Source organism: Nelumbo nucifera, chromosome 1 (genome assembly GCF_055504915.1).
Source record: "Nelumbo nucifera cultivar China Antique chromosome 1, China Antique-T2T, whole genome shotgun sequence".
Taxonomy (NCBI): domain Eukaryota; kingdom Viridiplantae; phylum Streptophyta; class Magnoliopsida; order Proteales; family Nelumbonaceae; genus Nelumbo; species Nelumbo nucifera.
The window spans coordinates 140520667-140592755 of record NC_142649.1 but is presented as its reverse complement, the minus strand read 5'-3'; the positions used below and the strand labels follow the sequence as shown (position 1 = coordinate 140592755).

General features: G+C 37.3%; 4 protein-coding genes across 5 annotated transcripts; 3 read left to right on the top strand and 1 right to left on the bottom strand.

Moving 5' to 3' along the window:
* The first annotated feature begins 3199 nt into the window (after positions 1-3199).
* LOC104585752 (putative histone H2A.3) lies at positions 3200-4145 on the top strand. Its single transcript, XM_010242729.3, has 2 exons — positions 3200-3500; positions 3613-4145. Exons 1-2 carry the CDS (start codon positions 3312-3314, stop codon positions 3832-3834), a joined length of 411 nt encoding a protein of 136 aa, XP_010241031.1. The 5' UTR covers positions 3200-3311; the 3' UTR covers positions 3835-4145.
* An 18235-nt stretch (positions 4146-22380) lies between these two features.
* On the top strand, positions 22381-23247 carry LOC104585751 (protein H2A.7). The gene is made up of 2 exons (XM_010242728.3): positions 22381-22675; positions 22804-23247. The coding sequence occupies exons 1-2, from the start codon at positions 22487-22489 to the stop codon at positions 23023-23025; spliced, it is 411 nt and encodes a 136-aa protein (XP_010241030.1). The 5' UTR covers positions 22381-22486; the 3' UTR covers positions 23026-23247.
* A 17056-nt stretch (positions 23248-40303) lies between these two features.
* LOC104585750 (protein DESIGUAL 2) lies at positions 40304-42067 on the bottom strand. The gene is made up of 3 exons (XM_010242727.3): positions 41847-42067; positions 41521-41726; positions 40304-40662 (listed from the first exon to the last, which is right to left on the bottom strand). The coding sequence occupies exons 1-3, from the start codon at positions 41943-41945 to the stop codon at positions 40452-40454; spliced, it is 516 nt and encodes a 171-aa protein (XP_010241029.1). The 5' UTR covers positions 41946-42067; the 3' UTR covers positions 40304-40451.
* Positions 42068-48260: 6193 nt separating this feature from the next.
* HSA32 (Aldolase-type TIM barrel family protein) lies at positions 48261-63650 on the top strand. Of its 2 annotated transcripts, none has more exons than XM_010242726.3 (5): positions 48261-48571; positions 49709-49900; positions 49986-50196; positions 63007-63230; positions 63335-63650. In XM_010242726.3, the coding sequence occupies exons 1-5, from the start codon at positions 48449-48451 to the stop codon at positions 63443-63445; spliced, it is 861 nt and encodes a 286-aa protein (XP_010241028.1). In that variant the 5' UTR covers positions 48261-48448; the 3' UTR covers positions 63446-63650. The 2 variants fall into 2 exon arrangements, with proteins under 2 accessions (XP_010241028.1, XP_088750603.1); XM_088894477.1 differs by having other exon boundaries at positions 48267-48571; positions 63025-63230.
* The last annotated feature ends 8439 nt before the right edge of the window (positions 63651-72089 follow it).

Below are 72089 nucleotides of genomic sequence, written 5' to 3'. Positions count from 1 at the left end.
TGAATAACTGACACCGAACGAGTAGGGCCAATACGTTCAAAGAGAAGATGACTTGCATCAATCGATAGGGTCTCAAAGGGTAGATCATGTATTTGGACCCAAACTTCAATTTCCTGTAGATTTCAAACATATTGGGGTCGACCTAGAACCCAAGGTTGCATTAAAATCCATTGACCATTTAGATTCCAGGGGCCATTAGTCCTAACTCGATCAAAATCTTCTACATATTAAAAGTTAAGGTGAAAATGGCCTCGATGAAATAGAGCTAGGAGAAGGCTGCTAGAATCCATATTCCAGAGTTCGTAAAGACCTTGGACTACATCATCAAATTGATTAATTAGGCGAGGGAAGAGACGACAAATAAGAGACATTTGCTAGTTTTCCTCAACACTAGGAGGGATTAGATGTTGGATATTTACCACATTTGTTCCAACATTACCGTTACCTTGAAGCATTTGCTAAAATGCTTCATTTAGAGCATCTAGATTATCCATTGACAAGAAGGAGAGGAAAAGATTAGGAAGGAACACTGGAAAATAGAAGTAGAGAATAAATGAAGAAGAAGAAGAAGAAGGAGGAGGAGGAGGAGGAGCAGGAAAAGGAGTTAAGATGAAAGATAGGGAAAAAAAGATAGTAAAGAACTGATACAACAACTTAAATTAACTAAGCAGAGGTAATAAATTGAAAAGACATTCGAACAGTATATGTAAAATTAGAGAGTTTTAGTTCGAATCTAACTATCTAGAGCAAACGAAGTTAACCTAAAGATAGTGAGAAACTAAATCTGTTCCTTGTTTAATGAAATCATTTAAGATGACAAGTGTTATATCGTAATAGCAAATTTACGACAGATCAACAAAGTAGAGTTGTAGATAGGTATACTCCCTGTTAATTGATTGAACATCCTTGCATGTAGCAGAAGTGCAACATATTAAACACGGGCAACGAAATTTCACACTGTTGTGCAAAGCAAGCGGTTGTTTACATCCTTTACATCTTTGCTTCAATAATCTATTTAACTTGTATTGTTGAAATATGCCACTATTCAAAGTAGAATTAACACTTACCCAATGCAGATATCTATATTCAAGTTGTTTTGGTTGCTTTGGTTGAATCAATGTATATAGCAGCCTAGAAATCCAATGAATCCAATGAACACTTACCCAATACAAATATCTACATTCAAAGTGTTCATGCAATGAATCAATGTATAATAGTTGTTTATCTTTAACTTACGTTCCAAACAAGATTATACAACAGCCTAGGAATCTAATTACAAATAAAAACATCTCAGCAATTAGTCAGTATGGATCCCTAACTCTCTTTGGAATTGACAGATTGGATTCTTTTAATTGAAGTGTTTTGATTGAATTCGTATAGAAGAAAACAAGTAAATTATTAGGTTTTGGAGGAAGGAAGAGAGAATGAGGAAGAGATAGAGAGTGAAATATGATTGAAAGAAAAAACGTACAATTCTAAAGTTTTGATATGGCTATCAATCATTGGATCTATAACAAAGTCATGAAACGGGATCTGCTCCTCACACTTGGGCACCTCACATTCACATCCACCGTGCATTAGAAACATCTTCCGTGAAAAATAACTTACAAGTACAGGAGATGCTCTCAATGCATAGTAGAATGTGCATCTGAGGCACCCTATGTGAGGAGCAAATCTGGTCTCCAAAGTCATTAGCTATAAACCTACATCAAATCTGGGTTCATACATAAATGGGTTTGACTATGATATGGAAAAGATATGACATCTGAAATATTTTTGACCAACCAACTGGAATATAAATGTAGTAGCCAATCAGGTGTTATTTATCAAAATTCATGATTGGTCAAAACTCTTACCATAGGGGCGGAGCCAGGGGGGACCCAGGGGAGCCATTCTCCCCCCCCCCCCCCTCCCCCCCATGGTCCAGAAATCCTCTGGTATTAATACAAAATTTCATGTAAATTCTCCCTTCCCCCACTCCCCAATCCAATGGTTGCCCCTCTATGGGCCCATTTACACTTATCCCCCTCCCTAATCCACTACTTTAGGTTTTGGCCCCCTTTATAAAAATTTCTTAGCTCCGCCCCTACTTACAATACCATGTCTTTCCGGCATCGTAGATTTTCCCTACATTAATTGGATGACATGGCATTAACCATACATCATCTTGCATTTAAAACAAATGATAAATCATATGAAAACGAATACAGAACATAATAGTCGAAGGAAACACTTTGATGCCAATGTGATACAAATGATAGTGAAGAGGAAAATAACAAAAAGGCGATTGTGTGGGTGTTGCATGGACATGAGTGTTTTTTTCATAAATCAGACCAAAAAAAATGCCCACACTACTAAATATCATGGCTCTGTTCGCTTTTTGGTAAGTTATTTACCTGGGTAAGTTTTTCTCATTTACTCGTGTTCTTTTATTTCTCATGTAAATATGACAATGACCATTTTAGCCATAAAAATCTATTATTAAAAGGGCATTTTGTCCATTCAAGTGTTGGAAACTTCTCCCAAAGTGGGAAAGTTATTTATCCACTTAGGAGATGGGTACCACTTACCCAATTAAGTAATACTAAGAAAATATTTTTTTTCTAATCCCCACATAAATTTGAAAAAAGAACATTAAGTTCTTGGTTCAACCAATTTTTCCCCTAATCAAAATCCAAAAAAAGAATACCCCCATATCTGTCAATTTGACAAATAAGTAGATTTTGTATCAAATTATACCTTAAAAAGTAGCTATGGATTACAAACAGATTGTATCGGGTCAGATCCGATATTGCACATTTACTTATCGTAATCACTAATCAGGACCAGTTCTACCTGAGTACCTGACCCTGAACAGACCCGATCCATTGGCAACACTACTTGGACTTGGACTGCATCAAGGTGCTAACTGTTACTTATGGGCTCTACTCCAGGTTTTTCATGTTATTTGTATAACATGCGAGGGTGTTTTCGTCATTTTGTGTGAATAAATTTGGGAGTATGGATAACTCCAACTGTCTCAACTCCGTCCTCGATCCAATCAGTTAATCCAAGATGTTCAATTCTTACATCTGAAACTTCCATCCAGCCGTTCATGTACATTTTAATGAACGGTCAAAGATCGTGATCCGCGTCATTGCTTTCTATTGGCTGATTTAATCCAGCATCATATATAAATAAGAGATAAGGGAGTCGCCAAGCGTATTATTTGCCGGGTTCCCTCGTCTTTCCCTGTTTCTCTTCTCACTTCAAAATCCCGAGCTGTCGATCCCTCTCGGAGCTTTACTCAGTTACTTGTCAAGAAGTTCGATATGGCCGGAAGGGGAAAATCTCTTGGCGCTGGAGCTTCAAAGAAGGCATCATCCAGGAGCAGCAAGGCCGGGCTTCAGTTTCCCGTCGGAAGGATCGCCAGGTTTCTGAAAGCCGGTAAATACGCTGAGAGAGTTGGTGCCGGTGCTCCAGTATATCTCGCCGCCGTTCTTGAGTATCTTGCAGCCGAGGTTCGTTTTGCCCTGATTGGGGATCTACTTTCCTCTTTCCTCTTTCCTCTTTCCGCTTTGTTTGGATATTGAATATTTGACCGAGTTATTAATGATGGAAACTTGATTGCAGGTGTTGGAATTAGCTGGGAACGCAGCGAGGGATAACAAGAAGACGAGGATCGTGCCAAGGCACATTCAATTAGCGGTGAGGAACGATGAAGAACTCAGTAAATTGCTTGGTACGGTCACGATCGCAAACGGTGGTGTGATGCCTAACATCCACAATTTGTTGTTGCCGAAGAAGACCGGGAGTGGATCTTCCAAAGGTGTCTCTGCTGATGATGAGAGTTAGATTTGTTCTCTGGACATGAGGAAGGAATAGAGAAAGAAAGCAGCAGATGAATAGTTCTTTAATTCTTTGTATTTTAAGGTTTTACGTTTAGAGTTTTGTTTTTTTTTTTGTTTTTGTTTTGTTTTGTTTTTTTTTGTTTTTTTTTTTTTTTTTTCTGGGTGTAGTTAGGAGTTTATTAGTGGAGATTGACCAATGGAAAATGTTGATGCAATCCCTGTGAATTTGGATGAAATTTTGTACTTATCTACAAGTTTCTTGTAACGTGGTTCCTGTCGTGTTGGGTATGTGATTTTTTTTTCCTCTTGGTTCGATCTACTCTACTGTGGCCCCACAACTGATAAGATGGAGGATGATGAAGCTGATACTTGTCAATTTCTGAAGCCCGCTTTATCGTTAATCTGATTTACGTTAGGCACATCGAGTGGTGTATACTGCGTCATGTTCAGGAATACGGTCGCAGAATATGTTTCACAAGAACAATGGATCCAGCTGATTACATGCGTAACAGTCTTCTGAAGTAATTATTGATGAATTCGCAAGAACAATGGTTCATTAAGGGCACTGGGTGCAAATGCAATGCAAGAAATGCGGATAGCAGGATCATTGCCAATTTGCCATTAAGGTCAAACTAATTGGCATTTCTATAAGGAAACTCACATCAGCTTTGAGTAGGCATAAGAGGCTCGGTTTGGAAGGAGTATAAAACCTCCTATTTTATATTATTTTGTAGGAAAAATTCCTATAGGTATCTGTATTTTAGGCTGAGTGATAATTTAGTACTTAAAACTTTAAAATGCGACGATTTATCTGAATTTTCATTTTGTCACAATTTAGTATTCATCGTTAACTAACCAATGCCTTTTAAATATAATCTAATTTTTTTTTATCAACCATCCAATAAAACAAAACGTTATTTTTATTTTTCAAAATATATAACTTATTAATTTTCGGTGTTATTTGATTATTGCTTTTCCGTTTCAATGTGAATTTCGTTTAGGGTTTCGCGTCGTAGATGTTATTGCTACATTAGATCTTAGTGATATGCGACCTTGTACTGATAGATGTGCTGTGTCGTAGTTCTTTTCTTGTTTTTCTGTGGTGTTATTAATTTCGAACATTTTCAGATCTTTAACTTTCGTTTGGTCATGATTTTTTTAGTGTTGAGAAAACTCATATTTGCTTTGGAAGAACCTTTATATATGCATTTTGATTCTAGTTACATAAATTTTATTTTCCTTTTCTTTTTTTTTGAGTTCGTTTCCAGACATCATAAATCTGTGACGGTCTTCCAGTTCTGGTGCCGCATTGACATCTTTGTATTTTGTTTTTTTTTTTTTTATATACATGTAATTTTGTTCTGTATATTTTCCGGAAAAAGGATCTTTTCCTCCCATGATCATTACTGTATCCATTAATATTTGTCTAGCGTGTAACACTTCTATTAGAGTTTGTAATATCGGAAAATTATGTCTCTTGGGGTGCCGTAATGAATTTTACTCTCCTGCTTTGCTTTCTTCATCTTCGATGGCTTCTCCCTTCATTCTGCTGCCTTCCACCCTATTCTTATCGCCTCCCATCTATCGTCTCTCTCCTTATTTGTTAGCAATTCAATTCAAGATTCAATCCTGGGATTGCCTTCTTTTAGAATCGAGGAACAAGTCTTATTCCCAGACCTGAGTTTCTAAGTTTTATTGCATTACTACAACTTCACTTCACTCTCTTGTCCTTGCTACAGTGACTCATCGTGGTCGTCATTTCCCCACTTCTGACTTGAGTTTATGTACATGTCTTCTTCTCTTTCCCTCCTTCCTTTCTCTATCCGTCTATTGTCTTTAGAATCCCCTCTTTCTCTCTCTCTTTGACACTCACATGCACAAAAACACAGACTCCACTGGTGATGTCTGAGTCTGACTGAGGAATCGAACAGAGACAGACAGAAAGAAGAGTAGACAAGGGAAAAACAAATGAAACTCTATAATTAATTCATGGATTGAGGCCACGTATTCCTACTCCTACTCCTCCTATTGCTACAAAAAGAGCACATCGCCCCTCGGGAGAGTGAGAGAGAGAGAGGGGGAGTATCAGAAAAAAAGTTACAAATTCAATGGAGGAGAGAGCAGAGACAAAGTTAATGTCAATATGATGGAGGCCCATCCCAAGGCCCATCTCACTCCTAGGGGCGGCAGCTCCTAGGATAAGGCCAAGAGTCCAAGATAAGCCAAGGAAGGATAATTTAAGATCCATCAAGACTCTTCCAAGACTCCAAGACTTATCAAGAATCCAAGCTTATCAAGATTCTTCCAAGATAATTCAAGAATTCAAGAATTATCAAAACTCAAGAATTCAAGAATTCTAGATAATCCAAAATTCATGCATGGAGAAGATCAAGGGAGATCGGACGGTGGAAGATCAAGCCCAAGAATTCCAAGAGGGTTCGACCTTATCAAGACAGCCCAAGAAGATCAAGATATGTTCTTTCCTAGTTCTTTTACAATTCCCAAATGTATTATAAATACTGCTATTTCCCAAAGTTATTCATCAATTTTCATACTTCAGATTTCAGAATTTCTTCAAGTTCTCTTCTTCCTATTTTCGCCACCTTTTCTTTCTCCTAGAGAGAAATCGTGTTATTCGCTAGGTGCTAGCGAACGCCCGGTGCTTGCATAGCCAGCTCCGGTTCTCATTGCTTCCACGCTGCGTCATGATACCGGCAATGCCTTGTGTATCGACACCGGAGATACTAACTCCATCGGGGCAGAGATCTCCGAGGTCAGTGTCCAAGGAGGGGAAGTCATCGACTGCTTGGATGCCAACATCGCTGATATCGTTGAGGATCCTAAGCCCAATCGGTATGCCGATTAAGAGGGTGCTCATTAACATGAAAGGGTACCTGGAGGAGGTGGGCCACCTCACCAAGATGAATTCGTAGGACGCATGGCTTCCCATCATTGAATCTTGGCCAAACCATGGTTCGGGTACCATCTTTGAAGAAGAATCATCATTGAATCTTGGCCAAACCCGGTGCTTGCGAACGCCCGGTGCTTGCATAGCCAGCTCCGGTTCTCATTGCTTCCACGCTGCGTCACGATACCGGCAATGCCTTGTGTATCGACACCGGAGATACTAACTCCATCGGGGCAGAGATCTCCGAGGTCAGTGTCCAAGGAGGGGAAGTCATCGACTGCTTGGATGCCAACATCGTTGATATCGTTGAGGATCCTAAGCCCAATCGGTATGCCGATTAAGAGGGTGCTCATTAACATGAAAGGGTACCTGGAGGAGGTGGGCCACCTCACCAAGATGAATTCGCAGGACGCATGGCTTCCCATCATTGAATCTTGGCCAAACCATGGTTCGGGTACCATCTTTGAAGAAGAATCATCAGATTCCTTTTGTGAATCTATGGATTGGGATTCTTCAGCATTTTCAATATCTAAGCAGCTTTCAGAGGTGAATTTGTCTTCGAGTCGCTTACCTTCACTCTGTTCCATCCCTCTTTCTTTTTTCATGAAAACCTCAATCCGAGGATTAGGTCTATAACAAAGGAATTGAGGTCTTGGGGAAAGATAGTTGGTTTTGGGATCGTAAAGAGGAAGAAACATATCAACATCAAGAGGAGCTAAATCAGGGGAGGACAAACAAGGCTTTGCAGCAAATTTTTGGGTTTCTAACATCTCTGATTTGCTTTCGCTTTCTAAACATACCTGAGAATGAAAAATTGCGTCCGACTTCATACCAATCTCTTCTGTAGATTCCCATAGATCCATGCAAGTAAGAGGGGATTGGGCGCTTAAGGGCATTTCGGTCAAAACAAATGTTTAACAGGCCGATTAGTCATGAAATATGCATTTAGGTTGACGTGGACAACCTGGGTCATTCAACTTTAAAAGTATTCTAACGGATGCTGATTTTTATAAAATAAAATCTCACTAATATGATGAGTTTTGGACGTTTTGAAAAGTTATGATGAGTTTAAGAGAATTCATAAAATGTGATGATGGATTTTGAACAATTTCCCATTATTAAATTACATAATTCGGAAAAGTAGATCTTATTTGCAACATTCTATGGAGTTTCACTTGATCTTTCTGAAAGAACTTTTTCCGCATCTAAGAGAGATTTGTTAAGCAAATGTAAATACTTCGGTAGTTTTTCTTTTGCATGAATTTAAAAAGGAATTGGTTTCACAACTCACAAGAAATAATTATCATTAATAGGTGAAGAAATCACTGCTTTGTGAACTAATTTAAACAGTCTGGTTTATTCTTGGTTCGAAGAGGCTGATGCATTCTTCATTTAAAAGAAGCAACTAAATGTAGTAGTTTTGGGGTCATTAGGTACATTTGAAGAAACGGTTTTTAGACGTACAAGTGTAAGGGTGCCTGTTATGCAGCTGAGCAAAAATGTAGTGGGTAAAATAAAAATTTACATTAAGTTTAATTTTTATGACATGTACTAAAATCAAAGTAAGTATCCGCTTTATAATGCACTTTAAAAAAAGAAAATAGGAAAAAGGTTATGGTTTGTGTCTACCCGTATTCAATGAAAACGGGATCCACTACAAATAGAATTCTGTGGGAATTAATAGGCTATATAACAATCACAAATGGACCAACAACTAATTCCTACACATATAACCCAGATGCCTAGCGAGGTTTATATTAAGGCTGCAACTCGGGCTGGGTTGGCCTGAACCCAACCCTAACTCAATCCGAAAATGGGTCAGGTTGATTCTTGGATTAGGGTTAGGGTTGAAATTTATGAATTCGACTTTATTTCGAGTTGGGTTAGGGTTAATCTTTCGAGCAACCCGATCCAACCTGAATCTGATTTTATAATATATACATATATAAAAATATTATATAGATGATATATCATATATTGATTTGTTTATATGCATGATAATTGTATAGCCCCCACCACATACTATCTTTTATTTTTTTAAGATAATCACTTCACTTAATCCCAATTAGAAATACTAAAACCTTGATAATATTTTTTTGTTTGGGGTTTTTATAGTTCAGTCCACCCCTAGGGTGGAGCTATGATTTCTAGGAGTGGACTGAATCCTGACCGTGGATTGATGCTAAATCCATGGGCAAGATGCGGTTTATAGGGGGGGCTGCAATTTTAGATTTCTGAGGTGGATTGCAGTTCTCCTCTTTCTTGTTTTACCACTCATAACTTGCTGCCCATAAAAGATCTATTATAAGTCATAATTCATAATAAACTACAGTCATTTCAAACACTTTTTTTTATGAATTTTGTACTTAAAGAACCAATAAAAACATTAACAAAAAATACTAATAAAACATAGGATTAATATATGTAGTGAAAGTTGAGTTAAGATATGAAATTAAGAAGTTCTACAAGATTATAAGGGATAGAAAAAAGGTTGGACTGGGCTCAACCCAACCCGAAATTAACTTTGGGTTGGGTTGAATTGGGTTAGGGTTGAAGGAATTTAATAAGGGTTAGACTTAAGGTTGGGTAGGTCAGATTGAAGGTTGGATTAAGTTAGAATTAAGGTTGGCCTCAACCCGACCTGACTTGTAACCCTAGTTTATATGCCAGTATTTTCAGCATATCTTCTTAGATAAGTCAGTCTTCTTACGAAGGAGAAGAAGGTTATGGATGTTGGGCATGACTACTCCATTGGCAAGGCAATGGTGAATTGGTGAGCTCATCGTCATTCCTCACTTTCAATTGGATGTGCCGTGTAATGATCCGAGTCTTTTGTTGTCCTTTGTCGTGTTTCCCACCTATTATAGTCAAATGTTGTAGGACTCGGATCTGAGACAACCGGACCATCAAACTCATGAATTAGATGACAATTCGATTGTTAAAACGCTGATTTTAGTATTTTTTTTCCCAAAAACCATCTAATCAGTCATTAACCTTGGTCACTCGGGTCACTGCTTTATTATGCATTGGAAATACATAATGAGAGAAATTGAACTCATGACCTTAGGTTCGAATATGATGGAAAAAACTTATAACAAGTGTTCTGAGAAACGGATCGGAGGTAGAACTGGTTTTCTCTCTCTCTAAATCATGGGTTATCAGATCAATCAACTGGGTTAAATCGTCAAACCAATCAATTTGGTGGTACATCATCTTATGAATAGTTACACGTGAATAGGGAAACACCCCACATCCTAAATAATGAATTCTTGTTCCCATGGGAATGATCATGGTTTTTGAACCATGAATTGATCTAGACAGTCGGACGACTGTTTGGTCTCAAAATCATTCAGGCAATCAGTTCCGTTTCACTCTTTAACCTATTTTTTGGTCAAAAACTGTTGATTTGATCAATGACCCATGCTATTGATTTAGACAACATTTTTTGGCCAGTTTTGATTTTTTAAATTGCAATGGGCATCTATTTAAATTTAACGGTCAAATCACTGATAAACATACCAGTGGCCAAAGTGGTTTCAGTTCTGGGTCAATTTTTAAACATCCGGGATGACCACTCCTTGCCTTTCTTTTTATATGCTGATGTCAAATTCACTTTATTTTTATTATACTTTGGTCTATTTTTTGTAAATAAACTAGTTACAATTTACAATCCTATCAAATACATCTCGATAGTTGGCACAAATTCATTAATTAATTTTATATGAAAAACACAAATATTCAGCGTAAATCCCAAGTATCAAACTCAAACCGTCAAACATAATCACCAAGTACTGAGGATCCTCGCAAGGTGAGGAGTGCTCTTCCCGTTCGCACCAACTGTCTCCATGGGGAAATCATCCCCACCCCATCCCTATCCCATTTGGGGCATATCGTCATGGGGACCAAGGAAATGGGAAAATTTTCCATCCATACATTCATACTTGTGTGTATAATATGCATAATTATATATATAATTAATACTATATATTAATTATAAATATATATTGAAAGAGAAAATCTATGATACGGAAAAGATATGGTATGAAAAGAGTTTTGACCAACTAAAACCTGCCCATCGATTTTGATAAATAACACCTGAATCATTATCACGTTTATAATTCTAGTATATTGGCCATTTGTTTTTTCCATATCATAGTCGAACTTTGTATCCAAAATACATAATTATTTTTATATGTAAAATATACTTTTTATTTTAATTTTTTTATATTATAAATTAATATTTGAGGCTAAAAAGACATATTTTTGACAAAAATAGTGGAATAAGGTGCCATGAAAAATTACACACAAAAAAAATCATCCCAATAGATATAGAATTTTCTGAATCCCATCTAATTCTTTGAACACCACTTATAACCAATCAACCGGTATCATAAAAATACTAACCAATTAATTGATATTTATCAAAATTCACCCGCGGTTTGGTCAAAGCTGGAAAGTGTACCATACAATTTCACCACCATAGGTTTACCTCATAACCTTTTATGCACAAAAATTTGCATATTAATTTCCATCAAGCCACAACGTCATTTGCCTTGAGGCTTCCTTTGGAAGGAGTACAAATGCAAATATGTAGAGTGCAAAATCATATATTTTGTATTATTTTCTATGTATTTTCACTGTACATATTTATATTTGTACTCTTTCCAAATTGGCTTAATATTTTGTTTCTTTACTACTTTCATGTTATAGGGGCATAATTCCTTCATGTAATGCCGTAATGGTAAGATTTCATAATACTGGAAAATGTAAAAATACAGCAGAGTGTTCACTTTGTACAGAAAACAATGTCAAAGGGTAGAAACTCCATCCTGTGTTTCCCTTCCAAGACCAAGACCTTAGGTCGTTGGGACTAGGGGTGGATGCGAGCCGAGCCGAGCCGAATAGTGCTAGGCTCAAGCTCGGCTTGAGACTATTCAACAAGGTTCAAGCTCGAGCTTGGCTCGAGTCAAAAGTTCATAAGCTTGAGCTCGGCTCGGCTCGACTCGTTTTATATTTTATAAAAATATTTTATTATATATTTTATAATAAAAATACTTTATAAAAATAAAATTCATATATAATTTTTTATTTTATATTTAAAATATTAAGAATTATAATAATTATAATATTTTCTATAATTATATATATATATATATATATATATATATATATATATATATATATTCGAGCCAACTCGTGAGCCTCAAGAGCCGAGCTCTAATGGGCTCGAGCTCGGCTCGCTTAATAATCGAGCCACTGCATTGGGCCCAAGCTCAGCTGAAACTGAGCCGAGCCGAGATTTTCACCAGCCGAGCTCAAACAGCTTGTGAAAAGCTCGGCTTGTTGCCACTCCTAATTAGGTACATACCTTGACTCAAATATTTATGTTTTTCATAAAAGTTAAAAACTTGATTCCTAAGATTTGAGCTTAGAAAAAATAAAGTAACCATTAAATCACATACAATACAATGTAATATTATCAATCAAAAGTTCACTGGATCACTTCTAAGAGACTAAGACCGTAGGGTCACATACATCAGTTGGCCTATCTCGTACCACTTCCTTTCTTTATTTTCTTAAAGAAGATCGTGTACAACTTTTAATTCTCTCGTCTTATTTTTTATTTTTAATTTTACATTTGTACTATTTATTATTGGGATTCTAACCGATAACGCAATTTTTGGGCCCTAATATAAATAAAAAAATAATATTTTTAACATAATTTATAGAATAGATTAATTTTGTTTAAAAAATATCAAATAATGGTAGAAATACTGTTCATCTCTTTCCTCCTTCGACCATCGAACAAATCTCCCCCACATTCGGTTCTCTCTTTCTTACTCTCCCTCTCTTCTTCCTCTTTTGAGTTGTTCCAAACTCAGAGCAGAGCTGCTATGAGTTCTTATCTTGAAGTAGTTAAAACACATGAAACACCGTACCAGGTACATGGATCGACGGTTTGGTTTCAACTACTAAACTTGTTAGAGGTATCTAAAGCAGTTTTGTATGCTATTAAAGCTTGAAAATCAGGATTGGAAGAAATCTACGAATATGCTAAGTGGAGAAGTGAGATACACAGAACCGAAATGCAAAAACGCAAGAGTAGGCTTTGCCTTTTTTGCTTGTAGCAAGTCAACAAACAACTACTAAGGTGAACAAAGAAGTAGAAATCTGTGGTAAATATTTATTAATCTTGGGGGACATTTATTCGTTGGTTTGAAGAAGGGAGGAGATGAACAATATTTCTGCCCTTATTTGATATTTTAAAGAAAAAATTTAACCTATTCTATAAATTATGTTAAAAATATTATTTTTATTAATATTAGGGTCCAAAAGTTACTCTTATCAACTAGAATCCATTTATTCTTCTCTTTTACTTCTCATCCGTCTGAGTTACGTAGGTGGTCGTTCCAATAAAATATTGATTTTGTCTAACTCCCTCCACTAAATTTCAAAAACGCTTTGTTATCTTAGGTTAACCAATTCAACGTCTGCGTTGTCTAACTCCCTGTCCCTGTCGATTCATCAGGATTGTTTTTCCTATTCAGGCTCCATTTCTGCGAGATCCAACCTGAGATAACAAAGCGTTCTCAGAGGGTCTTTAGAATCATTATCGGAAATCAAACGGTAGAAGATAAAGCGGGATGTCATCGCTTGGAGTGGCAGAAATGGCGCTCCAATATTTAAAGATTATATTGTGTTGGGTCCAAATGAAAATGAAGGCAACCAGCGTATGTTGCTCGCGCTACGTCCTATCCTTGGAGAAAACCTTGGCACTGCAAAGGAATGTTAAATGGATCAGGGATCTTCAAACTGAGCAAAATAAATGGCGCTTTAGGAGGTGGGCGGAGGTAGGTGAAAGCGTTGCGATGGTGGGCGGCCGCTTAAGAAGAAGAAAAAGTAGATAAACAGTGTTTTTGCTCCTATTTGATATTATTTTTTAAAATTTAATTTATTTTTTAAATTTTATTAAAAATATTAGTTTTATTGATATTAAGGCTCAAAAATTGTCATTATTGATATAATCCCTTGATAAAATACGCCAAAAATGCATGTAGTTGAAATTCTTTGATTCAGACAACCCAAAATATAGGCAATAATGTAAAGATGGGTCAACCCAACTTTTCATGGGAATTATTGTCTTTTTGGGTAAAACATGAGAGTTAGTTTATGTTTGTTTTATGGACTCTAGGCTGCGTTTGATTGCAATGAAAATGTAAATATGTATACTGTGGGCCCTATCAATAAATGCTCCAATGTCTTAACTTTATTTAAAAAGTTAAATATTAAAAGAATAGAAAATTGCCGCCTCCCAAAGGTGACGTTGATGCGTTAGTAACACGAACCGAGTGGTTTAGCAGTGAGAAACAACGAAGAAGATATCCTCTTATTGTTCTTGAGGTTTGAAATGAAAAGGGGTTGAGTTGAAGTTGTCATTCAAGTCTCCCACTAGAGAGAGGAAGAGGAAAGGGAAAGGGAAACAAGAACTAATCTCTTTTATTCGTTTATTGCAGAAAGGATTAGGTAGATGGTTATTTAAGAGCAAGAGGTTTGGTTTAGATGGGATATGTGTATCTTTTACGTGTTAAGAAGCTATTAGACAACTGGCCTGAGAAGAATGTACACCAAAGAAAATGGGTATGTACAATGGAATGTGTTTGATATTTCGATGCTTGAAACAAACAAAATGAATTAAAGTACTTATTTTGGGTTGAAATGTTCTCTTCAGATGACTGTGGATGAAGCAAAATAATCCTGCCCGCATGTCTGGATGATTCAAGCTCTGGAGGAATTGCTTCGTCTGCAACAAGAAAGAAAGGAATTAAGTTCTTCCTTATTCTCTAATCTAGGAAATGGCAGCAGTTGATTTGTAAATATTTAAACCGGTGACAAAGAGACAGAAGACAGAGCGTAAAGGCAGAAGAAACAAGAATCCTTGATGGCAACTTGAGAACAAGAGAAGGAAAATTGTACATTCTGAGTGATTTGGAAAACCCCACGAAGATTACTCGGGAAAATAAAACATCAAATTGTACAATTCAATGCAATTTTTTTTATTAAATAAAACATCAGAACCTTAAATTGTCATTAAAAGCATAACAATTTTTCTCTTGTGAAGTGAGTTGTTGGTCAATGAAAGATGCACAGAATTGTAGATGTTGCAGCGGTTCTGACTTATCGGCGTCGATCGGTGGAACTAGAAGGGGCTCCCACTCCTGTGTAAATGAGAAAAAACTTATTTGAGAACCGAGGGAAATTTACTTCCGCTAAATAAATCTGTTGGAACGGTCATCAATGTTGACCGGCGGAACTCAAAGAGGGGCAATCTCAGGCGGGTTTCAGTAAATTCGAGAGAGAGAGAGGAGTGAGAAGGATGACCTTTTGGGCGAGATTAGCTCCGCACAAGTCCCTCTAATCCGTGTGTGGGAAGACATGCGGCGCGCTCACAGCCCGTGGGACATTGTGGGGTGGGGGGGGGGGGGCAAAGCTGTGGGGGGCGGATGCGAACCCCCTTTTACATGTCAAATATGAATCTAAGTACATAAATACCCTGATTCCGTGTTTGTATTGTAAACAAATGGAGCCTATGCTCAGTTTGGAAAGAGGACAAATGCAGATATGTACAATGTAAATACACACAAAATAGTTCAAAATACAAGATTTTGCATTGTACATATTTGTATTTATATTCCTTCCAAACTGAGCTTAGAGGTATAAATCAGGTCATGCCGCCCGCAGCCCAACACAAACTTGGACTAACCCGGCACGACAATTTGCGAGTTGCGCTAGGCCCGACACAATCATGCAGGTTGTGTTGGGCCTGGGGTTTTAGGTCTATGGGCTAGTACGACACGACACTACCGAGCGGGCCATGCTGCCCGTGGCCCGCGACCCGGCATGGCCCAGCCCAACATGGCCTGTATATATTTTATATATTTATATAATATTATATAAATTATAATTATATAATAATATATAATATATTCATAAAATAAATATTTTTTTTAATGTTATTATACTAATTTATTTAATTATTATATATATAAGCGATTGTATACACAAAATTCATATAAAATTAAAATTTGAAGTTTAATTAGCCACCATTAGCCTGCGTTGTCGTCTTCCAAAACAAGCTATGCCCAAGTCGTCCTTGCAACCAACTGGTGCCTCTCTTTCTTTCACTATCTCCTATTTTGCTAGTTTTCTTCTGCAACAATGCTATTTGACAAGTCTCTCTTAGGGCATGTTCGTTTCCTCTTAACTCTTATCTCTTAAGAGGAATCTTTTAACTTTAATAGAAAAATGGTTGTTCATTTCCTCTTATCTCTTAAAATGCAATTATACAATTTTTTTTCCAATGATACCCTCAAAAAGACAAATAAAAACTCTAATATATGGGTCAAAATGGATATTTGATAATTTTTAGAATTCGGAATTCAGAGTTTAGAACAATATTCTCTGCATTCAGAGTTGAAAAGAAAAGTTCACCAATACCAATATACCTCTAAATGTAATTATTGCACTTTCAGATGTTAGACTTCTGAGAAAACGAATAGGCCCTTAGCTTGAGCCACATTAATTGCAACCCAATGTCTTTTCTCTCACTCTTCTATCCAAGTACAACTGCTTTTGATTCTATGTTACGTCTGAAAGTAGATGTTGGATTTTAATCTCATAAGAGATCAAATCCAATGGGTTTGATTAGTCAATTACATGAGAAATTGAACCTACAAACTTGTTTGGAAAATTAGCTTTTTTTCTTACAAAATCCAGTTTTGAACTTGTCCCACATTGGAAAATTATAAGCTTTGTTTTTACTATTTTAATAGGAGCTGATTTACACTCCTTAGAAATAGTAGAGGAGAGTATAGAGGTTTGATATGCGCAATGCGTGTGTGCGGCGCAATGAGGCGCTTCAGAGGTGCACTTTGCTCGCACTTCGCGCGCACCTGCTTGGCTTGCAAAGGGCACCTTCGGTTTTAGTGCGATGCTAACCGTTGATCACTGTTGATGAGATCAACGGTCATGATTCGATCGGGTGTGATCAAGAGGCACGATTCCTTTTAAACAGTCACAATGTTTGAAATTGTGACTGTTCAAGGTGCCTTCTCTGAACCAGCACCTACCTTTTCTTCATACATCTTCATAAACTATTTAAGGAGCATGAATCAAACTTCAAAAACACATCATTTTCGAAAATCACTTTCTCTCTCTCTCTCACTCTGTCCAGTCTGCTATGTTTGTGAAAAGAATGGGCATTATGCCCGAGTCTGCCGACATCGGAAAGGCGGAACCAAGTCTACAAACATGGTAGAAGACAATTTAGTAGCCATGATTACTAAAGTCAATATGGCATAATCGTCTTCTAGATGGTGGTTTGATTCATGCGCCACAGTCCATGTTTGCAAGGACAAGTCCTTGTTCAAGATATATGAAGAAGTGACTGATGGTTAGGAGGTACAAATGGAAAACCAAACATGTGCCAAAGTTGATGGAAGATGTAGCGTAGAGTTGAACTTCACTTCTACAAAGACACTGACTCTCCTAAATGTTCTCCATGTTCCTGACATTAGAAAGAACTTGGTCTCAGTAAATCTTATTTGTAAAAGGGGATTCAAAGTTGTTTTTGAATCTGACAAACTAATCCTATCTAAGAATGGAATGTTTGTTGGAAAGGGATATTGTTGTAATGGTATGTTCAAATTAAGTATTAATGAATGAAAAGTTTTTGTTTATATTGTTGATTCTTTCTCTTTATGGCATGATAGATTAGCACACTTGAATTTTAAATCCATTAGAACATGAGCAAATTTGTTATAATTGCTTACAATAATGAATCAACTAAAACATGTGATATATGTGTAAAATCTAAAATGGCTAAGAAACATTTCACCAGTGTTGAGAGAAATACTCAACTTCTAGAACTAATTCATTCTGACATCTGTGAACTCAATGGTATATTAAGTAGAGGAGGTAAGAGATACTTCATAACATTTATAGATGACTTTTCTAAGTACACCTATGTCTACCTTACGAGAATTAAGGATGAAACTTTTGACATGTTTAAACTGTATAAAACTGAAGTTGAAAATCAACTAGAAAAGAAAATTAAAATCCTTAAAAGTGATAGGAGTGTTGAATACTTTAAAAATGAGTTTAATTCTTTCTGTGAATAATTTGAATAATACATCAGTGTTTTGCTCCCCATACCCCTCAACAGAATGGCCTGCTTGAAAGGAAAAATAGAACATTTACAGAAATGATAAACTGCATGTTGTTAAAAGCTAATGCACTCTTAAACTTGTGGGGGGAAGCACTCCTGATAGCCTGCCATTTACATAATAGAATTGTTTATAGAGTTAATAACAAATGTCCATATGAATTATGGACAAGAAAAAGCCTAATTTACCATCATACATAGCAATGCCTATAGGCTTTTAGACTTAGAGTCCCACATAATAATTGAAACTAGAGTTATTGAATTCTTTGAGAATAAACTATGTTCTGAATCTACAAAAAATTACAGAGAACCTGAAAGAGAAACTCATATCTCAATACTTGTTGATAATAATGAGACTGAAATAAGAAATGACACAACTGTAACACCTACAATAGAATCTAGAAAGTGTCAAATACAAAGAACAGAGAAACACTTGGGTTTAGATTTTATCTCTACTCAATCAATTGTATTTTTGGTTGAGGCTGATAAAGAGAAGATTTTAAATAAAATATCCATTGTCCTAAACATTGAAAATGATCTAAAAACCTACAGTGAGGCCATGATCTCTAGAGATGTTGCCTTTGGAAGGAAGCTATAAATGATGAAATGGATTTGCTAATGTTAAATAATACATGGGTACTAGTAGATCTGCCTCTAGGATCAAAACTAGTCAAATGTAAATGGGTGCTTAGAAAAAAATACAACACTGATAGAACTGTACAAACTTTTAAGGCTAGATTGGCAGCCAAAGGATTTAATTAAAAGGAATGGATTGATTACTTTGACACTTATGCACTAGTGGCTAGAACAACTTCTATTAGAACAATCATAGCATTAGCATCCATTTATCACTTATCTATTCATCAAATGGATGTTAAAACTGTTTTCTTAAATGGTGATTTAAATGAAAAGGTTTATATGGAACAACTAGAAGGATTTGTTTTTCCTGGAAATGAGAAGAAAGTCTATAAATTGGTTAAATCATTATATGAATTAAAATAAACATCTAAACAGTGGCATGAGAAATTTGATTATTGCATTCTAACTTTTGGTTTTAAACATAATAGTGTTGACAGATGCATCTATTCAAAATTCACTGAAAATTATGGAGTAATTGTATGTTTTTATGTTGATGATATACTTTTTGTGGGTACAAATATGGTTGGCATAAATGAAACTAAAAACTACTTATCCTCTGTCTTCAAGATGAAAGATTTACGAGAAGTAGATTCCATCTTGGGAATAAAAATTAAAAAGCATAATAGGAGTTATGCATTAAGCCAATCACATTATATTGAGAAAGTAATTGAGAAATTTAAGCATTTAGGGTTTAAAGAATATAGCACACCATATGATTATAGTATAAAGCTAGTGGAAAATACTAGTAGAGCAATTACACAACTTGAGTATGCTAATGCAGTAGGAAGTTTGATGTATGCTATGCTTTGTAGTTGACATGATTTTGCATTTGTAGTAAGTAAACTCAGTCGGTTTACAAGTAATCCCGGTGCAGAGCACTAGAAGGCAATTGTGAAAGTTTTTTGGTATCTCAAGAGAACTTTGGAACTTGACTTGTTTTACTATGATTATCCAACTGTACTAAAAGGGTACACTGATGCAAGTTGGATTACTGGTATTTAAGATAACAAGTCCACCTTTGGAAAGATTTTCGTCCTTGGTGGGGGTGCGATCTCTTGGGCATCCAAGAGACAAACTTGTATATCTCACTTGACCATGGAATCTGAATTCATAACCTTGGCAGCTACTGGAAAAAAGGCTGAATGGATTAAGAATTTATTATTGGATATAAAACTTTGGCCTAGCCCTATGCCTCCAATTTTATTTACTGTGATAGTGATACAACTCTATCAAGAGCCTACAGTGATACCTACAATGGTAAGTCCAAACATACAAGTCTAAGACATGAATTTGTTAGACAATTGATTCAAAATGGAGTCATCATTATAATCTATGTGAGGTCAAGTAAAAATTTGGCTAATCTTTTACCAAGGGCTTGGCTTGAGAATTGATAAGAATGACCACCAATAACCCAACCTAAATTAAAAACCATCAGTATTGGGTTTAATGGGTAACAAATTACAGCAAGGTGACTGTTAGGATTGACATTTAGAAATTTCCCATCACAACATAAACTGTGTTGTCTGTTATGATGAGATGTTGAGTTAAACTCTTAATGAAGTTTTGAAATGTGTCAAATAATGAAACACATGGTGGAACTTCACCTATGTGAACATAGAAGTAGTGCCGCTTTTCATGAGAGTTTGGGTTTGTTCTCGGGATTGTTCATGAAACTAGGAAAGAAGCACACGGCCATAACAATGCTGAGCAAAACTTGAAACTCTTATAGAGAATGAACATTTTTGTGTGTATGGGTGTCTCTGGTCTGTTATGAGAGTAATTGGTTTAAGGTCTAACCACCAATAACTTTGAAAAGGCTCTGAGATATCTATACTAACAAAAGGTTTAAGTTGATAAGTACCTTCTGTATGCATAACTGTGTTATAGTAGTTTGGATTGAGAGAGAACTATGTAATTGATCAATCAATATGGGGAACTGTTGGATTTTAATCTCATAAGAAATTAAATCCAATGGGGTTGATTGGTTAGTTACATGAGAAATTACACGTGCACACTTGTTTGGAAAATTAATTTTTTTTTTTTTTTTTTTTTTACAAAACCCAGTTTTGAACTTGTCCCACATTGGAAAATTATAAGCTTTATTTTCAGTATTTTAATAGGAGCTGATTTACATTCCTTAGAAATAATAGAGGAGAGTATGAGGGTTTGATACAACGCAACGCGCGTGCACGTGTGTGCGACGCAGTGAGGCGATTTAGAGGCACACTTTGCTCGCACTTTGCACGCACCCGCGTGGCTCGCGAAGGGCGGCTTTCATTTTAGTGCGATGTTGACTGTTGATCACTATTGATGAGACCAACGGTCACGATTCGGTCGGGTGTGATCAAGAGGCACAATTTGAAATTAATAGTCATTAACTGTTAACTACTTTTTAAACAGTTATAATATTTGAAATTTTGACTGTTCAATGTGCCTTCTCTGAACCAGCATTTACATTTTCTTCATAAACTATTTAAGGAACATGAATCAAATTTAAAAAACACAACATTTTTGAAAATCACTTTCTCTCTCTCTCAGTCCAGTCTGCTACAGTCTCACAGAGGTTTTTTCAGAGATTTTTCATTTTGGTGGTTGTAGATTCTCACCCAAGGATCTGTTGTATCCTGGGAATGGATTTGCTTGTAACCCAATAGTAAACTCAGTGAAATTGAGTGGGGACAAATAACGTTCTAAAGACAGTATCTTCAAACCCGCTTCAGAGCTTCTCCTCCAACGCTATAGTGACCCTATTTCCCAATAATAGATATTACAAGGTTTGAAATTTTATTGAAGAAGGGAAATCGACGAGATTAGTTGGACCTAATTCAATTCATTTACACCTCCACACTCCTGTACTCCACCTACAACCTCTTGACGAAGAGGAAAGTTGCTAGGCTTCACCAAAATGTTGATTCAGCAGTGGCATCTCTATCACCTAACAAACGTCGTCTCGTATATAGTTTCTCTTTATGTCGGCCTTGGCTTCATAGTTTCTCTTGGATGTTGGGACACAAAATCAGGAAAGGAATTGAAAGCAAGTTCTTCATCCCTTCCGTTCTCTCTCCCCTGTTTTGTCTATAGTTTCTCTCTGATGTTGGCCTTGGCTTCATATTCTCGTTAAATAAGAAAAAACGTATATATTCAAATTACAAATGTTCTTCCGCTGTTTGAATTGATCGGGTCAATAAATTGAAGCTTCACGATGCAGATCTTCAAGTGCTTCATGCATTCACGAATTCCAGTGTTGAATTCATACACCATCGAAAAGACGATGAACAAATGGGTGAAGAATAAGCAAAGGAAAAAAGAAAAAGAGAATAAGTAGAGGGGATGAAATTTGAAGAATAGTGAAAGATAAATTTGACATTTCGTTTCAAAAAATTAAGGTGCCGCAACACAATAACTAAAACTTAAAAAATAAAAAATCTCAAATCCTTACATCTCCACTGAAAATAATCGCTATTATTTTCTCATGGGCATTGTTGTATAACGCCTATAACCTATGGGGTTTTTTTCGTCATTTGCGCGATTAAGTTTGGGATATCAACGGCAGTTTCGTTATTTTTTGTTCTCTTCATGTTTATTTTGTAGGCTTCCTTTTATGGATCCAACAGTCCAAGTGTCCTGCTCCGTCTTCGATCCAAACAGCAAAATCAAAAACTCCATCTAACCGTTCATATAAACTTTAATGAACGGTCGAAGATCGCGATCCGCGTCATTGCTTATTATTGGCTGATTTCATCCACCATCATATATAAATACGACATAAGAGAACCGCCAAATGTATTTTTCAGACTCCGTCGTCTTCCTATCTCTGTGACTATCCTCCCCGCTTCAAATCTCTCGTCCCTCTCAGAACTCGCTAAATTTCTTTTTCGGAAATTAGATATGGCCGGAAGGGGAAAATCTCTGGGAGCCGGAGCTTCGAAGAAGGCGACATCCAGAAGCAGCAAGGCCGGGCTTCAATTTCCGGTCGGAAGGATCGCTAGGTTTCTGAAAGCCGGTAAATACGCAGAGCGAGTTGGTGCCGGTGCTCCGGTGTATCTCGCCGCCGTTCTCGAGTATCTCGCAGCCGAGGTTTGTTTCGTCCTGACTAGGGTTCCTCCTTCGTCTTTCTTTGTTTAAATTTTAACGGTGCTTTTGTCTATCTTATGTATGGCTTTGAATATTTGACTAATTTGTTAATGATTTAAATTCGATTGCAGGTGTTGGAATTGGCTGGGAACGCAGCGAGGGATAACAAGAAGACGAGAATCGTGCCAAGACACATTCAATTGGCAGTGAGGAATGATGAAGAACTTAGCAGGTTGCTTGGCACGGTTACGATCGCAAGTGGTGGTGTAATGCCCAACATCCACAATTTGTTGTTGCCGAAGAAGACCGGGACTGGTTCTTCCAAATCTGTCTCTGCTGATGATGAGAGTTAGATTTGTTTTTAGCATTGTGGACAGGAAAAGAAAGAAATCTGTAGTTAGGTTTTCGATTCTTTGTATTTTAGGTCTGAGGTTTTTCTTTGTTTCTTTTCTGGATGTGGTTGGAGGTTGTCAATGTAGATTAACGAAAAGGATGGAGATGTAATCCCTGTGAATTTGGGTAAAACTTCGTGATTTTCTACAAACTCCTTGAGATATGGTTTCTCTTCTGTTCAATTGGGTTGCGATTTTTTTTTTTCATTTTGGATACTTTTGGATTGTGACTCAATTGATAAATGGAGGCTAATGAATCTGGGCTCGTAAAAAAATTCTTGATGCTCTCCTCTGTGTTGATTTTTTTTGGGAGAATGACTGATCAGTCCAGAATATTTAAGTAGTCCGTAGTAATTCAGAATTTTGCATTGACCTGTAGTACGGAGTACTTAAATATTCGCATGAATTAAAATATACAAATTTGTTAAATTAATCCTGGTGTTAATGAGGGATTTAAAGGGTAAAAAAGTTTCTGATAATCATAAAATCTTTATCTTTCACTTTAACAAAAAACTCTTTTGAACCTTTAAAGAATTCAACAAAAACCTCTCTCCCGTCGTTGACGCGGACGAAAAACGTTAAATTGATGTGTCAATTTTTTCAAATACTCAATTTACCCTTTTGTTTTCTTAGCCCTGCTAGCGCTAGCTCCAAGCTTCACTCAAGGAGATGGATACAAATATTCAAATGCCAGAGAACTCAAGGAAGTGCGACTGCCGACTTCGTCTTTGTCTCAGACATCAGGACCTTAAGAGTCGACAAGAGATTTCGAATATCAGGACCATAAGAGTCGACACGTAAGAGAAGCTAGGCAGCTAGGCTTTGGAAAGGTAGTTAGAGAAGTTGCCGATGAAGAAAAGAGATGCCTTGAGCACCGGTAGCTGGGTTTTCTCTTGGTGGCAGAAATTCTGTTCAAACCAGAATTTCTCCTCTCATTCACCAACAACTGCTATCATTAACTTGATATTCCACAGTGGAAGAATAAAAGGAAAAGATTGAAATCTTGGACTGGGAGTTGACGGAGTGCGATTGCCGACTATGACTTATGTAGGAATCATCGCTTGTGGCCTTATATTAATACTCGATGTCCACGCGACACTCCCAGCTCTTTGACAAACCTCTTTATCCGTTTCGGCTCAAATATCCGAGGCTATTTTACGCTTCGCTTGGAATAGATGGAACCGTCCAAATCGAGACCAATTCATTTCCATAAAAAATTCCTCCTCATTGGAACTGATTCAACTGACTACCGAGTAGTAAAATCAGTATTCTAGAGAAAATGAGTAAGGGAGAAAACTGATTTTCTCATGCAATTCGATTTGTTACACACGTGGTATATGATCCATTGCTTGCTGCTTCGTTTAAAACAAATACCCGCATTCATTATTTGGATGGTAGAGAAAAAAATTGTGGTAAAGCTAGAGAAAAAGCTCATCAAGTTCATAAACTCATCATCACATTTATTGGGATAGTCCATTGCCTAGAATAAACGATGTGGAAAAGTGAGAATTTTAACTTAATGGAAAAGTGCAGATTCCTTGTTTTCTATATGCCACCATTAAAGGCAGAAGTGAAACCCCAAGTTTAATTTAATGAAAATTCAAAAGGGTGAAAAACAGGGGTTTCTATGAATTTGAAATACTTACTACGGATGAGGGATGAAACCATATACGAAACCTTCCTTCTTGAGCTTTGAGCAGAATATAGATATCTGTGGATGGATTTTTATTTTCAACTTTTCATTTGGACAGCTTGATCCAAAATTACAATTCATATTGTTTACTGTCTACATCAATCTAGTTGAAATTCCAACTATGGTGGAATGCACCACCACCCCTTTTACCTTTCTTCGTCTGAAAGTGATTTCACTATAATATAGCAACAATTACCGACCAACACTGTGACAATTAGAGCAATCTGTGTTCTATCTTTATGAAGGCAAAACTTGAACTTAGTTAATTGGTATGCAGTAAAGGACTCATGAATCCCAACCACCCCATCCATCCCACAAATCAGAGGAAAGCCAGGTTTGGGAGCTGTGAAAGCGAATTCGTGAACTGGTTGTGACCAATTTGATTTTAGGTGGTAGGATTGAGGCATTTACAAGGAGATTTTTTTGTCGATTTTTGTACAGGAGAATTTCAATAAATGTATATAAATAAATTTACAAAAGAGCAAAATGGGTATTGAATAGAAATTGATGCATCCGTCTGACTTTTTCGTCTGGATCAGAAGGGAGGTGTTTATTAAAGTGAAATTAGAGGAAGAAGTTTTCATGATTGTCAGAAACTTGAAGAAGGGAGGTTTTTGTATTTTACCCTTATTTAAATTTTCAAAATAATATTTATAATCTGAATGACCTGTTGACGTCATTTTCAGCCAAACGGCAAAAACTTTTCCTTCCGTGGCTTCCACAAACTCAACAGAGGAGAGGAAGAAAGCGAGGTGCGGGCGATGATGATCTTTGCTAATGTTAACTCGATTAAAGAAGTCAGCCCCTTAATTCCTCCTCGGCTCCTCCTGTCTCCATGGACGACGCTCAAACAGTGCCAATAATATCACGAAAAAATTGTAATTATGATAGACGAATCTTCATTTCGAGAACAGAACATGTTTGTGTTCTTCTCTCTATCTCTCCTTTGCTCTTCCTCGTTTATTTTCTATCTTCTGGATAGAAACTAGAGGGTCTATTGAAACTACTCTCAACACTTACCGCACTCTTTCTTCTTCAATCCTCCACTTCCCATCAAAATTAAGCATCTACTATTTTCCACCTCAAATGGTGAATAGGATTCAACGTCCTTCGTTGATCAACTATATAGGATCGTGAACCCATGATTTGACTTTTCACATGCTGAGATATTTTTTTTTTCGTGATCCATGAGGACCATGACCAAACAGATGCGGTGGCAATTTTAAACTACGTACCATGGTTTTCAAAACCGGACCGGACCGGACCGGACGGTCGGACCAGAAAAACCGGGAACCGGTCAGGTGATTGGTTCGGTTTTTCCCCCAAATTGGGATTTTTCAAAAAACCGTTGATTTTGGTCAGTATACCACTGACCCGGGTGGTTAATCGTTTGAACCATTCAAACATTTGATAATTTTTTATTTTTTGTCAAAACAGGCTGACTGTTCGGGCATTCGACCCAGTCACCGGACCCCTGACCGGTTCAGTTTTAAAAACCATGCTACCTACGTGTCTTCACCTTCTCTAGTGCAACACACGTGAGTGTATCATAAAGATCAATGAAGGAGAAGAATCCAAACATTGAGCATTAATAGAAGCATGGTTTTCAAAACCGGACCGGACCGGATGGTTGGACCAGAAAAACCGGTAACCGGTCAGGCCCCCGGGTCCGGTCACACTAAAAATCGGAAATCTTTAAAAAATGTTGAAAAAGTAAAAAAACCGCTAATCCGGGCAATCGGACCGCTAAACCGTTCGACCCAGGTAGTGGTTCGCGGGTTTTCTTTTTTATTTTCAATGTTTTAAATCAAATAAAAAAAAACAAAAAATAAAATTCCTTTAATATTCCCATCCCAAATCAATTAATCGAATGTAGGGTTAGAACCCATTTTCGTTCTTCCTTCCTTTCAGCCCTCACACCCAACCGACCCCCTACGGCGGCCAGTACATCCGTTTGTTCGACGGTGACACACTTTGACCGACGGTGACTAATGGCGACTAGCAACGACGAGTTTGTAGCGGCGGCCAACGTTTTTTACGATTTGCAACACTTCATGGCTTTGCGGCAGGCGAGTTTATAGCGGTGGCCATCCCTTACACCCAACCAACCACTTGCGGTGGCCAACACCTCCGATGTTCGACGGCGACACACACCGACCGACTGCAATTAACGACAACTGGCGACGGCGAGCTTGTAGTGGCGGCTAGCATTTTTTGCGATTTGCATCACTTCCAGGTGCAGTAGGCGGGTTTGCAGCGACGACCATTCCTCACACCCAACCAACCACCTGCGGCGGCCAGCACCTCCGACGTTTGATGGCGACACACACTGACCGACTGCGATTAACAACGTTCACGATGACTAGTGTTTTTGCAATTTGCAGCACTTCCAGGCTTTATGACAGGTGAATTTGTAGCACTTCCAAGTAAAAATTAGTGTAATTTTTTGATCAATTAGGTAAAATTAATGTGTATTGAAGTCTTTTACAGATCAATCTTGGTTGCGTAGCAATCTAACATTCTAGAGTGAATGCTCATATTTCTACCCTTTTATTTTGGTGCCAGGGGAATCTATCTCTGTGAATCTTGATTTTAGGTCAAGGATTTTTGCATTTTAGGACTTAACATTCTAGAGTTTTTTTCTGTATTTTTTTCAATTTTTTGTTTTATTTTTCTGAGTTTTTATGATTATTTTTGTGTTTTTTCAATTTTTGTATTTTATTTTCTGTATTTTTTTTGTTTTTTATTTAATTTTATGCTATTTTTTATTATTTATAAATACTTTTTATTTTTAATTTATTTTTGACATTATGGATTGAACCGTTTAACCGAAAATCAGTCCCCTGACCGGTTCTGTTTCCGGTTCGTTTTTAAAAACCTTGAATAGAAGTTACAAATGTAATGGACTGCTTCGGTGAGGAAGTTGCAATGCTTTGGAGATGAAGCTCTTTCGGCGCGGGCATATATGTGGAGTTTCTAGAAGAGTTAAAAGAATCTGAATAATTGTCGAAGCTGCTTAATTTGGTCTTCGTGTAACTGGGAGTGGGGAGAGAAGCTAGCGTTTGAAGAGGTTGATGTTTAGTTTCAGAGACAAGAAACAACAAAGATTGTGTGTTAGCTCTATCTCCTCGCCAAGTTGATCTCTGATAGACCTCAAAACCTCACTGGTGTATGTCAATGAGGCAAAATTAAATGTGAGAAGATGGATTAGCTTCCGCCTCCGGCATAGACATCCATTCAGAGTGGGAAAGGGGCTGATTTGAGGGGTCTACACAAAGAGTGAAAATGACAAAACATCTAAACTAAGACATTTCATAAATGGATCGAATGAGTTGGACAAAAGGCTTGCAGTTTTTCCCAATCCCACCGTGTATAAACTAATTTCCCTCGGAAATTAGTGGGCATCGCCTATGCCATGCATTATGTTGTGCTTGAGGGTTTAAAAAATAGAATAAACAGACAACATTTGGTAGGGCTAGGATTGCAAGATATACAAAAATTTTTCAAGTCTTGGTCTTATGTTAGTAAAGGGTTTAGATTAAATTGATAACTGCAACAGAAACTTGGTTTTGTCATTGACGACCACCAGTTCTATGACTGTTTTTCTTTTCTTCTCTCTCTTTATCTTCCTTTGTTTTGCGTTTGGTTGTTCTAAGTTACAAATACCTTAATACCCCAGTTTAAAGAAGACGTTGGGTTTTAATTAATACCTGCAACATGAACATGGTCCAAGTTAATTTCATAAAACCTAGAGAGGCATAGATTACCCTTAGGTTGTGTTTGGTTTGAAGGAAAAAGAAGGGAAAGGTAGGAAAATTTTTACAAACCTTGTATAGCATTTCTTACCTTTCCCTTCTTTTCCCTATCTTTTTCTTCAAACCAAACATAGCCTTAGAGAAGTGTTGCTTATGGAATTTTTTTTCTTTTTTTTTTTTTGGGGGGGGGGGGGTAGTTTATTTTTTCTCTTAGGTGGGTAAAGTTTATTTTTTCTGATTTACGTGGGACGATGGAAAGTTTATTTTTTCTCCTAGGTGGGTAAGTTAACTTTTCCATCTTGGGAAAGTTGCCAACACTTGCATGGAACAAAAATGTCATTTTTGATAATGAAAATTTTATGGTTAAAATGGTCATTATTTTATTTGCCTAAAAAATAAAAGAACATGGGTAAATGCACATATCTGGGTAAATGTTTCCCATGAAAAACTTACCCGGCTGGTAAGTTCATTTAATTGGGTAAATTACTTGATTACTAAAAAGCAAACGGGACCTTAAGGGGGAGTTCTTTTTTATTTTTTATTTTGAGAGGGGGGAAAGTTGGTCAATAGGATTTTGATTCCCATTGATCAAGAAACCCATGTTCTTTTTTCAGATTTATATGGGGACCGGGGAAGTTTATTTTCTTGGGTATCACTTATCCTCCTAGGTGGGTAAATAACTTTCCCACCTAGGGGGAAAGTTGCCAATACTTGAATGGGACAAAAATACCCCTTTTAATATTGGATTTTTATGGTTCAAATGGTCATTACCTTATTTACATGAGAAATAAAAGAATATGGGTAAATGCAGTTACCCAGATAAATCTAAATATATTTACCCAAGTAAATAACTTACTGAAATGTGAATAGATCCTAAGTATTTTATCCTTAAAGCACCGTTTCTTTTTTGAAAAGCTACTTATTGGAAAGGTATTAAAAGGGGCAATTTTGTCCCATTAAAGTATTTTACTTTTAAGGCCCCTTTCCTTTTATAGTCATAATAATCATTATTAAAAGGGACAAATTTGTCCCTTGAGAACCTTTTCCCCAAGTCAAAGTCAAAAAGTTATTTATCTACTAGAAAAAAATGATTTTTTCATTAATATCAAATACTTCTTAAATAATAACATAAATATCTCCCCCAAAAGAACTAAAATATATTGACCTAACTTTTCCTCTAAAAACTAAAAGGGCCCTATATTATAAATTATTTATTAATAAATTGGGTTGACGGGGATGTAAATTAAATTCAAGGATATGGGATTCTAGTTTTTTATTGAAACGAGGCTGAAGCTTATGGCTAATCATTGTCTACGGATATTATAATTGTACGATAATTTTTGTCTTGCGGATTAAATGCCACTGAAGTATAAGAAAAGCAATTATTTCATTTATCATTGGCAAGTGCATAGGAGAAATCAGCTACTTCAATTAGGAGTAATGTTCGGCTAAAAGCGTGAAATCATGAGTCGATGCATTTGCTGTGGCCCCACTTAGGTTGGGTTTATTGGTGGTGCAAATACAAAATTATACTGCAACAGTCAGATTTCCGAGTGTAAAAAGCGAACCGGCATTATATTCATTTGGATGATCGGTGTAAACATAGCGTTGGGGAGATCAAATCAGTCCCCCACAAGATTATCCCCCTATAACACATCTCTATCGTGTATTAAAAACATCTCTTGACGATAATATAAAAAATGGTGATATTATTATCAGGAGATGTTCCTAATATATGACAGAGATGTGTTGCGGGACATTGTGAGGGGTTGATTTGAATTCAGCCATTGAATCTTTTATGCATTGGGAGAATATTCATCGAATGCAAAGCTCTACCCTCTCCAATTCTCTCTCCTCTCAAAGATGAAACAACTCTTAGAATTTAGAAGTCTGAACTCTCAAATCTAAAGTATTTCCTCCGCTCTTGGGTTAGAAAAAAGAGGAAAAACTTGAATTTCAATACAATTGATCGTCGACATTGAAGCTTTGATCGACAAACCTGAGTTCCAACACAGTTTTAGAAAATGCTTTCCATGTGTAAATCTGCCAAAAACTGTCTTTACATTTGTTGGGTCCCGTTTCTTTACACTTGATTCGGCTTCCGATACTTGTCCTATTTCTTTGCAGATGTTTAGGAATAGACATCTTCACAAAGTTAAGCTCCCAAAACCTATAATTCTTTTGCAAACAATACGTCTGATGTTGGTTTTCTATGATAAAGAAATCAAAGCCACAGGGAATGATCTTTGTGACAATTCTTTTGTTCAGCTCCATCTGTCGTTTGATCTTCGACTCCTGCGCTTGCTTCCTTTGTTCTTTGTTTGTGTAAAATATCACTGATTGGTAATGAGTGTCGATCCCAAAATTCCACAAAGTTGAATAGAATACGAACTCAGAGATTCTGGATAAGGTTCAGTGTTTGAGTCACTTGAACCTTCTTTCATTTATACTTGTAGGTAGAAGAGTTATAGTGGAAAACAAAAGCGTAAAAACAAGGGAGATAAGATAGATTACAATACAGGAGATAAGATAAACACAGTGGAAAACAAACAACGCGATTTACACAGGAAACTGGTTCAAGCCTATCTGAAATAGGGGTCACGTATTTGATGTGTCAACATGCCACCTCAAATGAAACGGGCCAGAATGAACGTGAAGCTTGGATCTTAGGAGCTGAAACTGAGAGGAAGAAAGCGGCTTTGTAAAGATGTTAGCGGGCTGGTCCACAGATGAAATATAATGAACTTTTAGCTGATTTTTGAGAATGAGGTCTCATAAAAAGTGAAAGTCAACTTCGACATGTTTTGTGCGAGCATGAAAAATAGGATGGGCAACCAAATATGTGGTACCGACGTTGTCACAATGTACAGTAGGAGTCGAGGTGCAGGAGTAACCAATGTCATTAAGAAGAGAGTGGACCCATAAAAGCTCTGTAACTGAATTTGCTAGAGCACGAAACTCAACTTCAGTGCTTGATCTGGCAATGGTGGGCTGCTTTTTAGAGCTCCAAGCAATAAGATTCTGACTTAGATAGATGCCATAGCCCCTTGTAGAGCATCTATCATCAGGGCAGCCAGCCCAATCTACATCAGTGAAAACAATGAGTTGGCGGTTAGACGTGGATGAGAAGAAGAACCTGAGGTCCAAAGTGCCTTTCAAGTAATGGACGATTCATTTGACAGTAGTCCAATGATCCAAGGTGGGTGCTTGGAGAAATTGGCACACTTTATTGACGGAGAATGAGATGTTGGTCCGAGTCAAGGTCACATGTTGTAGTGCACCAACTACACTGTGGTACTCTGTGGGGTTAGCTAGTGGTTCGCCATGAAACTTACTAAGAGAAGTAGAGGTTTCCATGGGTGATGAAACCGATTTCACACCCTCAAGGTTGGTGCGCTTAAGTAGATCTAGTATATACTGGCGCTGTGAGATAAAGAGGCCCGTAGATGACCGATGAGCTTCCATACCGAAAAAGAAATGCAAAGGGCCTAAGTCCTTGAGTGCAAAGGTAGAAGACAAAGTGGTGATTAGTTTAGCAATTGCAACAGTTGACGTACCCATAACAAGTATGTCATCAACATAAATCAAAACATATAGTGACAAGGAACCACGTCGAAGCATAAAAAAAGAAGGATCAGCCTTGCCACTACGGAAACCCATATCAAGAAGTTTGAAACTAAGACGGGAAAATCATGCTCACGATGCTTGTCAGAGCCCATAGAGAGCTTTATGCAATTTACACACATGAGTAGGAAAGTGAGGATCTTCAAAGCCCCGGGGTTGATGTACATAGATATCTTCATGGACCATCCCATGAAGAAATGCATTATTTATGTCAAGTTGGTGAATGGGCCAGCCATTGGAAACCACCAAGGCAAGCATAAGCCATATAGTTACTAGCTTAACAACTAGACTGAACGTGTCCATGAAGTCCACACCCTGTATTTGTTTCAAACCTTGAGCTACAAGCCTAGCCTTGTAGTGTTCTAAACTGCCATCAACCTTTCTTTTAATCTTATACACCCACTTTGTATCAATTATATTCATAGAGGGAGGATATGGAAAAAGTGACCATGTTCCGTTCTTGACCAATGCGTCAAACTCTGCAGTCATGGCTTCACGCCATCGGGACTTAGATGCTTGAGTATAGGAAGATGGTTCTACTTCATCTAGATCAACATCAACCAACAGTGCAGAAGGTATAGGATGCAATGTGACCAAAAGAAAATGAGAAGAGGCCCGTCGGGAGCCATCCATATTGCTGGTAACCATGCCATGGCTCCGAGTAGCACCTGTAGAGGAAGGATGCACTAAAGCAAGAGGAGGTGGTGCCACAGGTTCAGTAGAATCCAATAGTTCCTGCACAAGACGAGTTCGACGCAGGGCTGCACTCACACTACTGTCAATAGGTATGGAAATATTTGAAGTAGCTCCTACACGTGCACTTGTATTAAATGGCATGTGATGAGGGGATGCACTATTATAGGTGGTGGGAGAAATAGTAGTAGCCGGAGGTATTGAAGCAATAGTTGTATTAGAGGACAAAGTAATAGGTGGACATAGCTGAATACCTGTAGGACTGATAGCTGGAGTAGGTACTAGAATGATACTAGGAAATGAATCCTCATCAAAGATAACATGCCTACTGATGTATGCATGGCCAAAGATTGGATCGAGGCAATAGTACCCTTTATGGACACTACTCTAGCCAATGAAGATGCAACCGAGAGATCTGTACTATAACTTGTGATTGTTGTATGGGTGTAAATATGGGTAGTAGGTGCACCAAAAAATCCGTAAAAGAGTATAATCTGGTGGCTTCTTGAAAAGATTTTCATATGGAGAAAGAGAGCCCAATGATTGAGTTGGTAATCTATTAATCAGAAACACAATTGTCTCAACTACCTCCATCCACGGGGAGTGAAGAAGTGGCCAACAATGCTAGAGTGGATTCAATAATATGTTGAGGACATCATTCTACACAACCATTTTGTTCACTAGTGTGCGGGCAAGAAAACCGATGGTGAATCCCAAAGAGTCAAAATAAAGAGTTAATTTGCGAAACTCACTGCCATTACTAGACTGAAAAATTTTTATTTTTGTAGAGAACAGAAGTTCAACATGCTTTTGGAACTTGAAAATATAGAATAAACATCTGACTTCCGCACCATAGGATAAATCCAAACAAAGCGGTTATAGTCATCAATGAATATGACATAATATTTGAAGCCTTTAGTAGAATCAACGGGAGCAGGGCCCCATACATTTGAAGTTGTTGGTGCAACTGGAGCACTCAGCAACACTTGCTCGGGTCGAGCAAGTGAGAATGATGATAGTTCGAGCAGAAAAGATGGTGTTGAAGTATTCACAGTCCAAAAGTCCCTTACCATGAGCGGAGATTACCTATTTATGGTTGGATGTCTGTGTTCTAGACGAGGTTACCCACCGAGGTCTTTGGGATATCTCCTCTTCCCCAGCAGAGTTAACTTCCTCGCCCGTGTAGGACACTCCTTGGTTGCGATTATCTATCATGCATGGTGCCGACGTGGAGTGTAGTTGTGCCTTCCACAAATTCTCTCCGTTAAGTTTAATGGGTAGGTAATGAGTTATGTTGGGCAGAGTAGGAAGAGAGGTCTGAGTCAAGCTCCCAATAGCAGAGTAGGAGCTTGACCCAATTGCAAAGGAAATGGAGTTATTACTATTGGTGGCCATATGACTCTAATACCAAGTTGAATAGAATACGAACTCAGAGATTCTAGGTAAGGTTTAGTGTTTGAGTCACTTGAACCTTCTTTCATTTATACTTATAGGTACAAGAGTTATAGTGGAAAACAAAAGTGTAAAAACATGGGAGATAAGATAGATTACAATACAAGAGATAAGATAAACACAGTGGAAAACAAACAACGTGATTTACACAGGAAACTGATTCAAGCCTATCTGAAACAGGGGTCACGTATCTGATGTTTCAACATGCAACAACCTTTGGTCAGGAAAAAAGGAATAGAAAAGGGGAACATGGAAGTAAAAAATCCAATAAATAACATTAGAAGAAAGTAGTAAGAAGGTGAAATTATACATATTCTTTGTTGGTGGGATCATCGGTTTCCTAGAAGAATCACATAGGCTTCTGTACAACATCTTTCGCTTATCATATATGACTTTTTTACAGCTTCAGTATGGCCTGTGTGCTCCTCATAGACTTGAAAGTCAAAAACAAAGACTTATTTCAGTCAAAATATAGTAATAAAGGATAAATTGGGCTAAAAGTATTTCAAGTTAAAATGGGTCTCCAAGATTTTCAGTCTTCCTTTCACCCTCTCAACCAGATGCATGACGGATAAGATGGGGAAGAGAGACACCAACGAAGAGAGAAAGAGAGAAAGTGAGATGTCAGTGGAGAGATGCATGACGGAGAAGCAGTGGCGCTAGTGAAGAGTTACTGCCATGGGAGCAATTTGGAGATGGAGAAGAGAGATGTTATTGGGAGTAGTTTTACACCGATGGAGAGACAAAGAGATTTTCGATGTAAAAATCTGTCCAAGAGGTTGTTTACATCGATATTTGTTGTTATTTTATACTCCACCCAAACAACTACCAAATCAGACTAGAGTGTAAAATAACAATAAACTGGGATTTGCACCACTTCCAAACATAGCCTTAGGTGGGTACATTAACACATTGGAAGCTATGATTCAAGGCATGGTTATGAAAAACGGACCGGATCAGATAGTCGGACTAGTTGACTAGGAAACTGGTCAGGTAATCGATTTTGTTTCACCCTAAAATTGCTTTTTGGCTAAAAACCATTGATTTAGTTAGTGATCTGCTAACTCGGGTAGTCGAACTGTTGACTTATCGACCCAGACAACGGTTTTTGGCCGTTTTTTATTTTATTTATTTTTTTAAGTCAGAATGGGTCATCCATTTTGACCAGACAATTGGACCATTTTTCTCAAGAACCAGTCCTCAGAAAGGTTTCATGTCCAATCCAATTTTTAAAACCTTGATTCATAGTTTTGGAGTCCGCATTTTGTGCACTTGTGAGTACACTGGATGCGTGAGCCCCCCAATCACAGGTGACCATGTTGACATTTCGAAAACACCAACTTTTAATGGGTGTTCAGTCGTTAACTCAATAAACCTAGTTCAACCACCGACAAAAAGCACAACTCAAAAAGTAGGGTTCTTTTGAAAGTTTAAAATCCTTTGAATTATCCCCTCCCCATCTCTTGTCCTCATCCCCGCATCTCCTTTGAGCCCTAACCCGAGCATCCCGCCAGCCACCTTTAGAAGCCCATTCCAGACCCCATCCCACCACCACAACTCCTTCCGGCAAGAACACCATATTTGTCAATCCTACCCCATGAGCCCCCATCAAAACACTACATCCATTCAACACCCCAAAAAGCTCTTGTAAAATCTCCATCTGATCAAGCAAAGCTCTAATCACATGGTACCCTAGTCCTTTTGCCACCCTCACCAGATCATCTTCATTCATGAACATTCTCATTCTTTTGTGTGAAACAAGGAACAAATTCGGTGTTCTAGTGTGTTGAACACTAGAAAAAAAGTTGTGTACCTCGCAGACCTGAACAAACTAAAAATTTGAAGTAAATTTTTAAATGAAAACTAAACAAACTAAAACTCACATTTTCTTTCTTAAATTTCACAAAAGAAATGCATTTCGCACGCAGACTTGCATTGCTTGAACATCTTTCCCTTTTGATCCGATTCTCAATGATCGAACCTCCTTTTTCATGATTTTCCTCCTCTTTGTTCTCTTTGCTTCTCTCAAACATCCTAACTTCCTCAACAACTGTCTCCTTCACCTTCTTATTACCAGTCCCAATAGCATTGGCATTGACCCTGAACCACTCTTGGCAATTCAATTTTGCTTTGGCGAATTCAGCTCAGCATCCTTCAGTGCTTGCAGGAGCGATGTGATGTTGGCAACTTTCTTCGACATTGAAGCTCCTTGTAGAGAATTCTGGCGTCCTAGGGATTGAATTCGTAGTTTCAACTCAGAGATTTCTCGAAGGAGCGCTTCTCGCTTCGAACTCCAGCACGATTCTTCACGAATCCATCATTGCTCTTCGTGGAGCCACTGTTGCTCTTCTTTGAGCCATCTTATTTCATCTCTGTCCTAATCTGACGGATTTGAAGATGACAAAGAAGTGAAAGCTGGAAACCTCTTGAGGCTGACTGAGGACAACTTGCAGACTTGAAACAGGGTGAATTTGAGCTTTGGAGGGTTTCGAAGCCCGTGAGATAAGATCAGAGGTGGCTGAGGAGGGTGGAGTCGGAGAGGAACGGAGGACGCCATAGAAGGTCGAATGAATTCGAGAGAAGAATTGACTTGAAACAAGGTGAATTTTTGCATCTGGTTCGACTGGACACGTTTAGGTAATGGCCAAAGTCCCATTAACATTTGGATCTCCCAGCCCCATTGACGTGTTTGTATCTAGTTGACAGGTTCATGCGTCCATTGCACTCATGGTTGCATAGAACACAAACTCACAGTTTTGCTCTAGTTCATCGGAAATATTTGATTTTTGAGCCACATTAACGGTGTTGAGTGGTTGCAACCAATAGTCACTCTCTCGTTACTCTAAAAAATAAGCTACTCCCAGTACGGGGCTAAAATCGTAAATCATGGATTTGGATGTATTGATGTGATCTCACCTTGAATTTGATAAAACTATGGAAAGTGGGGCCATAACAAATGCATCAAAGGCCAATATTTCACGGTTTTAGACCAACGCTGCTAAATGGAGTAGTTGACTTCTCATAATTCATCTAGTTGGATTGTTTGACCTAAACTCAGACAAACATTAGGTATTTTTCACCCTAAATCTGTTAGGTTGCATTTATTTTCGGTGTAAATATTTATGGATGTAAAAGTAGGGGTGGATTTGAGCCGAGCCGAGCCAAATAGTACAAGGCTCGAGCTCAACTCGCCAAGGTAGTACAAAGCTCGAGCTTGGCTCAATAAAAAACTCATAAGCTCGAGCTTGACTTAAGAAAAAATGTTTTATAAAAGTAAAAAAAATTATATATAAAAAATATTTTTTATTTGATATTAAAAAATTAAGAATTATAGTAATTAGTTATTATTATATATAGACATAAAATATTATATATATTATTTTTTTTTATAATTTTATTATATATATAGCTATTTGAGCTCGACTCGCGAGCCTCACGAGCTGAGCTTTATTAGGCTTAAGCTCAACTGAAACCGAGCCGAGCCGAACTCGAGTAGCTCGTGAAGAGCTTGGCTCATGGCCACCCCTATGCAAAAATATATTGATGGAGTTCAACATTGATCGGTTTAAATGAGCGGATCATTATAATTATCGATGTAAATATTTATCGATGTAAATATTTATATCGATTTTATTGATATTGTATTTACAAAAATTATCAATGTAAAACTCTATCATGAGTGGAGTTTACATCGATCTTTGATGTAAAACTACACTTCATCCAAACGCCGACAAAGATGAATCGGGAATAAAATTTTACACTGATCCATATATACACCGATGAGCTTTCCCCTCTCCTATTTTGTTTACCTGTAACTCTATGACTAGAGTACTTGTATACAAACTCTATCTATTTGGTCATGTAGTTGCACTCAAACTCTATAACAAGTGATTATAAATATCAAGGGTCTGGTGGAGCTTTCCTCACCGATCCACATTATTTTATTCTTTTCTCTATTTTCCAAACTTGGAAAAACCATTGAATTTGATCAAAGAACTGTTGAGGTCAAATCGATGAAATCTTAATCATTGACGAGTAAGATGCTTCCTTACTCATGAATATAAAATGCCTCATTGGCTGCTAATGCGGTTTCCCTATTGTTGCTCTAGGCCTCTTGTTAAATAAGATAGCTTGTCTGAAAAATTGGAGTGGATTAATGCGTAAATGAAGCACCTAGGACTTAAGATCGATTTGACTCCTTTTTTTATGGTCTCTTAGTGTGCGTTTGATAATACTTTTTAGATGTCTTGTGTTTGAGAAACTTGCTTTTCAGACACTAGACCCATTTGATGATGCACCTAAAAAATGATCTGAATTTTGTTTTCAGATTTGAAACTCAAAGCACACGGCCTGACTCTTAACATGGTCAAACACATTTTAGAACTAGTAAAAAGTCAAAACTACCCCCAACATTTTCAAAATGACGCATTTATGCCCTTGATTACCCCCAAACCAAAAAACCTAGCCCATTTTTGTTTCAGACACGAAAGAAATCTCCACTGGTGAAGATTGCTCTAGGTATGGCCGTAAGGCCTTCTTTTCTCTCATATTTACTTCTTCTTCTTTGTCAAACGTCGGATTTCTCACCGTAAATCTTCATTTTTTCAGGGGTTATTGTCGCGCTAGATGCCTAGTGAAGGTATCTTCCTTCTTCTTTTTCTTCTTCTTCTTCTTCTTCTTCTTCTTCTTCTTTCCTATTTACAATTGTTTGATTTGTTTAGTTTGTTTATGTTTAACTATTGAATCTCTTAAGTTTGTTAATAATCATATGCAAACTGTAGATTATTTGATTTGTTTATTGAATTTCTTAACTGTTGAGAAAACATCCATGCTTTGTTTATTGAATTGTCTTGACTCCTCATCTTCTTTTCCCATGTCTCCATCCAGTAGTGTGGTTATGGACCAATTCAGTCCATTACATCGTTAATCTTATTAAGGAAAAGAAAATATTTTTTCTTTTAATCAATCATAATCTCAGTATAAGAACATCTGGGTTTCTGTAATTTGTGTTGTATCTTCTTGCAAAATCAAGTTAAGGCATTTTTTGTTATTTTTAATTGTTTTAATTTTTATTAAGTATTAATTACTTTAATGTTTTTTATTAGTCATCAATTATTTTTAATACTTTTAATTGTGTTATTTATTAATTATTAATTTGTTATTTTTATTCGTATTATTTCAATATTATTTTGAATTTCATAAATTATTTGATATGAAATCGTGCAAATTGAACTCAAAATTATTAAATAGTCTGTTCTAGGGGTAAAATATAGTAAAATCAGGGAACTTCAAGTGCTAAAAGGTTGATCCAACACAAGCAAACTTATCTATTCAGAACCTCTAAAAAATAGAAAAGCATCATAGATATTTTCAAATTTCACACTTTTAATATTTTTTTAATTTTTCAGATTTCAGATTTATTAGATGCCACCTTAGTTCATAAGGGTATAAGAATACACTCCTAAGCATATGATTCTACGCACGATATTGAATTGCCAAACTACTGTCACGTTGGGCGTTGGATTCCAGGCTTGAGATGGGTTTTATCAAATTTGGATTCATATCAATGCGTTAGACTCTTATCAAATGTAGCTTGATGAAAAGAGCCTAATTTGAATATGCTATGAACATTGAATAGACGCTGTAAACTCAATAGTTAGACTGTACTATAGTTTTGAAAAATAGACCAGACCAGACGATCGGACTGGTTGTCCCAGGAATGGTTATGGTTCTGGGTCCAATTTTGAATTCAAAACCGTCCTATTGAGATTTGGACCGGATGACTGAACCGTTTGACTCAGAAACCGGTGTCCAATATAGTTTCATTTCCGAATAGGTTTTTAAAACCATGAACTATCGTGTGGTGTGGATACACCAAAGCCCATCTTTGCTACAAAAAATTAAAAGGTTACTGAATTCAGTGGTGCGGATCTAGCACGATTTTGCTTGCTCAATGTTTTTATTTTCCTCAACATTCTACCAAATTAATGGTACATTTCTTTAATTTGTGGTAGGTAAAGAAGCGAAAAGCAAAATTATGTTAACAAATTGTTTCTCTGGGGTTACAGACATGTCAAGTTAGACCAGTTATTTTTGTTCAGATAAGAAAAGACCAGTGAATTGCATCATTGAAGGTGAGGAGAGGACGACATAATTTAGAAGAGAAACACTTATACATTCTGTCTCCTTTGGGACGCTTCTTCCTCCTTGATGGCTGCAGCGGCCGAAACATAATATGCAGTGCAAAATAGTCCGTGGACGAAGCACAAAACCCCTCCGATAGACAGGAAGTGATGGTGCGAGATCCCGCAAGACCTTCTTGATTTCAAGTTTGCCATCGTCCCTATGATCAGCATCAAGAATCCAACGCCTACTATGATCCTGGTAAGTAGGGCAATACTTTATAAGACCTTGGTCATTATAGAGAGAGAGAAAAAATAATATAATATAATACCCCATCCCCATGCATCTTATCTTAATTTCCATCACGCTCCATGATTCCTAGTTAGGGGTGGCAACCAGTCGAGTTTTTCACGAGCTGTTTGAGCTCGGCTCGTGAAAAGCTTGGTTCGGCTCGATTCCAATCGAATTCAAACTCGAGTCCAATTCAGTGGTTTGATTATTAAACGAGCCGAACTCGAGTTTACTAGAACTTGGCTCGTGAGGCTCGCGAATCGATTCGAATATATATATATTATAATTCTTAATTTTTTAAATATAAAATAAAAAAATAATTATATATAATTTTTATTTTATAAATATTTTTATAAAATATAAAACGAGCCAAGCCGAGTCGAGCTCGAGCTTATAAACTTTTGACTCGAGCTGAGCTGAGCTCAAGGTTCTGGCTCGAACCGAGCTCGAGCCTGATACTATTTGGCTCGGCTCGGCTTGAATCGACCCCTATTCCTAGCCCAGAAGCTGTTAAATTGATGAGTCGTCCATTCCAGCTGGCTAATGAAAGAACCCCCCATCCTCGATGAAAGAGGGAGGAGGGAGGAGGAATCTAGTTGCAAAGATATCATATCTCTGGTTGCTTCTTTTTCAATATTTTCCTTGGGTGTCCCTCTTTAAGATCCAAAGATTATACTCGATATATGGATCATGTCAATATGGACCCAAGAATTTGTTTTCTTTTTTAGTGGTTGGTGTTCAAGCGATTTGCCTGTCACTAACCGATGAAACTCTGAGAAGGAAATTAAGATACCATAAGCTGATGTGAAATAATACAGTGCATACCAGGAGAGGATGAGGCAACCCACTGCTAATTGCTTGTTAGCCGAAGCTGTTTCCAACTCCATCTGGGAACAAATACACACGCACCCGCCAATCAAGTTTGCAAGAACATGGGCTAGTGCCAGAAGGGCTGCTGCTACTAATCCCAGCTTGAAAGCTTCATAACTTGGGTTTCTGCACTCAAAAATCCACAGCCTTATATGTTTCTCCTGCAAATTTCGTAAGGAAAATTGTGATGAAAACCAAAATTACTTCATGTTATCTGAATGAAAATATCTAGCTTTACCTTTCTTCTATCCTTTTCCCTTTTCGTGAAGAGAACATCTTACCTTGTTCTGATCAATTTCTGCTTGGATTCCAAGTATTCCGGCTGTGATATCCATAGCCATGATCAAGAGACAGATGAGAGCAGCTTCTGGTCTCGCCATTTTACCAAATCTGGAGCTCCCAATGAGAAAAGAAACGATGTCGAATCTGTTATGACAATTACTCAGCGAGGAGCGAGAGCTCTCTTGTTGGACTGGAATGACATGGGAAAGGAGAATAAAGCCGAAGAGGATATATAGACTATTGATAAATAGTGCATGTGGAAGAGGTTAGCTGTAACAAGTGAGAAAAAGCTTCTTTTGTCTTCATAGCTCTGTTTATTTACATTTTTTTCTCCTACTTTCTTCTCCTCTCTTTGATCTTTGATTCCTTTCATGGGAGACAAGGAAAGTAGGGTATTACCAGCTCAATGAGGGGTGGCATCAGCATCGACGGCCAAAGTGGATTCACATGCATGTAAAACGAATATTTGAAACCATCGAAAGGCTAAATATTCCATCCTCCTACATTGACGTCCTCTATTATCACAGATTTCTTTGACACTTCTATTTGTTTCTCTTGTCATGTGCGCATATATATATATATATATATGCAGATTAGGACTGAACAATGCAGCATAATGTGTACTACTCCAGGGAAAGGGTGCATTTCATCATCATCATCAAGATAAAGAGATAATTAAAGCAGACAGACTAAAGGAGAGTGGTGTTAAATAGATGCAATTAAGTTGTTAATGACAATAATGCCATTACTATGATAGTAAAATTGGGGACAGTATGAATAAATAAAATCACAAAATAACAACGATTCTCTTTTGTGAGAAGAGTATTTACTGTTTCAGATAAAAAAAAAGATACCCTAATTAATAAAAAATTAACAATAATACCTAGGTGGTGGTAAAATAGAGGTTGAAAGTGGAATGCTGAAAACCACTGTAAACTAAAAATTAAGAAACTTATGTTGAGAGCAGGGTTTTTGAACCATCTTTTGACCTTGGTGGTGGGATCGTTCGGACCAAGAACCATCCAGACAACTGGTTCCATTTTACCATAACCTGGTCCTTGGCCAAAAACCATCGATTTGATTAATAACCTGTTGACCTAGGTGGTTGAACCGTTGACCTGATAGTTTTGGCCATTTTTTATTTCAATTATTTTTTTAATATTTTTATTTTTTATGTTGGAAGGGGCCGTTTGTTCAAACTGGACAGTTGAACCACTGGCCCAAAAAATGGTGGCTAAAATGGTTCTGATTCTGGGTCAGTTTTTAAAATGTTGGTTGAGAGTATTAATACGTTTGGTAGGAATTTGGTGTGGAAGAAAGCTTGCTCCCCTAGGAATGCTGGAGGGCTAGGGCATCGCAGGTTAAAATATGTTAATGATGCTTTGTTGTGTAAGGTGGGGTGGAGAATTCTTACAGAGGAGGATGCGGCGTGGGTCCAATTGCTTAAAACCAAATACTGTAACCACAACACCTTCTTCAATGCACCAGTTAGGGGGTCTTCTTCCTGGTTCTAGAAAGGGGTTTGTAAAATCAGACCCAATTCTCTAAGAAATGAGAATTTGGGTGTGGATCTTGTAAGTGAATTGTTTACACACTCTCGAGAGTGGAATGAAAACCTGTTAGAAGCTCTCTTTTCCTAATGATATTCAGGTGGCAATCAAAAAGGTTAGCGTTTCTAAACTGATTACGCAGGAGGATGAGTGGCTTTGGGTGAATGAACGAGGTGGGCAATTCACTGTTAAATCTTGCTGCACGATGTTAGTGATGCATGGTTTTCTAGAGTTGTGGGAATGGGTCTCTTGGGTGAAATTTTGGAAAGCTAAAATCTATCCTTGCGTGCATCTGTTTCTTTGGAAATTATTGCAAGCAGTGTTGACCAAGAATAGGTGGTGGAGTGATTATGTGGATCGGCGTTGCATCTTTTGTAATGGAGATATAGAAACAGTGGAGCATTTGTTCTTATCTTGTGCTTTTTCTAAAGCTGTGTGGTTTGGAGTGATAGGCTGGCATTCTCATACTACTTGCGATGATTCAGTGTGCTCTTGGCCGGAAAACTTGATTGTCGTTTGCTGCAGGTACGTACACTTGTGCTTTGACAAGGAACGAGTGCCAATTCAAAGGAAAACAAGTTCAACCTATGGAGGTTGTGGAACGAATTCGGAAATCTTTGCAAGACTTACAATTTTGGGGTGCACCTACTGTAACAAACCCAGTTGATGCGCACTGTCATCCGTGAACGAAGAATCATGAAGTAGATGTTTATATCTGGTTCGATGGTGCTTTTCATTTGGGACTTGGAGCAGCGGTCTGTGTGGCCATTGATAACCAGGGGAATTTCTCATTGCATGAGCTTGTTCTATCAAAGCGATGGATGCAAAAACAACAGAAATGCGAGCTTTACTTTTGGCAGTGGAGACAACAACCGATTATATATTGTGGGAGACAGATACAAATCAAAGGTGATTGCTTATCGGTGATTACACACATTCAAGGTTCCAAGTCAACATGGTACCATGGAGATGGAGGCATTTGTTGAGCGATGCAAAGACTATTGCTGACTTGCATTGCCTATTATTTTTTTCCCATGTTAAAAGAAACATCAATGTACCAGCTCATAAAGTTGCTACTTGGTGTTTGGGGACTAAAACTTATGGAGTTTGGGAAGAACATCCTCCTCCTTGTATTTACAGTTATCTAATAGATTAAATTATATTTTCCAGCAAAAAAAAAGTTTTAGGCATGGTTTGTTTGCACTGCAATTTCATGTGCACGGGCTTAAAACTATGTGACTAGAAGTTCCAACTTATTTTTGTTTTAGCTTTTGCCTTATGTTATTTGTTTGTATTGTAGATGAAGTAAAATAAAATCAGAGGTGAAGCAAAACCCAAAACAAAAGTGAATCCAAGGTGTCAGCTAGCTTGCTAGTGAAGCCTTTGGCTGGTTGTGGCCAATTTGCCTACAAAAAGAAAAGAAAAAGCAAAAGTTAAACCAGAATTTGCATTATTTTCATTTGCACTCTCATGCATTTGTGTTAGTGCAAATGAAAGTGTACTGCAAAGTGCAAATAAAAATGGCCTTAGGTGTGCAATGTTCACCTCATTGACTATGTTTTGTCATTGCAAATAAGTAGAGTGGCAAGTTGTGCACTGAAATGTTGAATGGAGTGTATTTAAGTGCCCGTTTGGTTCACAGCCAGAATCAGAATTGCAATCAGAATTAAAATCCTTTGGAATCAGAACCGAATGGTCTATTCCCATAGTCGTTTTGGTTCAGACAATAATGGAAAGGGGAATTGGAATCAGCTGGAATGAGGGAATGACCATTACCTCAAATGGGTGAATGCCATTCCACCAGGAACGTGAATGAAATTCTGATTTCACCCAACCAAACAATTGGGAATTGGAATGGGCCTTTTTTATTCCTATTCCAGACCTTTATTCCTATTAACAAATGGGCCTTAAATTCAGAACCTGTTCGAGCATTTTGCTTTTTCTAGCAATTGTGAAACACCACTTGAGTGTTTAAAGGTATCTCTATCTTTTAAAAAAAAGTACTGTTGGACCATAATTAAGACAGATTGGCATGTTAATCAAATGTGGTATCTCCATGCCTATTTCCCTTTTATGGATCAGCTGAAAGCAATAAGAAAAAGACATACAAACATGTTGAGAGCACGAGGAACATCTTCCATACTTGTATGTTAAATTCATAAAGAGATATTTAAACGTGCAGCTGGATGCTATGCTCTCCCATGTTCACATGCTTTTTACTTTCAAGAGATCCCATATCTTTCCAACCACTATATCTCTGATTACAAATTTTAATCTTGATGCTTTAGGCTGTGTTTGGTTTGAAGGAAAAAGTAAAGAAACCTGTACAAAGTTTCCATACTTTGCCTTTTCTTTCCTTATTTATTTTTTTCTTCAAACCAAACGCAGCCTAGTGATTAATGTTTCAATGTTATTTTAATAATGGAATTAAATATAACATATATTTTAATAATTCCTTATTTAAAGAATTCTGAAAAAATAAAACAACGACCTAATCTTCACAAGGACTGCTGCAACTGTAAATGTTAATGACGGACTTTCTAATTACAGAAAGAGGAAAGACAGTAGGCAGGGAAGCTGTACAGGCATTCAACTCGCAAAGTTACTCAACTGAAAGCCAATGCATGCCACTACGCAAAACTCTATCTAGGCTTCAATCTTCATAGAAATTAATTTTTACAAACATATGCACCCACCAGCCCTTGGATTATAATTGGGAGCTTCCACGGGGGAGTTGCTTCCCCATTCTCAAATTATTGGAGCCTAGAAGTGATTGAGCATGAATGGACTCAGGTTCAGGTTGAGTCAGGTTCCAGGCTTTGTTCTGTCAAAATTTATGGAGATTGTCGACACATACTGCCACCAATCAGCCGATCATGTCCACAGTATGAACCATTAACAGGTTTTAGGCTTGTCGACACATATTCATATTACCACTTGTCAACAGAAAATGTCCATGCCCCGAGCCCCAACCCATCATTTAAATAAAGCGTGAAGCTAGGAAATAAACGTTGGTTTCAAATCCAAGTAAAATTTATTATATGTTCAAACTTCAAACGAATCAAACCTGAGCTCGAGTCCTGGGCCTCAAAATATCTTCAAGCCCAATGAAGAATGGGCCCATGAACAGGTCTAATTCGTAATAATAGTAAACTTGATCAAACAAACGTACCAACATGCGGATCATGTTACTGTAATGCCACCAAGCTATCTCTCGTAGAGTTTTTTTTTTTTCAATGGTTATCAATTTAAGGTTTCATTTGGTTTTTCATAATTATTGAAAAAAAAGAAGGGATAATTTTTATATTTTAAGATGAAGAGAGAGACGTTCATGGTAGGTAAATGATATAAGAATTTAAAAAGAAAAACAATTGTATTTCTATGTCATTGAAATGATTCTTTTATTTTAGACAGTTTTTTGGAGAAAATGAAAGTATTTTTGGGTCAATTAGGGTTTAAGAGAAAAGGGCGAGGAAAAGAAAAGAAGAAAGGTTTAGGTGGGTATTTTGGTAATTTAACACCACAACACATTTTGGCCGTGTATTGGAAACATCTCCCAATGATGATATCATTGATTCTGGTACTATTATCGGGATATGTTCCTAATATACGGCGGGATGTGCTGTGGGGTGGAGATGTGAACTAGTTTGTGTGGAGCCTTTTTTGAAAAATGAAAACTACACTAAATCCTAAACTAGCACTACAAGACAAAGGAATAAAATATTCAGTTCAGCCGCTTCAGCTGTTACAAATCAACTCCTAATGCCTGTTTTGGGAGGGCTGAAATGCGACAGCTTTTGATTTTCTTAGGTGGGATCTACACGGACGGCCTAAAAGCCTTGTTTGATAGAAAAATCCGGAAATCCCAATCGATGGTCAGTGGGCTGTCAGCTTCAGTGTTTTTATGGTTTGTTAGGAGCACTCCAATGCAATTCAACCAGCTAAACTGAGGGGTCATTTTGCAAGTTTTTTTGAGAAGATCTTCTGTTAATTTTGACACTTAAAAAACATATTGAGTTTTTGCATTAAGATCTGAGCAGTTTGAAACTCATTTGGTTAAAGCACGTCTTTTGGAGTGAAAACAAATAGAAAAAAAAATGCAAAAGTTCCATTTGAAGTTTTTCAAAAATTGTCTATTTTGGGCTTTTTGCATCTTTTCAACATATTGACTTTTAGTGGCTAGATCTATCGCAAACCAAATGGAAAAAGACCGAATTACGGTCTATCAAACTTGTAAATAACTGATAGACCACACGGAATGACGCACCAAATGGGGCTTGAGTCTTCACCCCTTTTGAAAGAGAGCCCCTCCTCCTCCTGTATTATTTTTTGGTCAAACCCAAATAAATTAACAAAAAGTATAAATATAAAGTGCAAATATATACAGAACAATGGAAAATACAAGGTTTTGCACACTATATCTCAAACTGAACTTTGGGCTGTGTTTGATTGCGGTGCAATTTTATTTGTATTAATATAAATGTATGGGACTGCAATTGAAAGAAATGCACATTTTTAGTTAATTTTATTTTGGATTTTACTTTATTCTGCTTCGTGTCGTTATTTATTTACTTCATTTGTAATAGAACCAAACAAAATAAGCTGAGATTTGAAACAAAAAGAGGTAAGGATTTACACTCAAATCATGTGCACTCATAACATTGCAACCAAACACAACCTTAAGGAGACCGATGTCATTATCCACTTGGACCACTTCAGAACTCAGAAGCCGGTCGTCCGCGGGACAACTTATCCATTTCATTATCTAGCTCACCGTTGGCTGAAACATGAAAACATCTTCCAAGGATAATTTCGTAATTTTATCGCGTCGAGACATTCTTGTGCGCTAGGAGCCAATTGTCGTTGGCCACGAGCTGTGACACAGTCACACAGACTTTTCCAGAACAAGCTCAAAGCTTCGGGAGCCTCTGAGAATTGAAACAACCAAAACAAAGAAAATAGAGGAAGAAACTGCGAAAAATATCTGACTCATGAGCTGATCGTGATCGTGTCGTGTTTCTGTCGAACTCCCGCTCGAATTTCTTGAAAATATGTCTGCGTATCGATGGAAGAGCTTCTATGAAGATGAAGATCGACCAGAGAAGCCTCGGAGGTATGGAGTCACGGAGATGAGGGGCCCTCATTACACTCTTTTGAGCCAAAATGTTCTTCAGGTCTCCTTCTCCTTTTAATGGCCATTCCTCTCATCTGCAAAATTTGTTTCTCCTCTTTGCATATCAGCATATGCATATGTTGTTGCTTTCTTTAATTTGATCTTTATCAGATTAATTGTAAGTATTTTGGCAAGTTTAGGTGCCATTTTTTCTTAAGGAGAATATCGAGGAAAGCTAATTTCAGATTTGGGTATTATTTTATTAAGATAAGATAATGGGCGATGCGGTGACCTTCTTATACACTGTTTTCGGTTTCTAAGGAATCTCAATATATGAATGTTTAATTTTCTAAAATAGTATTTGAATGAAATTTCTTTATTGACTAATGAATTATTTTTTTTTCTTGGTGAAAAAATGTTAATGAATTAGTTTGTCGCTGATAAATAAGGCATTGACGTAAATTTATTTGAGCTTCGGATATGATCGTATTTTAACGGTCATGCAACTGGGTTATCGTAATTTGTCAACTGAAGCTTTGTTTTCATCAAAAGCAGTTTCTCTTAGGTGGAACTATATTTTTGTTGAACCGACGAGGCTTTCTTCTTACTAATTACGCACTTCATCTTTCTTTTTAAATTTTACAACGAGTTCTTTTCGATGTGTATGTATTTCATCTTATTGGGAGCATGAAAATGGTGAATGCACTTACTTATCCCGTTTCACTTTTTCATTAGTATTTCTATATTTTGTGCTTATTGAGCGAAATCAAAACGAAGAATTCACATGCCGTATTTTACTTTTAAGTTGTGCTTCAAACTTTTTTTTTTAAACTTTTAAGTTGCCTTTGATGGCTTAATTTTAAACTGATCTATGAAATTCAAGTCCTTGTAAAAGAAAATCGTTGTGTTTTGACCTCTTAATATTTCTCGAATAGATTGATTGAATTTTATTAAATATCTACTGAACATTGTTCAACGGTCTCTGTTTGGTGAAGTCTTTTGTGTTGTGTATGTGGGAGGAGGTGTTCGTACCCTGTAACTTGGGTCAAATCCCATCTTTGCCACCTAAAGACTTATAAAACCTACGTGAAACCCGAGAAAGCAAAGTCCAGCCACATCTTATTTCATCACCCTAGTAATACTAACATCTTCTATATTGTTTTTTGATCAATACTAACATCTTCTATATTCGTTATAGGATATTTTTGAATCCATGGGAGATTTTGTTGATGGATTGAAGTTTGCTGGAGGCTCACACAGTTTGATGCCAAAAGCTTTTATCAAAGAAGTAACTGACATGGCTCACAGACATAATGTATATGTAAGTACAGGAGACTGGGCTGAACATTTGATTCGTGGAGGACCATCTGCTTTCAAACAATATGTGGAGGTAGAGAAAGAGTGGGAATCTTATCCCTATTATTTTATTGGTCGGGGAAAACAACTTCACTTTTTCTAACACATGTTTTCTGCAGGAATGCAAAAATCTGGGGTTTGACACAATTGAGCTAAATGCAGGGTCACTTACCCTTCCTGAAGAAACTCTCTTGAGATTTGTGCGCCTGATTAAAAGTGGTGGATTGAAAGCAAAACCTCAATTTGCAGTGAATTTCAACAAGTCTGACATCCCAGTAGCTGGTGATAGAGCATATGGGGCATATATAGCTCCAGTTCCTCGAACATCTGGTACTCGCTTAGACTTTTGCATGTTCAAACTACTTGTGTCTAGATCTTGCAAACTAGTAAATTTATAAAATAAATAACTTATGTAATATGCCACTTGCAATAGACTATGGGAGCATGAAATATTGCTTTGAGCCTTTAGGAGTACATTGTGTGCTACAAGTTTAAACTTGACTCCCTTGATGTGGTGACGAGATTAGCATAACATTTGTTGTTGCCTAAGAAAGAGATTTTTTTTTTGTTTAATTTTTTTTTTTTTATGGAACTTGGACCTGGGTATGAGTCATATTCTGAGATAGTAGCCCTGGAGAACAATCCCAATTTTCCAAAACATTACTTAAGGACACCTCTTACTGGTAAATAATGTTTCATACAAGTTTAGGATATAGGAGAGTTTGTCAGATCTGTAGAACAAATTGAAGCTATTCAAAGTATGTAGATAATGCAAGTGATGAAGATCAAATGTAGACTAATGTGCTTAGGAATATTCTGAAGTGGCTGAACTGAATGATGTATTATTGTGCCTTCTAGTGAATAAGTTTTTCAGGTGGTTGTAAGATCCTTAGTGGTCGAAACTGAAGTTGAGTTGATGATGTAGGACAGGGTAGGCTACTAGGGGTCATACTAACTTATGATCTAGTGGTGGGATTTGTGGGGTGAATAAGGGGTTGTGGGTGATTAAATAGGAAGAATATGGATGGAGATGGAAAGACAAGTAGACAACTTGCTGTCCACCAAAGAATGAGCAGGACAATAGATGAGAGAGAACGCTTTCTGTTAGGGGTAAACAACGAAGAGACAGATCACTTAGAGGAAGAGAAAAGAGAGTGGGGGTGGAGGGAGGGAGAAAATTTCTAGCAACAACCAGAATTCACTAACCCAAACTTTATTTCATCAAATCAACTCTCGATAAACTCCAATTGCAATGGTTCTATTTATATACTCAACTTATTGACTTGGCTATCCCTTTACATACTCCAATCTGGACCAGGAAGCTGACCCAAAACAACTTGTAATAGTTTTATAACTATGACAAATCCATATAACCACAATGAAAATAAGGACTCTAACTTACCCAGACTTTATTTCATCAAATCAACTCTCGATAAACTCCAATTGCAATGATTCTATTTATATACTCAACTTATTGACTTGGCTATCCCTTTACATACTCCAATCTGGACCAGGAAGCTGACCCAAAACAACTTGTAATAGTTTTATAACTATGACAAATCCATATAACCACAATGAAAATAAGGACTCTAACTCCTAAACAACTCTACATTTTATAACTTAATTTAATAGACATCAGAAATTACTAAAAATAGTAATCTATGAGCTTACTAAAAATAGTAATTACAAGAGTTACTACAAATTGTAAGTCTAGAGTTGCCATTTATTGTAATTTCGAAATAACAGAAAATTCCTGAACAGCTTTAAAAACCCTATTTTAGGAGGCCTATGACTAGAAAAGATATAAAGAACTGGAGCAATGACAATATGCTTTCACCCAAAAAATTCTGAACTTGGCATAGGAATTGATAATTGGTTTGTTTCCCCACGAATTCTTTCCTTTTTTATTCATCTATATCAGTTGATTAACATACCCTCAACTATTTCATTATTTAATTGTTTTACCTACTAAAAGGAAATGCAATAGTTGATTCATTTGAGCCACTTGAGAATATCTCAGTTGTGAGTTGCTCAAATTTCACGAGCTGTTCACCTTTTATTAGGTGTGCACATAATCCATGCCTCAATTAGAATCTGGAATGTAATGAATATTCCACCAGCTTTGACAAAATATGGAACTTTGGGATACTGAAATTAGGTTCATCTGTAATTACTTCTCAATTTGCACTATGACCCTATGTAACCCAATAAAACACCAAGGGACCAAAATGTACCACCATTGTCCTTCATATATGCTTATTTCTTTGAAAAGGCATGGTTGTGACTCCTAGATTTACTCCTCATACATTGGCATTTTTAAAATATCCCTCTGATGTTGTGTATTTACATTGAGGAGAGCCAATGCATCTTCTAGCATGAGGAAGGTGAAGTGTCTTGTTGAGGTAAGACACTTCTAGAAAGAGATGTGGGAGCATGGGTAAACTATGGATAGTAGAAGTGTACTTCAAAAAATTATGAAGCCATCATTAAGGTGGAAGGCTGTAGGCCCTAGTCTGGCGCTTCGTGGCCCTTAGTTTCTGTCATAGCATATCTATGCCTCACTTCTGGTGGAAGGTTCCCGGTTGGGAACAGAAGCTTTCAGGAGTTTAAAATGTGGATGTTCCATCTGTAAGGGAATGATTAGGCTATTGTCTCATGACTTACAGGGAAAGGTTCCTTATAGTCTCTTTTCAATTATTTTTATAAGACCATTTTGTATCATCCACTGGATTCTTGTTGATTGACCATAGGTTATTGGATTTGACTAAGTTCTGAGACAATATTTGATGACACCAGAAGTACACCTCAGCTATGCCTAATAGTTGGGATCCAACCTCTATATTAAGGATGTTGTAATGCTACTAATTGAAAGCAAGTTTATGGGAAGCTGAGGGATATGCAATACACAATTCAGGTTAAGGCCATGGGAAAGGGATATGGATCCTTGGCCGGTAATGGAAGAAAAAGAACCATCTGCAAATCTCACTCTATCCCTTCCTGACAAAAGGCTATAAGACTAGAATAAGTTAGGCTTACCGATCATGTGGTTGGAGGCCCCTGAGTCAATGATCCAAGGGGAATCTGTGGGAGTAACATGGAATGCAGAAGTCATATTACCTGAAGTGGATGCAAATGAAGTGGAGGGAGTACCAGTGACTGAGCTGTCCATTTGCCGCAAGGCCCTACCATAAGATTCCAGGTGCTCTCTGAATGAATTCATTATATCCTCCTTGGGGTCTGACTTATTAGGGTGGTCCCGGGTACTATCGGCAACTTGAGTGTCTTGGGTTACCTCATGTGCTGTGCTCATTTTCTTCAAATGACCTTTACCCTGTTCTTGATTCTTTGCTGCCCACTTAGGTTTCCCGTGGATGTCCCAACAAGTGTCACGTGTATGTCGATAACGCCTACAGTGGGTACAATATAGCTTATCTTTATCATCCGCCTTCTTAGGGTCACTTTTCTTTCCTGTTGAACTATTATTCATTGCAGCCAAGGCAACTTGTTGCTCCCCCTCAGCTGTAACCATCACATTTCACCTGTTTTCTTCAGATTGGACAAGGGAGTATACCTCGTGAACCGTAGGCAACTCTTTGCTTCCTACGATCTGCACCCTCAACGGTTCATATGCAGGGTTCAGTCCCAACAAAAAAGCAAACACCCGTTGCTGAGCGACCAGCTTCCTGTAGGCCTTAGCATCATCATCGTGCTTCCACTCTATGGCCTGATAATGGTCCAACTCCTTCCATATGGAGGTAAGGGCTGAATAGTATGAGGACAAGCTACGGTTTCCCTGTTTACATGTTGAGGATTCAGCTTGCAACTAGTAAACCTTGGCGTAATGCCTTTGCTCAAAATAGGTAGTTCTGGCCTGTTCCCAGATCTCACTGGCGGTGTCTGCCCACATAAAATTCTTTTTCACATCAGGTTCCATGGCTGCGAGGAGCCAAGACATCACCATACTGTTTTCTTGGTCCCACCTATCGTGTTCAGCCGTCTCACCCTTGGGTTCTTTCACCCTTCCATTGATGTAACCAACTTTACCCCTTGCCGTTACATAGAGTTTTACACTCTTAGCCCACTCCAGGTAGTTCAGACCGTTTAAAGGGGTAATTGGCATGGGAAAAACCATGTTTTCACCTTCCATACCCGCTGTGCTGTGGGTTGGTTTAGCCCCCGACGAAGGTAATTCATGACTTGCCATTGAATACTACTGAAAACCAGTCCAAATATCACCCAACAACACAGCCGCCACAATCAGAATGTGAACAACTCAGGGTTTTGTTATGGACGCATTCGTGGGGAAGAAGTACCGCCGCCGGCAGCAGCAGTAACGTGGGACCCTCATCAGATTATCTAGCTAGCCACAGTTCATCTTACCTTATCCTTATCTTATCTGCTTTCTTACTCTTATCTTATTTGTACCAATAAGGATTAGTATAGAGTCTGATTTATCTTAGGGAGTTTTATCCTTCTTGAGTTAGGGAGTCTTATCTAGGAGTCTTATCTATCTTATCTGTAAGCAGTTTAGTTAGTCTTATCTAGGAGTCTTATCTATCTTATCTGTAAGCAGTTTAGTTATCAAGGAGTCTTCCTACAAGGAGGACTCTTACCTCTTGTAATCTCCTATTTAAGGAGCTGAAATTATTGAATAAAGATATCAAATTTCCAGTCAAGAAAGAGAGTAAAAGGAGAGTTCGGTGATCTCTCGGACAAATCACCCTCTAGGATGCCAAGATAGGTTCAGCTAGGAAGGGGAGGAACAAGGGAAAACAGGAGCTTTTCCCCGTGGACCGACCCATGACGAGATCCTATTCCCGGGCCCATAACAGGTTTACTCCTAGAATGTGAGCGAAAGAACACTAAATATTGCTGAGAACACAGGGAATACTGCTAAGAACAAGGGGTTCAGTCAACACAACGTCCAAACAGAACAATAAATCAGTCCGGTAATCGGTTCAGCACCACCAATACAGTCATTACAATCAGTCTGACTGTAGTTCACACACTCTAACCATCCAACATCCAAACAAATAACTATATAATCAAGGCATGAGCCCTACGCACCATTGGGCAAAGAAGGCTGAGACAAACTGAAACAAAAAACACACCTGTTCAGCACTTGTACGAAGGTGCTAATCTGAACTTGACTTCACAGCATCGAACAGAGGAGTCTGCACCAGCATCACCCTTCTCCGACTAGGGTTTTCTTGCTATTACGGCCAGGAAAAAGAGATCACAAAAAACTGCTAGGGTTTCCCAAAAAACTGCCGCCAAACACTGCTAGGGTTTCTGCAGAAACAGCCGCCAGACACCTGCTAGGGTTTCTGCAGAAACAGCCACGTCCAAACACTTAAGAACTGGGCAGGAGGGATCGTAGGTCTTTTTCAACCCAGAGAACCTGCTCTGATACTGTGTGGTGATTCGTGGGGATTGGGAGAGAGAGAGAAAGAGAGAGAGAGGAAGAGAGAGGTATGGTTGAGAGAGAAAAAGCATCTACTGGCAGCCGCCAGTTTTCTATTTATATTAACTTCATAAAAGAGTCTGAAATTACAAGTATGCCCCTGGCGGCATATCCTAGAATCAAAATAATGAGAAAAAAGAAAGAAGAAAAAACAAGTAACTGTAACTGTAACTGTAACTGTAACAGCAGCTATTAAGTAAGCCTTACAACAAAGGAAAAGGAAGGAAGTAGACATGGCAAGGGATTTTCAGAGTCTCAAGAGACCAGAAATTAGAAAGAGAACAATCTGAAAGACCAAACCTTAAGTTAATGGTTCTTATGGTCTAATAAATTTCTTTATTGAAATGACATTTGATTCTCTGAAATTAATAAGAATGCTTACTTGTATGGTCAATGCTGACAAGGCTGATATTATTAACTTAATGCTATGGCTGCTTTCAGTTTCTATTCAGCTTAAGTAAAGCCAGACATTTAAGTTTTTGTTTGTAGGTAGATAATCATTTCCCTTCTCTTCTTCCTCTATCTCTTTGAACTTTTCTTACATGAGACCCCTTTTGGTTCATAGTGTAGTACATGCTAGGTTGATGTAAAAATAAAAAAAATACTCTGCAAGACAAAATTTAGGGTTAAAACTCCAATATTGATGAATAAATTTGATTCAAGGCAACTCAACAAGTAAGCTTTCTACTATCTGATTTCTGGACATTACTTAAAACTTGATGTGAAATTTAGTTTTCTGGAAAAATTTCAAGAGAAAGTAACTGGGTTAGGAATGGAATACAAGAACTGAGAATTGGTGTTTTCAACTAACCAAATAAATCTTAAAGGAGAGAAAATTTAGATCCTGGGATAAACCCCTGGGGATTACACTGGAATCAAGTTGTCACTATACATTACATCCATGTGTGCTCCTAACTTAGCTAAACATCTGCAATTGAGTTTAGTTTCCTCGGAATCCAAATCAGATTAGCACTCAGCAGATTCAGAGATTCTCTCGCTTCTGTCAAGAAATGACTTAGTCTCCAAGGACCTCCTTCTTTTTCTCTTAACCATTTGATAGTATTTTCTGTATCTCCTGCTATGGTTAACTTTTGAATGCTCAGGCTTTTCACTATTCTGATTCCCATGAGTGCTGCCAACACTTCCGCCTTGGTAGAATCAGTGACACCTATTGGACCACTAAAAGTCCACACAGTAATATCTCTTTCATCTCTTACTATGCCTCCTATGCCAGCTGCTCCTGGGTTGCCTGATGAGCTCCCATCAAAGTTTAGATTTGTCCCTCCCTCCCTTCTTGCTAACACATGGGGAACAGCAGGGGGGAGATCGGCTGGGAGAAGAGAACCTGAGCACTTCTGTTGAGATGATTTACTGAGACTCCTTTGAACATATCAGAATTAGTATCCCAAAGATTACAGCGTAGAATAATTTGAGAGACTAACTTCTCATGAGATTTTGTCTTGTTTTCAAATATGTGATTATTTCTTTCTTCCCAAACTCCCCACAACACAGCATGTAGGATTGTTTGCCAATAGACTTTGCCTCTTTTGCTAAGACCTCTATCATGCTACTGTTGAATGAAATCCTGGATGCTTTCAGGGGCAACCCAACTATCCCTGCCATCTTCAGGAAGTGGTGCCAAATTTTCTTTGTCTCATTGCAGTGGAGTAAGTGATTAGTTGATTCTCCTGCACTCAAGCATAATGTGCAGACATGGGGAGAAATGAAAAGTCTTCCAAAGCTTTTCTTTTGGAGAAGGTCACAAGTGTTGATCCTTTGCAAGCTGGCTTCCCACACAAAGAAGCAAACTCTTGTGGGGATGTGGCTATTCCATACTTTCTTGAACGGGAAGGGGGAGGTCTGAACACCTGTAGTCAAAACCTTGTAGAATGACTTGGAAGAGAATTTGCCTATTGGGTGAGGGGACCAAATCGTAGAGTCTTGGGAACTGGGTGAGATGTAAACCTCCTTTAAAGTGTGGAGTAGGTCTGCTACTTCAGTGATCTCTGGTTCTCTTAGGGGTCTTCTAAGGCTTAGGTTCAGGGTGTTTTCAGAGGAAGAGGCAGGAATGCAAGCAGAAATGGTTGCATCTTGATCTTGTGTTAGATTAAAGAGTCTTGGGTAAGACTCAGCTAGGGTAGAGTGGCCCCACCAGAGGTCTTTCCAGAATTTAATCTTACTACCATTACCTACTTTGGAGATTGCTATCCCAACCGTTGGAGCTTGTCCTGTACTTGCTAGAGATGATAACTTCCCATAGAGAGTTTGATTCTTTGGGGAATCTCCAAAGACACTTCCCCGAAAGGGAAGTATTCTTCTCCTTGAGATGGCCAATACCCAATCCACCTTCCTCCTTAGCTTTGCATACTTGCTCCCAAATTACTAAGTGACTTCTTTTTTCCCCATCACCTTCCAAAAAGAAGTTTCTTTGAAGTTTCTCAATCTTAGATCTGACTTCCCTTGGAATTTGGAAGACCGACAAATAATAGATTGGCAGATTTGCAAGAGAGGCCTTTAAGAGCGTGAATCTGCCCCCTTTTGATAAATAGCAGCTCTTCCAAGTTGCTAGTTTCTTCTCGCATTTTTCCAACACTGGCCCCCAAAAGCTGATATTTTTCAGGTTCCCTCCTAGTGGCATCCCCAAGTAGAGGATTGGCAAGGACTCCACTTTGCATCCCAGAACGGCTTTAAAAGATTCCAACAGACCTGCTTCTACCGAATTTATTGCCACAACACTACTTTTGGAGAAGTTGACCATCAAACCAATTACCCACTCAAAACAATTAATCACCCTCTTAACATTGGTTATGTTGTCTAGAGATGCTTCCAAAAATAAGATAATGTCATCTGCGACTGTAGATGTGAGACATGGAGAACATCTCTTCCCACTTCAAAACCTTTTACCAAGTTTAACCTTTTAGCTTTGTTGAATGGCTGGTTGAATATATCCATCACCAAAGTGAAGACAAAGGGGGATAGAGGACAACCTTGTCTCAGACCATGACTTGCCTTGAAGTAGCCTTTTGGTTCTACCCCCCCCCCCCCCCAAAGTCTATAACCTTTAAAATTTGGTGAATACACTCCTAATCCACCTTGTCGCAGGCTTTTTCAAGATCTAGTTTAACTATGACCCCTGGCTTTCCATTTACTTTTCTGTCTTCTACACATTCGTTTGCTATATAACCTATAAGAATGCTATCCACTATTTGCCTTCCTTTCACAAACACAAACTGGTTTGAGGAGATTAGGTCTCCTAGGACTTCTTTTAGTGTTCTTGATAGCACCTTGGCTAAAATCTTGTAAAATCTCCCTACTAGGCTAACCGGTCTGAATCCTTTACTTCCAAGGGTCCCCCTTTCTTTGGAATGAGACAAATGAAATTGGAATTCAATCCTTTGTTCCCAATGGCCGAGGAATTGAAGTCCCTGAAAACCTCCAAGAGATCTTCTTTTGCAATATCCCAACACAGCTGAAAATAGAACATTGGGAATCCATTTGGACCTGGTGCCCTATCTCCATCCATTAGAAATACTGCCTCTTTGATTTCTTGCTCTTCAAACTCTCTTTCAAGCCAGATTTTCTTCTCTTCTGATAATTCTTGCCCTTCCCACCTGTCCAGAGAGTACTGATTAGAGAATTCTTTAGTGTAAAGATTCTTGAAGTAAGAGAGAAAGGCCTCAGTAATTTCCTCTGAATCCTCCACTTCCATATGGCCTACTTCGAGTTTGGAGATGAGATTTTTCCTGTGTCTTCCTGAAGCATAAGAGTGAAAGAATCTGGAGTTATTGTCTCCTTTTACCACTTCACCCGTGATCTTTGTCTCCAGTAAATTTCTTCCCTTCTAATCAGTTTTTCCCACAGAGTTCTCAGGTCAGCTCTTCTCCTTCTATCTGTTTCATATAAGTTGCAGTTTTGATCTCTGAGGTCCAGCTCTTCTAGTTCCCCAAGAATTTTACCCTTCTCTTCTTCAAAGGCCTTAAACTCCTCTTTCCCCCAAGCTTTTAGATTGCTTTTTAAGAACTTCAATTACTGTAGCAGTCTGAAGCCAGCCCAGCCCTCCACTTTACATTCCTCCCACCAAGAAGCCACCTTCTTGCTGGAGTCCTTATGAGTGGTCCACCTCTTTTCCAATCTCAAGGGAGCCTTGCGATTTAAACTCAGATCTGTTTCTAAGGCAATTGGCCAGTGATCTGAGGTGCAGCGAGGGCGGAGTTCTTGAATCAGGCTAAGGAACTTCTCTACCCATTCTGAAGAGACTAGAAATCTGTCAAGTCTGCAACTTATCGCGTTTTCTTGCAGATTTGACCAAGTGAGTCTCCCGTTGTTTAGGGGGAGATTATACAAGTTGTGTCTATTTACGAAGCTTGAGAACTTCCTCATGCTTCTTGTTGGAGATCTGCCATTGGAGTGCTCATTACTGAACCTTATGACATTGAAGTCACCACCTATGCACCATGGGTATCATGGAATTTGTGTACTGAATAGGAATTTGGCCCGTAAACTTCAGTCAATATCCAGTTAAAGCCATCTTTCTTATTAGTGAACAAGACAGAAATAGAAAAATCCCCTTTGTCTATTTCTATACCTGAGACTTCATTCCAAGCAAGAATAATTCCTCCTGACGAACCTGTTGCGGGTACCACCACCCATTTTTTTCCTCTGATTCTCCAGATTGCGTTGATCAGTTTTCTATCAACTACTTCTTTTTTAGATTCTTGTAAAATAATGATATCTGGGTTGTCTCTTCTTAAAGTCTCTTTCACTAGACACCTTTTCAGCTGCCCTCCCAATCCCCTGACGTTCCAACATAGAATCTTCACTGGGCCTCTCTTGTTGAATTTCCCTTAGCCACCCTATTAGCTGCTGACCTGTTATCCGTCAACCCCCACTGTGCGTTTCAATTCCCACTTGGACCCTCTTCTATCACTTCCTCCCTGATCTTTCCTTCTCATCTTACTGTCTTCCTTCGCTGCTTTCTGATTTTCTGCTTCTTTCTCTCTTCTTTTGAGACCGAGAAGTTTGGCCATCTCCTCTGTACCACTTTCCAAACAGCCTTCCCTTTTGTTACTGTTCTGAATTTATTCATTTGCCTTCCTTGCCGCGGAGTCTGGGCGATGACTATCAATCTGTTGTGGTTGGGATAGCTCTCTATTCAAACCTGGAAGACAAGAGGAAACATGGTTGCTTCTTTGAGAAAGAGATAAAGGAGCCGAAACAGAACTAACAAACAAAGAGGGGGGAGAGGAAACTCTTGTATGTGGTTGAAGGCTGTAGGGAGTGTTGGGAAGGTTTGGAGGCGAATCCCGTCCTTGCCTTCTAGCAAGGCCTTCTGAGTCTACATCTCCGTATTCTGGATCAACCAGAGACCTTTGTTCAAGCAATTTTACACTTCCTCAACTTTCCTTCCCCAAAAACAAAGATTTTGCCCTTGTGAAAGCAACCTCTCGCAGATCCGGTTCAGTCTCTGTTGCGTAGGAGCTTACGTCTTCCCCAGAGTCTTCGTCTTCATACAGAGAAGAGTAACTTGACCTTAACGAAGAAGTGGGAGATCTGTTTACATTCCTTTTCTGACCTCCTGAGCTGGGAGGGGTGATTGGTATCTCTTGGCCTTCAAAGGAAGGGGTTTCTGGTGGGCTTGGAAAAAGGGAGTCAGCCTTCTCTGAAGGGAGTTGGGCCTTTAAATTAACTCGGCCCAACTCTTTACAGAAAATTGGGTTCAGTTTCGGGTCGGGTTTGAGCTCTGAGACCTTAGGATCCACTGTGCCCTAACAGTCCCCTGTTTTGCTAAGGTACCTGATAATCCATTAGCTGATCTTTTTGTCCACTTGAAGCAAGCACCAATCTCCCTTGTTAAGCTGACAAACTCCTTCATCAATTGTCTATGTATCCATGCACCCAAACTACCTGACTGCAGCCATCCTATTTACCAAGTTCAAATGCCCTTCTATTTCTATTTGTTGTAGTCCAAACTGCTTTGCGTATCTTACACCTTGCAGTAATACCATGATTTCCACTCAAAGAGTCACCCACTCCTATTGGCCCCGAGAACAATGCTAAAATTCTGCCTTCACCATCTCTGACAACACGCCCTATACTTGAGGGTCCCGGGTTGCCTATAGAACTGCCATCGAAGTTCAGCTTTACTCTGTTTTATATTGGTGGGGACCAAATTTCCTGTATCACAGGTTTAAGAGAGCTTGTGCTTGCCACAACACCCCAACTCCTATAAATATCTTCAGCTGAGAAGTCTTTAATTTAAATATATCAATTGTTTTCAGGCAGTGGAAATTTTTTAGTCACTTCTACAATTTCCTTTTTGGATCTAGCCATGCTTTTAAAAATCCTGTTGTTTCTTTCTTCCCAAATTGGCCAAAGCACTGCTACTCTTGTAGCCATCCACAATTCTTTCCCGCTTCTTCAGTTGCTTGAAAAAATTTGGGTCAAAGAGGCCTATCACATCCAAGGGAGGGGTCCACCTACAACCAAAGAGAGAAGAGAACCAAGACCAAAGAAAGGACGCAAACGGACAGGAAATCAATAGATGTGTGATCATCTCACCAGCTCCTAAGAAGAGACTACAAACATGGTGTGAAAGGCATAGATGTGGCCTTTTTCTGTGGCAAATCCAAGGATTTTGATAAAGAAAGAAAATAGAATTTAAGTGGCTATAAAAAGGATAACGTTTTTTCTTCATAACGTGGAAATGTATAATCTGCAAAGGGGTTGATATTACATCTTTCTCATTTGTTAAACAAGTTCAATTCCCGTTTGCATGAAACAATTATCTCCATGCTTTTGGTGATTATGTAGAAGACTTCAACAACAATGAAGTAGTGATGTCTGTAATAAATTTGTGTGCCATCCATGTTTCAGCCACAACTTCCTCCAATTGTGTGATATTGGGGGAATTGGATGGCTAATTGAAATGACTATTATATGGTGCCAAATTAAAGCATTTGGACATGTTTTGACATAGGAAAACTATGGCCACAAATAAAATGACTTGTTTCTGTCTTCTTAGTTTCCTTCTTTTATCTTTTCCATGCATCTCGTATAGGGGTCTTTTTTTAATTTTGCAATATTTCTCTTTATTCTGCAATTACCATTATCTTGATAAACCATGTATGTAATTAATGCTTCAGCATGATTTTAAAAAATGCCTACTAGGTCAGTAATGATGTTCAAGGTTCAAAGTATCAATATGTATTACACTGTATTGTGCATATTGTGTTGGTGTCGAAGGTCACCAAAATGATAATTAATGAGAGTTAGGGGGCTTGAACGGTTTCTGATGTTAATAGCCATCCTAATGTGTCAGAATGTAAATATCAAACTGAAAAAAAAAAAAAATAGAGAAATGGTCATAGGAAACTGACAATACAGAATTTTTGCGTCTTGCGAGTATCCATATTTTAGACCTTGTTGGTTTTCATGTTGGTCCTAGCTATTACCGGTCTTGGGAGGTGTCAACTTGTATGGACCTAACCTTTGCCATTTTCATGCACGCCAATTTCAGATTTGAACCCACACTGTCATGCTTGACATCCTGAGATTTTACCACTGAACTATGCATTGACCTTTTTGGTAGCCTCTGATTTAAAAATAAATAAAATAAAATTTATCCACCATACATTTTATATGCTTACTTTGCTAGTCACCATTATTTTGATTTACAGAAATTGTTGAGGATGTAGACTTGCTGATCAGAAGGGCTGAGAGATGCTTGGAAGCCGGAGCAGACATGATCATGATTGATGCTGATGATGTATGCAGATATGCCGATTCATTCCGTACAGACATTATTGCAAAGATAATTGGTCGCCTAGGACTTGAAAAGACCATGTTTGAAGCATCAAATCCCAAAACCTCTGAGTGGTTTGTCCAACAATATGGACCAAGGGTACCAAGCTTGCTTATTTGGCATTTCTTATTCTTAATGGTTTTACCTAAGTCATGGATTGCACCAATACAAAACATTAATTATTTATCTGGCTGCATTTTCAGGTGAACCTCTTTGTTGATCATTCTCAAGTAATGGGTCTGGAGTGCATAAGAGGCCGCAACTTGGGTAAAAACCACATGTCTGTTCTAGGGCCATCTTATCTTCTGTTGTAAAACGGTGCCATTTCCATAGATTCCAATCACTTGTTGAATTGTTTTGGCTGTCTTTGTGTCTGGTGTTTGTTAAGGACTTCAAACGATGTTGTATGTTTGTTTGTGAATGATGCATACTAGTCCTGTTATGTTTTTATGTACATCATATTAATAATTTATGTTCTCTAAGTTATATAATAGGAATATACCTTTTTGCCCGTAGCTATATTTCTTGTAGTGACCTTTTGGTATATAGCTACTATAGGTTTTTTTGACCTAATAGTAGTTCACCTTTTGGTTTATTGTATATATATATATATACAATATTTATTCTTGTTTTTTTTTATTTTTTTTTATTTTTTAATTTCACTATTTATCCATTAAACCAATAAGCAAATAACATATGCCTAACTATTTCTAACAATCATAAAGAAAGAGGGATTTATTTTTCTAATGTTTAGCCAAGTGGCATCACCTTCCTCCACTTTCTCCTAAATTCTCTCTAATTCCTATTTATCTCCTAAATTATCTCTAACTCCTATTTATATCTTGAATTATCTCTAATGTAGAGAGATACCCTTCTAAACCATCTCTAATTCCTATTTACCCTCTCCCACACATTTTATCTATATCTATTTTAAAGAAAGTTTTAATTAAAAAAATTCAGAATTATTTAAATATTATAATGAAATTATATACTAACTTTAAAATATTTATTCAAAACAAAAAAAATTAATTATAATAGACTTAATAATATTCATATTATTAATAATCATATATTCTTATAAAATTCATCTTCAAAATATGTAATAACTATAAATTATAATTTTATGAATTACTCAATTTAAATGTTATTCAAATAATAAAAATTTAACATTAAAAAATAAAATGTTATTTAAATATTTCAATAACTAAATATCTTAAATAACAAAACATTAAAAATAGCTAAATAATTATGTACCAAAACTTTTAATATTACGTAATAATATTAAAATAAATAAAATTCAAATAATGAAAAATTTTAAATATTTTACATATTATTTAAATATTTAAATAATGAACTATTTCAACAAAATTGTGTAATAAATTTTAAAAAAATCTTAAAAGTAGAAAAATAACTATAATAGATTTCATAATATTCATATTAATAATAATTTAATATTTTACAAAATTAATAACGAATTATGTAATAATAGTACTAATTATAATTTTACGGATTATTAAATTCAAATAACTAAATAATGTTCTAAATAAATAATTTCACTTATATCAATTAATAATTATAGAAAATAACTTTCAAAAAAATAATATTTATTAGTAATAATTTCACAATAATAGTGTATATATATACTAAAATTAATATTTGCTTTCTTTTCAGTAATTATTTATTGTATTTTTTTTGATAAATATGTTTTCAATAATTATTTATAAATCTATTTTTGTTTTTTTACTTAACAGTAAATTGTCAATAATCATTAGAGATTAAAGAACTATTGTTTAACTTTTGAAATTTAATTTATCGTATTTATTGTATTTTTGTTAGAAATTTATTTTCAGTAATTATGTATTTTTTATAATTTATTGATTAATATTTTTTAGAGATTAAACTATTATTTGAGATTACACTATTTATTGACTAATTTAATTTATTTTCAATATTTATTATATTTTTATAATTATTGTATTTTTATTAGATATATTTTCATTATAAATTTATTTTCAATAATTGTGTATTTTTTATATAAATTTTTAGTAATTATTAGAAATTAAACTAGTGTTATTTATTAGAGATTAGACTATTAATTTAGCTGAAACTAAGAATGTTCAAAAAATACAGATTAGACTATTATTAGAGATTAAACAATTTTCAATAATTGTTAATGTATTGTGTTAAATACCAAAAGAATCTAAGCTTAGCCCAAGTGCATAAGATTTCAATACAGGTTGAAAATGAATTGGGCAGTTCAGGCTTGACTTTGGATTCAGTCTAGGCTCGGGCCTTTGACCCACTTGTTAGGATAAGGCCTGGATTGATAGAATCCGACCCAGCCCACCTGACTTGCACGCGTAGGGTAATCATCGTTCCCCTGGTCCCTCCGCCACCCCCCTCTCCCGGTCTCCGCCCTTGATAGAACAACTCGGCAAGGAAGCGTTTTCGTAACCGTAACGTGAAATGTGGCAATTATGTGCATATTAGTACATAAGTTGGCAAACAGGATCTAAATATCTAATGCATAAAACAAATATAACGTAGTAGTGCAAAAAGTATAAGTGGACCGGCCATTACTGTAACATTGTTGATTTGAACAAAACAGCTTACTTCGAGTTACTAGAGGAGCAAATAGACTTCAGGAAACCTTGAGTTAAGGAAAAGTAACTTGTAATTACTGTCATGTTCACCATAAGTTGTTAAGAAAAAGTAGATTTGAAAATATCGATGAATACTGAACTTAACAGATTGGGAGACAATAAATAATCGTGTTCCATGGATGCAGTTTCTGATAAAGACTAAAAGACAGTGTCCTCCAGCTGTAAGTCAGCTTTTCTCAAAACCAGGTTCTATTTTCTTTTTAACCCAAAAAAACAAGAGAGTGGCCGACTTGGTTTGAGAGGCCGTTGGCCTTTTCTCCGTTTTTTTTTTTCGTTTTTTGGTAACGATTTGGTCTTTCTACCCCCAACTTTGGATTTCTACGAAGATAACATGCAGGCATAGGACCTGAAAATTAAAAACGACAAAGCAACTTAGCATTTCCATCGGTTCATTTAAGGTCCTGTACTTTGGGCCTACTGTTTCACAAAAAGGACAGTCTATGATTTGCACATGATAAAGAGGGACCCCTATGTAGCAATTTCATATATATGGTTATGACTTGTGAATGGAGTTAATTTTGACAAAATGTGTTGGAAAATTAAGGAGACCTGAGCAGGGGGTTGGTATATGTCTATATACCACCTATTGTCTAGTACTGTAGTAGCATCTGCCATATAATCCTAGAGTTAGGCGATAGAGAAGATCATTGGTAACACAAGTTGACTTGGATGGGACGAGACCAGAAACCTGCTCTAAATTAAAAGCCTTATTGGTGACGAATTAACCATCCAGCTTAGTTTTGGACAAGCTTGGAGTGATTAACGCTAACCCACTTAATTTAGGTTTGTTTTGACAAATTTGTCTTGGGTGGCATTAAATTAAATTGAAGATTGCAGGTTGGTTATCCAGTTGGAGTTCGACCCTTGTTAAGTAACCTATCTTTGGCGTGAAAAATCAAAGTCAATTTCGAATGATCTTATGTATTTGTCATATATTATATTAATTATATATATGGAGTTGCATTCATCACTTTTCATTGAGTGGGTTGTTCAACCTCCACTCCGCACAGTGCCAGTGGGGTTGGTATGGAGGAAGGAGGATGGACCTATCCCTACAATTTGCTTGTCGACATGGTTTCATCTGTTCCCCCGGCCCTTGGACAGACTTTCTAAACTCTCTGGCGTCTACCTGAGTTTACCATGCATGCACCAAACTTTTGTGAAGTCTCATCAGCCCCAATGTATTATGTATAGGTGTGTGTAGTTTTGTTTTGGAGCAGACCCATTTGAGATGACTTATGATTCTTAGATTCTATGAGCCTGAGGATTCAAATAGCATTCTTGGTACGTGGATTCAGATGAATTCTTGAATCACTGCTACTGGTAGTCTGTCTTAACAGTGTCAGGGAAAAGATCTCCAATTCCTGATAATCCTCAAAAGTTTCATGCGATACCACATCTCACAGCTCATAGGCATTCCAAGATTTTCTAGAGAGAGAGAGAATCTGATCATGTGCTTCTTCTTTCATGCAGCGTGACCACTTGGTTGTTGGAACTTGGAAGCATTGAATTTCCGTAGTATCACAATTAAATTACTAATTAGAGAAAACCTGTTCCACCACAAATTTGGGCATTTATTAAGGTGGATCGATTTCCTAGCATTTAATTAAGAAACTTAATTACTTGTTTAGAAATGAAGTTGGATTTAGACAATTGTATAATGGTATTTTTGTTAGAGACTTATTAGAGCTTCAAACAGCAAAGCCAGTGGCCTGTGTAGAGAACTCAGGGGTCAAGGGGCCCATCCTTGTACTTTTGGGGGTTTTAAAACTTGGCCCCCTGTACTATTCTCTCTCAAAATATAAATTAATAATGGACGGTATGCCACGTGTACTGTTACACATTTCTAATGTATTTTAAGATGCTCTTGTTTTTATTTCAAAATCTCTCTTGGTATCCTAAGATTGTATTAACGTCAACCATGTATTAAATCGCCGCAAAAAAAAAAAAAAAATCTAGGCTGATATTAAAGTGGCCTCCAAAGAGTGGAGAGTTAATCTTGGCTATCCAAACAATGCACTTGGAACTTTGGTCATTCAAGTTTGAGTCCCTATCTCCTGTTCATACAAATTTTGCCCATATTTATCGTAGTCATACATGGAGAACATCTCAAACTCTGCATAGTATTATACAGGAAGAGATGTTGTTAATTCACAGGAGATAATACGTTGTGGGTAGACATGGACAGAGTTCTCATGGGCAGGAGATCCGGAATCTTCAAATTTGACACCAAAATTTCTATAAGGTCTTTTTTAAGTAAGGTGATATAAAAATAGACTTGTCTAGTTGGCTGGCCATCAGGATGACGACCTAATTATGATCAATCAATTAATCTCGGCAATCCCATTTATGTACCAATGCTTTAGTTCAAATGAATTGAATTGCCAAATCTATTGAAATATTTGGGCCATTAAAGTGACCAACTAAGATCATATCAGTTAACTAATCTTAATATCCAATTGCAATATGCCAAAGTTTCAACTAATCTATGCCATCTTAATCATAGGTTCATCATGGCGGGCATTACTCCATCTCCTTTCCTTTCTTTGTGATGTTGAAGGTGTAGAAGCATAGGTTATTCTCTCTGTTTTAAAGCATTTTTCGGCGTTTCATCATCAGAAAATCTGTGTGGTAAATGATTATCTCAATGTGATTACTGCTCAATCAGTTATACCTGACATTAAGAATATTACTGCTATTTTTGATGATTTATGTTTCTTTAATGTGCATAGATCTTTAAACTTGATTTCTCATACTTTAACTACAAAATTTTGGGGAATTCACCATGAGAGTTAGTTTGGATTACTCCTCCTGATGTACTCCTTATCTTTTTAGTAATTGATATTGTAGTTGCAGAAAAAAAAAATCTACTAAATCAACCTGGACCATCAAAGTGGTGTTTATAAATTAATGAATGGATTTGGACATCATCAATCAACTCTAATTTTATTTTTTATTTTATCTAGGCCACCATTGTCAACTATTTGTTTACTTACTTCTGTCAATTCACTCACCTTCATTACTCTTAAAATTTCAAGCAAGATTCTGGTCATGACCACCTCTTATTCTAATTCTAACCAGTAACCACTGTCTTTTAAACTAGTGTTTTCTAATTCTAACCACTGTCCTTTACGTTATTGACTCTAATCTCCTTAATTACCCTCCTTCAACCAACCATTTGCATTTTCACCTTCTACCATGGTGGTTCAAAGTATTGACCAAAAATTCCTTTTAAATTATTATTATTCTTTTTTATCTTTATTGGGTTTATACTTTCACATGGGTCTTGTCACATCACCTTTTAGAAATATTGAAATCACCTAATTCAGCTAAAAATTGCGTACTGGTAACCTTGAAAACTGATACAATCCGTTCACCTCATCGCCTCTATTTCTATCACTGTCTTTGCATTGTGCCTATCATTATTCTCATATTTAAGCATATAACTCTTACCAGCCACATCTAATATTCTCCTCTACTAGAATCCCTACTCCCACCACCAATTCGTCCACTCTCCCCTCTTTTGGGCAATTCCATAATTTCATGTTTACTATTCAAGAGCTTATATATATAAAAAAAAAAAGATAGTTCAAAGTAGTACACCCCCTAAAGCACAGGGCTAGGGCTTGAAATGATACTAGTTATTTGTCCAATTCAATCTCTTTAATTAATATTATTCTATTTCATTCCTTTGGTATAATTGGATTGAATGTTATCCACCCCAATTATTAGTTTTGATTTTGGATGTGGTAATACAGTTTTATTCTGGGAAGACTTTTGGGTTGGGGAGGTGCCTCTTATGGTCAAATTTCTGGACTTCTACTCCTTATTAAACCTTAAAAACAAACCTGTTGCTATGTTTGATATGTTTTCAGGTTTAGGTATCTCTTGGGATTTTGGATTCAGAAGAGGGTGGAGGGAACATGAATGTGAGTCTCTAATGCTTTTGATCTCAACACTTGAGAGGGTCTATTTAAACCAATCTATAGCTGATAGTAGAGTTTGGTCCCCAATTTCTAATGGTTTATTTTCTTGGTGCATATTTCTTTGGTTTGTTCACTCACTCTAATCCTATGGGGGTGAACTTCCTAGTGAGAGAAATCTAGTGTAATCCGATCCCTCTAAAAGTACAAGCTTTCTGTTGGAAAGTGTTCCTAGGGAAGGTAAACACTTGTGATGTGCTACAAAGAAGGAGGCCAAACAAATGCCTCTCTCCTCATGTGTGTGTCCTTTGTATGGATTGTGGTGAAACCCTAACCCATTTACTTTTATCCTGCTCTTTTGTTTTTGGTATTTGGATTGTTGTTTGTTTTCTCTTTGGATGCAGATGGGCTCCCCAACCTCCGCCATAGGATGTGGTAAGTCTTCTCATTCTTCATTCCTGAGACAATAGAGGAAAAGAGGAAAGTGCTTATAGAAGGCATCAAGAGCAGCTATAGTATGGACTATATAGGAGGAAAGAAACCTAAGAATTTTCTTTGAAAAAAGTAAATCAAAAGAGGAAGTTATTGAAGTCATAAAAATCAGAACTGCACATTGGGTGAAGACCATGGAACTATTAAAAAATTACTCCACGAATGAGATTCTAAGAAGTTGGTCTGAAGTAGCACAAATAGATGCACCCAAAGTAATTGTGAGTGTGGAATGGAAGCCACCAGCACTGAACAAACTAAAACTAAACTTTGATGGGAGTTCTTTTGGTAACCCAGGAAGGGCAGACATTGGGGGTGTGATTAGAAATCATCTAGGTGTGGTGGTGGCACTCTTCTCAGGACCAATAGTTATTGGTGTCTCAATACAGGCTAAATCTCTAGCCCTACTTCAAGGTCTAAAGATGGAACAACAGTTTTAGAAATAGAAGGAGACTCACTACTAATCATTTCTTAGGCTAAAAACATCACATCAATACCTTGTAAGCTCAAATTTATCTTTAGAGAAATTGGCATACTTGTAAAGAGGATCAACTCTCAGTTTGGTTGGATTAAATGGAATGCAAATGGGATGGAAAATACCCTAACAAAACAGGGAGCCAATAATTCTACATTATATTGGGCAGAATTGTAGTTGATTGCAAGTGGTTGTAGATAGGGCTGTACACGGGTCGGGTTGGGTCGGTTTACTAGGGTTTTCCCAACCGACCCGACCTGGTCAGGTTACCTGAGGTGGAAACCGAAATCGACCCACTGATAGGCAAAACCGACCTGGTCGGTTTGAGTTGGGTTGGATCGGTTTCGGTCGGTTTCGGTTTTGCTCCTGTAGTCAAACCTTATTTCTGAAACTTGTCTCACCTTTGGTCCAGTGTCAACCTTACTAACCCCTATTCCACTCAAAAAGCTTTTGTATTCAATAAGACAAAAGACAAAATTGTTTTATAGAAGACAAAAGTTATTAATATTCAATATTCAATAAGACAAAAGTTAGAAGACAAAAGACAAAAGTTATCAATATTCAATAAGACAATAAAATAGAAAGTCAAACTGTTTTATAGAAAGAAGGCTGAAACATTTATATTTAAAGAAACTTTCTAAATTCTAATCTAGGAAAAAGAGGACACCTAATTCTAATTGTAATTGCCTAATTGTTGCCTATTTGGTGTAAAAGACTATAGAAACTAGGATAGATATAATTTAGTTAAGTAGGAACTAGAAGATAGGGTTGTTCTAGTTCTAGTAGAAGATTAATTAAATAGGAAACTAGGAACTACCGAACTAATAGAAGACTAGTTCGGTTCGGTTTTGGTTTTTACACAAGAAAACCGAAACCGACCCGATATTTCGGTTTATAAATTTACCTAACCTGAAACTGACCGGTGCTGATGAAAACCCGGCCGACTTGGGTTGGGTCGGTCTGGGTTGATCAATTTGGTCGGGTTGGGCCTTCTTATGAACAACCCTAATTGTAGATTAGATTAATATTTTTCTGTAACCTATAACTATTGTAGCTAATTCTAAGTTTTTCTCTGTTATTAATTAAAAATTTCTTGCTGATCAAAAAAAATTATCCACCCCAATCTGATCCATGTGCTTATATCTACACCATAATAATTGACTAACACATGTATTTACACGTGCAAGAGGAGAGTGAATAAAAGAAATGAACTAAAATGTTGGAAAGGTTGTCTTGACGTGAGGGCAGGGGCAAGTGTTAGCATTATAATAAAAATAAAATTATTATGCATCTATAAGTAAAGTTGTTTGATATATATTTACCAAAGTGTAAAAACATGGTAAAAGTCTAATAGAAGTTTTAACTTTTAAGCCATTTTATTCATGATGATGCACAATGTAAAAGTCAT

Coding starts and splice junctions, on each gene's coding strand:
- HSA32 (XM_010242726.3), top strand. CDS start 48,449: ATGTCTGCGTATCGATGGAAGAGCTTCTATGAAGATGAAGATCGACCA. Junction 49,901..49,985: donor CTTTCAAACAATATGTGGAG/GTAGAGAAAGAG, acceptor TGTTTTCTGCAG/GAATGCAAAAATCTGGGGTT. Junction 50,197..63,006: donor TCCAGTTCCTCGAACATCTG/GTACTCGCTTAG, acceptor TTTGATTTACAG/AAATTGTTGAGGATGTAGAC.
- LOC104585751 (XM_010242728.3), top strand. CDS start 22,487: ATGGCCGGAAGGGGAAAATCTCTGGGAGCCGGAGCTTCGAAGAAGGCG. Junction 22,676..22,803: donor TCGAGTATCTCGCAGCCGAG/GTTTGTTTCGTC, acceptor ATTCGATTGCAG/GTGTTGGAATTGGCTGGGAA.
- LOC104585750 (XM_010242727.3), bottom strand. CDS start 41,945: ATGGCGAGACCAGAAGCTGCTCTCATCTGTCTCTTGATCATGGCTATG. Junction 41,727..41,846: donor CAGAAATTGATCAGAACAAG/GTAAGATGTTCT, acceptor CGAAATTTGCAG/GAGAAACATATAAGGCTGTG. Junction 40,663..41,520: donor GGTTGCCTCATCCTCTCCTG/GTATGCACTGTA, acceptor CCTACTTACCAG/GATCATAGTAGGCGTTGGAT.
- LOC104585752 (XM_010242729.3), top strand. CDS start 3,312: ATGGCCGGAAGGGGAAAATCTCTTGGCGCTGGAGCTTCAAAGAAGGCA. Junction 3,501..3,612: donor TTGAGTATCTTGCAGCCGAG/GTTCGTTTTGCC, acceptor ACTTGATTGCAG/GTGTTGGAATTAGCTGGGAA.